Genomic DNA, 72089 nt, shown 5'->3' with positions numbered 1-72089 from the left:
AATACACTTTGTTTCTAGAATCCTTGATCCTCAAGTTTTCTTTCAATAAGTATATATTTCTGTATTATAATATAAAAGTTTACACACCCTATAAAAAACTTACATACTACGATATAATATAAAAGAAAAACCCCGACATTTATTCGAAATAATTATTAACGTTCACTTTAGCCCGCACTTATACTACATTGTCTACACTCAATAGCTCACATTATCACTAAAACACTAATCTTCGTTGACATTTTTCAAATTTTACAGCTGGTAAACTTTTCGTTAGTATATCAGCCAGCTGTGATCCAGTTGGACAGTATTTTACTGTAATCTGATTCTCGTCGATTTTCTCCTTTAGATAATAGTATTTTACGTCTATATGTTTGCTTCTTTTTCCCATGATTCCTTTCTTCATAAGCCAAATCGCAGACTGATTATCCACTCTCATCTCAACTTCGAGTTTTTCTTTGGTTATCTCATAGATCAGATCCCTTACGAACAGTAGTTCCTTACAACATTCTGCTGCTGCTATAAATTCTGCTTCTGTACTGCTTAATGCGACTACTGATTGTTTTCTTGAGCTCCATGCCACTGGTCCACCATTCAGCCAAATCACAAAACCAGAAGTGCTGCGTCTAGTGTCTGGATCTCCCGCAAAATCCGAATCACAATAACCCCTGAGAACTTTATCATCTTTACTAAAGTGAATCCCTTTTTCTGCTGAACCTTTAAGGAATCGCAAAATTGTTTTAGCATTGTTTAAATCATTTAAATTTGGAGAATTTTGATGCCTCGAACAATAACCTACGTGAAAACTAATGTCTGGTCGCGTTTTATTCGAGAGATATAACAATGACCCTATCATCTCGCGGTAAAGCTCATGAGACTTTGTATCAACTTTAACAGATGGATGTTCTTCTATCGTAATTGTTGGGCATTTACATTCTTTTGCATTTTCAAGATTAAATTTTTTAATGATTTTCTCACTATATGTCTTCTGAAAAATTTTAATCCCCTTCTTATCTTGCTTTATATCCAAACCTATATAATTAGTTACTTCATCTAAAATTCTTAGTTCGAAGGATTTTTGAATTGTATCTATTATATGCAATAGATTTTCTTCTCTTTCTCCGAGTACTAATCCGTCATCGACATATACTGCAAGGATAATTTTCCTTTCACCTTCCATGACAAAGATGCATTGATCAAGTTTCATTTGTTTAAAACCCATCTTTGTTAAGAACTCTGTAAACTTGATATTCCACATTAGTGGAGCTTGTTTTAAACCATACAAGCTCTTGTTTAGTTTGCATACTTTGCCTTCTTTGTCATTGTAGCCTTTAGGCACCTTCATATATATACATTCCTTCAAGTCTCCATGTAAAAAGGCCGTTTTCACATCAAACTGCTTCATCTTTAGACCTTTCGCTGCCGCAATTGATAATAGAATTCTTAAAGAAGTAGTATTGACTACCGGACTATATGTCTCATCATAATCTATTTTGTACTTTTGTTGAAAGCCCCTTGCAACTAGTCTGGCTTTATACCTACCATCAGACTTGACAGTAAAAATCCACTTGCTAGTAACTAATTTCCTTCCTTTTGCTTCTTGTTCATCCACAAATGACCACGTCTTATTTTCTTCAAGTGATTTAATTTCTTCTTCTATAGCTTGTTTCCATTTGTCCTTTTCTTTTGATTCTATTGCCTCCTCGTAGGTCAACATCGATGCTTCAGTGTCATAATTCATTAAATAATCTTTATATCTATCGGGTAGTCTACGTTCTCTGGCAGGCTGAACTCTTCTATTTTCATTATTATCACTATCATTATTTCGATTACGATTACTTTCAACTCGATTTTCAACTAGTTCAGTATCAACAGGTTCTTCATTTCCATCATAGTATTCTTCATTACTTTCTTCTTCTTCTACTTCTCGGTTTGTTTCACTTTCATTTATTTCAACTTCATTTGTTTCATTGTTATTTGTTTCATTGCCATTTGTTTCGAATTCATTTGTTTCTACTTCATTTGTTTCATCTTCATTTGTTCCACCTTCAATTGTTCCACCTTCAATTGTTCCACCTTCAATTGTTTCACCTTCAATTGTTTCACCTTCATTTGTTTCGTCTTCATTTGTTTCGTCTTCACTTGTTTCACTACTCAATCTTCTCAAATGAATATCGCCTTCTCGAACACTCTCCATATTTCTACTACTCATTCTTTTTCTTAACATTTCACCTTCTCGACCTTCATTATTGTTGACTCTACCACCTTGATTTTCTTCCTGTCTATTAACTTCTTTATTTCGTGTTGTGCCTTCCCTAACCGTCTCTTCATTCTCTTCGAATATCTTCCAAAGACCTCTAATGCTTTCATCATTTTCTTCATTTAGATATATACCTTGCTCGTCTTCATTTATTCTTACATCCCTGGCTCTTACAATTGTTTTCGTTTCATCCACCCATATTTTGTAACCATTTCTGATATAGCCAATCAGAATTCCTTTATTACATCTAACTTCTAACTTTCGTACACCTGAGTTTATTTTATAATAGGCTGTTGAACCAAATCTTCTTATATGCGATACATTTGGTTTGAAGCCAAACCACATCTCAGCTGGAGTTTTGTCTTTACCTTCGGTGGGGCTTCTATTTATTAGGAAGCTGGCAGTTGTAAGTGCTTCGCCCCATAGATAGTTTGGAACACGGCCATCGAATATTAATGCTCTAGTTCTTTCTAACAGGGTTCTATTCAGTCTCTCCGCTTTTCCATTCAGTTGCGGCGTGTAGGGTATTGTTAGATCTAGAATTATTCCTTTAGAGTTGCACCAAGACATTAGATTATTGTTCGAGTATTCGCGTCCATTATCGCATCTTATTTTTTTCACTTTTGAATTGAAATGATTTTCCGCTAAAGTCACAAACTGTTTTATTTTGTCAAAGGCTTCACTTTTAAAAGTAATTAAATAAACGACACAAAAATGTGTAAAGTCATCTAGGAAAGTAATAAAATATTTTTTGTTATCCCAAGTGGGAGTTTCTATTGGACCGCAAACATCCGTATGAATTATTTCCAAAGGGAATTTAGCTTGAATTCTATTGTTTTTGAAAGGTTTTCTAGTCATTTTCGCTTTGACACATATTTCGCAAAAATGTTCTTGATTTGCCCCCCCAATTTTAATACCGTTTACCAATTTAGCTAGACGCGGCACATCCGATACGTGACCGAGCCGGCGATGCCAGATATCGACATTCTCGGAGAACAATACCTCTCGAACGATATTTGCAGAAAATTCTGTTTCATAGAGACCGTTTCTAGTTTTATAACCAGTAAGAATAATATTATTATGTTTCTTTACAGATACCTTATTTCCAGCGAAAAGTACAGATGCACCGTGATCAGTGATTGAACTTACAGATATCAGGTTTCTAGAAATTGCAGGAACATACAGTACATCTTCCAGTTCAAAACCATTTGTGTTGACTGTACCTATTGCTTGAGCGACGAGGTTCTCTGCATTGGCACATCTTATATCTACATTTATATTTTCTGTGGAATTTATGATATCATTATTGTAAAACATGTGGGAAGAAGCACCTGAATCAATTATAGCTCTAGTACTAGTCGTGTGTTTTATTTGTTCACTCACCAGGCTGAACGTACGGCAAAACCTTTCAATGTGTCCCTTCCTATTACATTTCCTGCATATTTTTGTAGAAAAACATTCACTGGAAGTGTGTCCACTTTTATTGCAAATGGTGCACTTTTTATTAAAGCAGAATCTCGCAATATGACCTGGTTGATTACAGTTAAAGCACTTCTTTTCATTACTTTTCATGGCCTCTTCTGTTTGTGGAAGTATTTCTGAAGGACTACTATCAAATAGCTTAAGTTCTTTTTGAATACGTTCAATGAGAGTATGTATGGTTTGATCAGATTTTGGAGTTACCTCCCATACAGTTCTAAAGAAATTTAAATTAGCTGGTAAGATTGTTAAAATCTTTTGTATAAGCATGTCATCATTTATTTTATTTGTGGTAGACTGTAGTTCGAAACACATATTTTGAAGTTTGCTAATGTCCTGAAGTATATCTCCGCTGAATTTATAGTTGTAGAATTCAATTACCTTTAGGTGGCTGTCTTTTTCCACTTTGTAATTAAAGACAACATCTAACTTATCGAAGATATCCTTTGTAGTTGAGCAATTAATAACATAATGTAAGATATTCTCATCTATTGATTTTAAAATAAAATATTTAGCCTTTGCGGCTTTACCTTTATCTCCGCTGTCTTCTCCAACTCCTTTGGCGTCCAGAAATAATTTTGCTAATTTACGCCACGTAGGATAGGAGGAATTTAAATTCAATTTATTTAGGCAGTCCGAATTCTCCATCATTTAAAATTACGTACGGTTTACTGAAACGTCAGTCTGGTTGCTAGCCTTATTTTGTAAACAACTCCGTTGCTAGGCTTATCTTCTGAAATATTTGTGTACTAAAGCTGAATCGTTTTATCTGAAACACTAAAATCACTTATTTTACTTTATCTTGTGGGCTCCATAACCTCTTAATTGGTTGCAGGAGGTCTTTGGAGGTTTATTATAAATACTGGAAGGCACTTTAGTTTGTCAATACATTATTTATTATTTAATTTATAAACTTTATAAACACAACATTACATGACGGCGTTTGGAAGTAGAGTAATTGACATTCTCAAGTTTGAATTAAACATCATTCAAACTTGAGCTTCTGTATTCAAATTAAATGTGTCAAGCCAGTGTCGATTGCATATACACCCTCTACATACCAACATGCAGTCAAACGTGAGTCGGACTTTATTACTTAGTTTCACTCACGTTTCACATAAAAGATAGGTACATTGTTAAAAATTGTGGAATGTACGAAACCCTTGGAACGCGAGTCGGACTCGCACTTGGCCGGTTTTTAAGTTAGGGATGGTTTTCAGTAAATTTCCGTTATTTTCTTTTTAAGTTACCGAGAATATTCTCGTGAATTTTAATAGAAAATTTAACGTACACTACATCAATTTGTGCCTCATCATTCAATAGGGTTTTGATTTCGAGGTATTTGAATTTAATTTTTTTTTTAATAAATTCTTCGGGAGATTATGAACTTGAATCAACAGTGTCCTAGAGTTTTAATTTTTTTTCTAGTTATATAATTTGTTTCATTAGTTCATTTGTTTTGATTTCTTATATTTGTATAAAATTTAAGTACCATATAAAATCTAAAGAAGCGAGTGTACAAGAAGAGCGTATGTTCTTAAGGAACTTACGGCAGTTAAGCCCTTTTGAGTACCAAACGAATGTTAGTAGTACTACTTACTTACTTACGTATATATTAGGTAACTTGTGTTATTATGTGACCTCAACAATGAACTTTTGTAGGAACCCTGTAGGAACCAGTCTCGTCGAGGGTACTAATTGATGCGTTCACAATTCACATGCATTATAACTTGATGTAACAAAACTAGCACTTAAATACAAATGCTAGTCGCTAATTTCACTAAAATGCATTTTTTAAGCACATATCTTATGGTTTTGCGGCAAATAACATACAATAATGTTATATATAGACCATATTTTCATAATAAAATACCAAGGAAATTTCCCCGCAAACATGACACATGAGGTATCAAGCGCCTTTAGTAGGTCGTTGACGTATAATAAAAAGCGGCCAAGTGCGAGTCGGACTCGCCCATGAAGGGTTCCGTATTTAGGCGATTTATGACGTATTAAAAAAAAAACTACTTACTAGATCTCGTTCAAACCAATTTTCGGTGGAAGTTTACATGGTAATGTACATCATATATTTTTTTAGTTTTATCATTCTCTTATTTTAGAAGTTACAGGGGGGGGGGACACACATTTTACCACTTTGGAAGAGTCTCTCGCGCAAACTATTCAGTTTAGAAAAAAATGATATTAGAAACCTCAATATCATTTTTGAAGACCTATCCATAGATACCCCACACGTATGGGTTTGATGAAAAAAAAATTTTTGAGTTTCAGTTGTAAGTATGGGGAACCCCCAAAATTTATTGTATTTTTTTCTATTTTTGTGTGAAAATCTTAATGCGGTTCACAGAATACATCTACTTACCAAGTTTCAACAGTATATACGGAGAAAAGTGGCTGTGACATACGGACGGACAGACAGATGGACAGACAGACAGACAGACATGACGAATCTATAAGGGTTCCGTTTTTTGCCATTTGGCTACGGAACACTAAAAACAGCACACATCGTAAGACACTTCCTTGAGGAATTGAGGGCACGCGTGTCACGGATGCCTGATGCTACGGAGACGACTTCGCCGGGGTCTGCATTTGTGTGTTCGATCTCCACAAATTGTGTGCGGTTTTTTAATGGAGAGTGTCAGGTTCTGAATTACGGCGTTGCGTTAAGATTTCGTTTGGCAGGATTTGTCCTTAGGACCCAAGGATGGATTTAAGAAGTGGAGCCACCAAGATTTTGGGAGGGGGGGGGGGGGTGGGGTCTCAACGTTATCATTATCATTTAAGCTACTGGGCCAAGTTTGGTATCTTTTTCGTATAAAACGGTGATGCCTAATTCATTTACCAGAAGCTCGAAGTAAAAACACATATATTAATACTTTTATTAAATTCCTTTTCACGCCAAAACCACTGAACCAATTTAGTTGATATTTGGTATAGATATAGTTAGACTCCCAGGGAAGAACATATCTATATTAAAATGTTTTTTCACAGATGTTCCCTTGGTATTATCATCTCTAGATTTAGGCATTGAGGACACATACCTTAAAACCAACATTTGTACCAGCCAGGAAGAATTTTCACACATTCTTAGCGAAATCCCTAAGAAAAACCTAAGGCACAACGGCCCGGTCACGACATTGCGCGACCGGCGGCGGCAGCGACAAAATAGGAAGGTAAAAAACACGAAGGTAAGTCGCAATAACAAACGGCGAGACTCGAACATTTGTATCCGGCAGCACGGGCGATGGAGGCAAGACTCGAGTGCCGTGCGAAACAAAACATTTGTATCTGGCAGCGCGGGCGATGGATACAAGACTCGAGTGCCGTGCGAAACAAAAAATTTGTATCCGACAGCACGGGCGATGGAGGCAAGACTCAAGTGCCGTGCGAAACAAAACATTTGTATCCGGCAGCGTGGGGGATGGAGGCAAGACTCAAGTGCCGTGCGAAACAAAACATTTGTATCCGGCAGCACGGGCGATGGCGGTAAGACTCGAGTGCCGTACGAATCAAAACAATGTTTTTCGAGCGGCATGGACACGAAGCTTAAAGTTTATTACTGAAATTTTAAGTGTACTTACTTTCGCATATTTAAAATATTTAAAGTATGTCGTAATTCGGTAATTTCTCCACACTATTTCTTGTGTACTGCGTAATTAGTATCTGGGTGCTTTCTATATACATATTATATTGTATGTTCTCCATATAATCCCTCTCAACCCACAGAAGATTTTCAAGTCCACTATTTAATAAAACCTACTACCTAACTACCTCTACCTATTTACGAAGTTTGAAGTTCGAAGTTCCTAGCTTTAAATAAAATTTGAACCCTCTACCAATTTTCAATCCCTTTTTAACCCTTTTAGGGGATGAATTTTTAAAAACGCAGAAATGAAGTTTCATTAATATATTGTCCTATTGAACTAGCCGTAAATAAATTTTGTCTTCCTGTATTTAGCTCATGCCCGGTATGCACTCGTCCTCTTCTGTACAAGATGTTATTGACAAAAATATACTCCAGGCACTGAAGACCCTCTATTGAAAAGAAAAGTTTTTAAATACGACTACGTCCCAGCCGCTCCTAATCGCTGCCGTCGTTAAGCTCCCTCCACGCTCGATTCGCGCACGAGTGTGGAGGGGGCTTTACAGAAAGTACGTGGCATGCGCATGCGTGGCGGTCGTTCGCTTTTGCCGCGCCGCCAGCCGCCCCGCCGGACATAGAGAAATATAAGTAAAGAAAGAGTGGTAACTCCATCTCCATACATCAGTTTTCTTACCAAAACGCGAGTTATTTCGTAGTCGACATCTAACGTCAAGGTAGAGGAACTATCAGTACCGCTACTTGACACCAGATGGCATATATTTCGCTACTGACGAAGCTGAAGGAGTTGAAAATATGTAGTTCCAGTTAATCCGGTTATAATATTAGCTAAAAATTGTCGAGCATTAGAGTTGTTGTTTGCCGCTAAGTACATACCTAATTGGAGATACCACTCTTTCTTTACGTATATTTCTATATTTATATGCCGCCGGATGAATTAGACCATATTTTGAGTCTTAATAATTTTCAGCCAACAACAAAGGACGCGGAACAACTTGAAGAAAGTATAAATAGTATAAAAATAAGAACATGTACTTTAATGCAACAGTCGATGTACGCAACACAGGTAAATAAAAGAAAAACCGGCCCGTAGGCGGGTTCCGTAGTTAGGTACCCTTTTATCACTATAATACCGACTGAACTGGGGTCTATATGGGGTATGTATATACAAGTAAGTACCTAAGATAGGTATCATATACATTACAAGCAAAAGGGAGTAGATACCTTGGCAGCGCTTTGTAGGTCATGTCTTTTTACCATAGAGAAATATAAGTAAAGAAAGAGTGGTAACTCCATACATCAGTTTTCTTACCAAAACGCGAGTTATTTCGTAGTCGACATCTAGCGTCAAGGACAGACGGACATGGCGAAACTAAAGGGTTCTTAGTTGACATCGGAACTCCAATAAAAACATTTATTCCTGACGATCACAAAACATGTACGAACATGAAGTGAACAATGTACTACAGTACAGTCAGACACTAAAAACAGAAAAAAATTACTGACGACTAATTAATTAATTAATTGACGACTGGTCTGACCTAGTGGGTAGTGACCCTGCCTGTTAAGCCGCGGTCCTGGGCTCGAATCCTGGGCAGCTGGGGCCTTATTCGACAAGCGACGTTTGACGTATCGTGTTGAACTCCCGTTGAATCTGAACAATCCTGTGTCAAAATTTGACATTAGCAATCCACGGTTAGGTGACAACCAAACCAAACCATTATAAACCTTAAAGTAGTAATAAAACAATGTTGATATTTGTTGAATTATTGGTTGTATAATTGAAGCATAATAAAAAAAAATAAAAAAAAAATATTTCAGACAATTAATAGTCCATATTTTAAATTAAATAAAATTAAAATAAATTAAATTAAATAGAATTAAAATTAAATTTAAATTACAATTAAACAATCATAAATAACATTAAATTAAATTTACAATTTTATTAAAACTAACATGTAGGGAGGACCAGTGCTTTAGCAAGCCACTAGCTGTCCCACCTGTCACCCACTACAGCCAGGAGGCTGTGGCGGCTGCCACGCACCCTGCTTAGCATCGCGGCGCAACGCTTGCGGAGCGTGGCGTGGAAACCGTCCACGCTCGCGTCCGCAAACATACCGGACGCGCTAATTGAAATGGACGCGAAATCTGACAGTTTTACAGTCACCAGCATAAATATATGACTGTGGGCAGCCGTGCAAAAATATCTGATGCTCCATTGGAGGCATAAGTATATGACGACACTACCTCGGTAAAAATATGTGATGCTTTGTGGCCGGCAAAAATATCGTTAGTCTGTATCCGCATAAATATCGGATTGGGTCGTTTTAAAAATATTTGACGACTCATAAAAATCAAAATTATGTGATTACTCGTATCTCATCTGGCATAAATATCTCTCCACTGGGAATGCAAATACATCGGATGGCAGACGGACCGCCTATATATCTGACACGAAATTATGAAATATGTCATCATTGTCATCAATCGGCAAAAACGAACCATACACTGAATCGCGATTAGAAAGGGATTGAGATAGCTGTCAATCCACATTGATTTTGACGTAAGTGTATGGAAATCTGTTATTTCTAATCCCTTTCTGATCGCGGCATGATGATAGCATAAAGCCTTAAATTGTATGAAGTGATTTGACAATTCACGAAAAGAGTGCAGACTTGTCATTGCATATGTCTGTCTCACGTATTTCATTTGCAATTTTAAATTGTGACAATAAAAAATCAGGTATACTTTTAATAGAAGATGTTGCAGCGATACGCTTTGGTAGAAACCTTTTTTTTTTCTTTTTGACTTAATTCCCGACGACGTCTGGTTTGACAACAGACACGAGATTCATTTATCTTCCAAATGAAGTTGGTGTCAATTCTGCCTATATTATTAGCGCAATTTTTAAACGTTCATTGAATATCCTTTTTGCAATTGGGAAAACCGCTTTTTGTCGCGGGTAAGTGTTCGAATCTTTTATTTTATTATTTGTTTGCATTTCTTTATTTTAGCGTGGCCTTTATCTTCGTCCGCAGTTTTCTTTTTCGGGAACATTTTACCGTTGCCTTTGTGGACACGGACCAATAGCTGGAGAGCTAGCCACACCACAAGGCGCACGCCACGTTACCTGACATAGTTCGTTCAACGATTCAGACATAAGCCTGAGCATGGGCAGCGCACCATTGGCCTAAACCTATTCCCGACATCAGTCTGAACTGAACGTGGTCGGTTCGCAGCTCTACCCCACAACTCAAGGGAAGTGTCCATCCTTTTAACGAATTCAACAAAATTTACAATTTAAAGCGAACGCTAAACCATTCAACAGTTTCCTGTGTGCATTTTATAAAAATTAAATTATTGTTACATTCTTATTGCTCGCAGCCTGTTCCTTACTGGTACCATTAGGGAACGAGAAACACTTAGCCAGGTAGATAGCCTTTTAGTTCATAAGACTGATTTCGGTGTCACACTACATCTTAAAAAATACCTGACTCTGAAACTTAGCTGATTTCGGTGGCAGTTACCGTTTTTTATACTATCTATGATTTTGTGTGGGCAAGGTGTCTACTTATTTATCTTAAACTGTTAATTATAAAGTAGGGAACAAGAAAGACTTAACTGATTTCGGTGGCACTTATTTTTTTATACTCTCTATGATTTTGTGTGGACAAGGTGTTTACTTATTTATTTTAAACTGTAAATTATAAAGTCTATTATTTATACTTTCCGAATAAAACGTGGCAATCTTGTAATATTTTTTTTCCATTCCTAATAATAAATTTGCTACAATGTGTAATAAACCTCCTTACATAAAAAAGAATGATGAAGAGGTCAACTTGTCAGACTGTGACAAGGACAAACAACAATAGCGCTTTCGCTGCTACTCCTACTGAAAGATACATAAGACTATCCCGTTCGGTCATTTCCCCCACCCCTCATGCCAGATCCAGTTATATACTAGATTCATGATACGTTCAAGTTTACAAATAAATTATATATCCATTTTATTCCGTCAAATCGATGATAGAATATAATGCGAGACAGACATATATAATGACAAGTCTGCACTCTTTTCGTGAATTGTCAAATCACTTCATACAATTTACGGCTCTATACCAAACATGTATGATTCGTTTTTGAAGATCGATAACATATTTATAATTTTCCAACGTGTCAGATATATAATAGGCGGTCCGTCGTCCATCCGATGTATTTGCTTTCACAGTGGAGAGATATTTATGACAGATGAGAGTAATGACATAATTTTGATTTTTATAAGTAATCAAATATTTTTAAAGCGACCCGATCCGATATTTATGCGGATACAGACTAACGATATTTTTGCCGGCCACAAAGCATCACATATTTTTACCGAGGTAGTGTCGTCATATACTTATAGCTCCAATGGAGCATCAGACATTTTTGCACGGCTGCCCACAGTCATATATTTATGCTGGTGACTGTACATGTCGAATAGGGGCCCGGTAAGGGCATTTATTAGTGTGTAGTGTGTAGATATTTTGTATCTGAGTCTTGGGTGTTTTCTATGTATTTGTATATTATTTATATCGTTGTCTGAGTACTCACAACACAACACAAGTCTTCTTGAGCTTACTGTGGGACTTAGTCAATCAGTGTAAGAATGTCCTATAATATTTATTTATTTTTTTATTAAAAGGAACGTGGTGGCATGGTCCAGGTATTTGTCAATTTTCTGAGGGCTCGTGACGCCCTCTGGCCATTTATTATTACCTTAGTATATGACATTTATTTCGGTTTATGGTTTAAAACTTTAAATCAGGGATCGGAACCGGTTTTTCGCGAAAACATCGAAATAATCATATACTTCGAATTATTTTATACTCCAAATGTAGGACTCAGTTGTGTTTTTAGGTAACGACCTCGTATTAGATTGCCCAATTAGAAATTAAATAATTAACAAAGAACGAAAAAATACCATATCCGATCCCTGGAAATACAGTAGATAGTGTGTCTGGTTGCACTCAAATTTCCGAATCTTTATAAGTTTATAGGTATACAAACACGATAAAAATATCATTAGCTAGTTTCACAGTAAGGTCAGCGACATCTAGCGTGAAATTTGGTAAACCCTTTTGTATGTAGTTATACGGACGCGAACAGAGTCTATAGTGGAGTCTATGGAATGTACTATCAAAATATTTTCATAGAAGGTAATTTAATTTGTTATTGGCATATACCCGTGTTTGTTTTTAGGATCTGATCAGGACCGTGGAACCAATGTTCAAGTTGTTTCAAACAGAGCCCCATTACCGTATGGCGTACGTCTTTCTCCAGATGGAGCAGGCGGTGGCAGATGCTAAGGCCATTATTAAAACGATAGAAAAGAGGTAAGACGGAACAACTCTTACTCTTAAAAACGATTCGCAGCTAATAGTGACATTTGCGCAGGTAATAGTCATATGAGGAGATGGAACAAGTGATGGCAGATGGCAGGGCCATCTTAAAGACGATAAAACGCTGGTAAATCATCATTATATAGATGGAACAGACGGTGGCTGATGGCAGCGCCATCATAAAGACGATAGAAATGTGTCATTCAGAGCTTAGGCGTACATGGAACAGAGAGAACATGGAACAGACAGACCGGGGATGAAAGGGCCATCATAAATACATTAAAAAACCGGCCAAGTGCGAGTCGGACTCGCGCACGGAGGGTTCCGCACCATCAACAAAAAATAGAGCAAAAAAAGCAAAAAAACGGTCACCCATCCAAGTACTGACCCCGCCTGACGTTGCTTAACTTCGGTCGAAAATCACGTTTGTTGTATGGGAGCCCCACTTAAATCTTTATTTTATTCTGTTTTTAGTATTTGTTGTTATAGCGGCAACAGAAATACATCATCTATGAAAATTTCAACTGTCTAGCTATCACGGTTCGTGAGATACAGCCTGGTGACAGACGGACGGACGGACGGACGGACAGCGGAGTCTTAGTAATAGGGTCCCGTTTTTACCCTTTGGGTACGGAACCCTAAAAACGATAGAACACAGGCATCCTTTACATGGTAACTTTGTTTGATAACACAGAGTGTTTGAGTGTTATATTATAGTTATTAGCTTGGCCTGACTCTGCAGAGGTCTTGGTTACCTTTTTTAGTTTGATATCTAGACTCTACCGTAAAATGGGGTGAGTAGGGGCAAAACTGACATTCAAACCTCGATAACATTTTATTTTTACATATGAAAACTGAATGGTGTATATAATAAGTGTTCCGGACGTTTGTATTTTAGTTTTAATTTTAATTTGGGTAGTTCCATTTCATAACTTTGACGATAAACAGGAAATCCCACCTCACCCCGTAGTCCCTCGTAATTGGGGTGAGGTGGGATTTCATACAAAGGTGATTTTGGAAGATTGTTGGATCGATTTATTTTTATTATATTATGAGTATTACTATAACTCCATTTTAAATTGGAATACATTATTTTTGTAGCAGTAGCCTTAAAATCCCATCTCACCCCCTTTCATCCCTTCTCTCCCCATTCATAACCCAACTCTCCCCGCGAACCCTACTCACCCCATTTTATGGTACTCGTTTTACAGGCGTTTCAAGGAGGGGTTGCCAAACGAACCCGATTTGTGGACACCTTCCCAGCGGCTTCAATTTTTCTGGCAACTAGTCAAGAGGCACGTGGACCTAACTTATCTGGTTTGTAAAGGAAAAGTTTGGGCAATTACGTACTCATATAGATTTAGATTTCTCTATTTCATGATAAAAATAACACTACCTACATTTGCTACGAATGTCAAAAAATATGCTTCTCTTCTCATCACACAGGGCTCATTTGCTTCTGGTGCATTACCCCAGACCAGAGCAGTGAGCCCTAGGCCATAATAGAACTAACTAGTGAGCTGTAGACCTCGTGGGCATAGCTTAGAGCTGAATAAATGTAAGTATGGCTCCGCCTTTTAGAATAATTTAGAATATTAAAATGACAAAAAATGTAGGTATACCTACTATTTACATTCAATGTATAAAATAAAATTATAAAACAAAGCGACTAAAACTGAACCTACCTAGAAAAAATAAAAATCCCTGTAACAAACCCTGGCCTCTCGGCAAGGTGTCCATCACGCAGGCAGCATTCCTGCGCTGTATCGCGATAGCAAGCCTTTGCACGAGAAAGCTGCCCGCGCCGCGCGAGGGTCCCCGTTGCCTCCCTCAACCGCTTTCCGAGCTCCTTGTGGAGCCCGCGTATTCCCCTGCCCCTGCCCCATGGACCGAGTGTCTCGATACCAACAAGCGAATGTTTGCAAACCGCGCCATGAAAACTGGTCGTAATGTCCGGATCCAGATGTATTTTAAAATTATATTCGACTAGCGACCCGCCTCGGCTTTGCACGGGTTAACAAATTATACATAACCCTTCCTCTTCAATCACTCTATCTATTAAAAAAAACGCATCAAAATCCGTTGTGTAGTTTTAAAGACCTAAGCATTCATAGAGACAGACAAACAGCGGGAAGCGACTTTGTAGTGATATAATCCGTTGACATGCATGGTTTTATTTCTTAGTTTTGTTCATTCCTCAAAAATTTTATTCCCTTGGCCATAGGTACCTTTTCGCAAACTCCTAGGAGATGCCGCTTTATTAGCATTTCATTTTTGGTGACTGTGTAAGGCTACATTCACACGGCGACTATTCTATTCGATATTTTCTCGCATACGGTTTTATCGTATACGGGACGTCTGTTCACACGGCGCAAGATCCATTCGGTTTTTTCTCGTTTACGGTATTTCCGTATACGTGACAGCCGCTCACACGGCGTCTCTTCGATGCAATTTACCTGCCGCCACACCACCAGTCGTTGAGTGCACGCCGACATGGGTCCCTGTATTCCAATTCTTTTATATTGGTATTTAAGGAGGAGGCATCGGCGCCCGAGAATATATTGGGTCATCTAGGTACAGCCAGGGTTCCGCATCAGCTCTATTGTGGGTACTGCTCTCCCAAGTGCTCATCAAGATGTGACATATGACAGATGACCAAAATAGCGTGGGCCTATGTTGCACCAAACCTGAGTTCCACTAGGTACAGCCAGAGTTCAACATCAGCTCTATCTTGGGTACATGCTCTCCCAAGTGCTCATCAAGACGAGTCGGATGACTAAAACAGAGTGCGCCTATGTTGCACCAAACCTGAGTTCCATTAGGTACAGCCAGGGTTTAGCATCAGCTCTATTTTGGGTACTGCTCTCCCAAGTGCTCATCTAGATATGACGGATGACCAAAATAGCGTGTGCCTATGTTGCACCAAACCTGAGTTCCACTAGGTACATCCAAGGTTCAGCATCAGCTCTATCTTGGGTACTGCTCTCCCAAGTGCTCATCAAGGCGTGTCGGATGACCAAAACAGCGTGTGCCTATGATGCACCAAACCTGACTTCCACTAGGTTTCAAACACAACTGTCGGCTGCCTGCCCCGCGCGCGTCTCGTATAGGAGAAACCAGTTTGTCCGTGTGAACGACTCAACGTAAACGTAAGCGCCACTGAGTATCGCATTTGATAAAATCGTTTCGAGAATCTCGCATTCCCGGTGGCAAGACCCTACGGTATACGGTAAAAAATATGTCTCGAATACGAGGTTTTCTCGTATAGACGCCGTGTGAACGATTTTCAGAGTTGCCATACAAAGTTTGCTGTCACTACGATATTCGATAAAATCTCGTATACGGTATACGGGAAAAATGACGTCGTGTGAATGTAGCCTAACTGCATGTAACCCGTGCCAAATCCCGTCTACATTTTCAACTCCGTGTAACCCGTGCCAAGTTCCACTACAACCACAACTGCGTGTAAATCCGTGCCAAGTCCCACTACAACCAAAATTGCATGTAGCCCGTTCCAAGTCCCGTCTACCACAACTGCGTATTAGCCGTGCCAAAGTCCCATCTACAACCACAACTGCATTATGTAACCCGTAACCCGTGCCAAGTCCCAATGGCTACAACTAAAACTGAATGTTATCCGTGCCAAGGTCCATCTACAACCACAACTGCTAAGCGGAATCTCCTGAGAATTTGCGTAAAGTATAGCCAGGGTAATAACTGCAGGGTAAAGACTGCTGTAGAATGACCCTTAAACATGTTGAAATTACTGTTTACAGTTAGACTATTTGCGAGAAAGAATACCACTAGGGACTGAAGGAGTAGATACCCCACCTCCAGATATGAACCGTCGGAAGATGGGCCCTGGTGAAGCTACCAGTACAACGCCAACGCCGCCAACGCCGCGAACACAGTGGAGACGCAACTGGTGGATGAGGAGACCGCCGTCGACCGACGGTCATTCTTCAAAAGGTAAATTTTCTGCGTTCAGAGGAAGAAAGTACCGAAGGCATTAAAATATCTCACCGCATTCTTTTTTTCATTACCTCGCCACTAATTCTAACTGGGGCACGATTCGTATTTTGTTTAATGTTTATAATACTTAATAATAAAAATATGTGGTTAAAAAAAATACAAATGCCAAAAGAAAACCTCAGAACCGCGCCACGTCCATCTCCCAATCTACCCCGAAAAAACCAAGTTCTAGGTATGCATCGAAAACAAATATTGTATTTAGTCGAATTGCTAGCAGATTAGTTAATGAATTGATAAAAGAATAGTCCCTGTATTTGTCGTAGTTTTGTTTTAAATTACAACAAAAAATGTGTCCAGAGCTTCGCTGTCATTCCTGTCCTTTATGAGTTTAGGCGGAGTATGTCACTTTATTAGGAGGTCACTTTCTGAGAACGCCACTTTCTGAGGACGTCACATTCGGAGTAGGTACGTCACTTTCTGAGCAGGTAGGTAGGTACGCCACTTTTTTAGCATGCACGTGCAACGTGCGCCCGCACGAACAATGGGTAGGTATATACAGGGCCGGATTAAGCATGTCGGGGCCCCTAGGCAGTGCAATGCTTGGGGCCCCCTTACAGTTAATTCTACATACATAATGTTCAGTTGTTCAGTACAAGGATGTAAGTTTGCGATTTTAATTTCAACCTTCAGGTGTCAGTTGAGCCGATCCGAACATGCCGAGCGATATCTTTTTCGCTCTTATTGCGTGGACATAAAGCTTTTTTCTATCAGTTTTTGCCGATTCTTTTTTGCGTCAAGTGTGGGAAGAGCCCTTTTTTTTCTTAATAGGTAGTTAAATATTTTGCCAGGCTGAACAGCGATTGTCCGACCATATAAGGCCAAGCGCGCACCACGATTTTAAATTTTAATGCGCGCTGTAATACATATTTTCTTGTCGCATGTGCGCGCACTGGCATATAAACACATACGTTGCATTTCTGCGACAAAATAATCGCGCGACAAAAAATCGTGGTGCGTTCTTGACCTAAGACCATACGCCGAGCCACATGATTAAAATTAACGTAATAATATAGACTTTCCATGTATAAATGACACTTCATTCACCAGTCAAGCTAGCATGTAGGTACAGAGTCAACCTGAAAAGCAGGAAAAAACGCGAGCGCAGCGAGCGCGAAATTTTTTGTGAAATAATTGTGAAAGCGTGTTAAAAAGGCCGGGCCGGGCCTAAAAATCCGAAGTTCCCAAGTGAGGCGTGCTTTCATGCGAGGTCAAAGCCGTATTTCAGGATAAGCTCGGCTAGAGCACAGACGCCAACCAATGTCCTTTGTATTAAAAAGCGAGGCCGCAGGCCGAGCTTGGCACAGCGAGGCCACAGGCTAAGCTGAAGAAGAGGAAATTTGGAAGACAAACCAAAAAGTGAGGCTGAAGGTCGAGCTCAGCAATCTCCACATTACTGACTTTCCATTGATGAGGTTTTAGGCCCTCGAGAGCCTGAAATTCGAGCTCGACATTACAGACTTTAAAAGCTATAAAATAACATAATTTAGGTTCATAATCATCTAATGTTTCTGTGTCTGTGAAACTGATATTGGACATTAGGTATCATAAAATACGATTTTTTTACAATATTTTTTACGAGCGCGGGGCCGCCGGGGCCCCCTAGCCGAGGCGGGGCCCATAGGCAGTTGCCTACTCTGCCTTAGGGTTAATCCGGCCCTGGTATATAGTTTATCGATTTCTAACAGAGCCCGAACGGCTTATCCTTTGTCTCTTCTTCTTCCTCGCGTTGTCCCGGCGTTTTGCCACGGCTCATGGGAGTCTGGGGTCCGCTTGGCAACTAATCCCAGTAATTGGCGTGGGCACTAGTTTTTACGAAAGCGACTGCCATTTGACCTTCCAACCCAGAGGGTAAACTAGGCCCGTATTGGGATTAGTCCAGTTTCCTCACGATGTTTTCCTTCACCGAAAAGCGACTGGTAAATATCAAATGATATTTCGTACGTAAATTCCGAAAAACTCATTGGTACGAGCCGGGGTTCGAACCCGCGACCTCCGGATTGAAAGTCGCACGCTCTTACCGCTAGGCCACCAGCGCTTCTGGCTTATCCTTTGTCTATTGTTAAGTAAAACCGCACGTGCTTCTAACTGCCTAAAAATGGTTGGTCCGTTTTTACTGGTTATTGAATTACCACTCTATGGAGATTGTAATAAGGTTCAAAATGAACTAATGGAAAAATATTTTTCTAAGCTGCGTGTGGTCCATTTGACTCGCCGGCACTCAGTACTTCGGTTACTGAGTGCCGGCGAGTCGAACGCTACAGAACCAGTCTAAAATGTGTCATCGAGATGCGTAACAAAGTCGCGTTATCGGAAAGCGCACCTACACCGGTTTTTTGAGCGTTGGACTAGCGCTGCGTGCTTCGCGCTGCGTCGGTTGACGATCACGGCCAGAAGGAGTGCAGTGCGTGAATGTTACTTCGTGACAGTGCACTCGCTCCTGACTTACGGCGTCGAGCTGTGGGGCCGCGCCTCTGACTGGAGGCGTGTGTTCTCGCAGTAAAAGCGCGCCATCCGCGCGATGGCCGGCAAAGCGGAGGATGCCCCGGCGCGTGACCTTTTCCGCGACTTAAAGATTCTGCCCCTTCCTTGCTTACTCATATAATACCAAGTTTCAGTTTTCACACACGAGAACCTGGATATGTTCAAGCGCAGGGGCGTTAACGCGAACTACAACCTGCGCAGTAATAGACTCCACAATAGGCTGGTCGCCGAATCTCACAGACTCGCCAAGTCAGAGCGATCTGTATACTTTTTAGGCCCCTCGATTTACAATAGTCCGATATTTTTATTTATTTGTTTATTATTAATACATCAAATAAACTTATAATCTAATACAGTTCCCTGCAAAACTGTTTGCACAGTTTGACTGCAGGCGCGGGTCTCTGTTGTAAGTACTTACATCTTACATAATCAACGTAACATATTAAAAATAAAAATTAAAACTAACATCGTAACTAAGATCGATAAGAGATGTAACTTCCACCTCGGCATTCAAGGTTCGGCTTAAGAAGGGTTAACGCAGGAAGCATTCTACTCCTATGACGAGTTTTTTAGTCAGCCTGTTAGTGAGTAGGTAATTGTTAAAAAAAAAAATTAAATAGCCGATATAATAATTCAAATTAAGTAATAAAATTTATATTCTATTGAATACGTAATATTGTACTTGACATGTAACAATTGTTATTAATAAACATACCTATTTCATTTCATTTCTAGCCCGCGCTCAGGTGCCAATTAGAATAAATAAGACCCTTTTTTTTCAAGGTAAGTAGCACAGGTTTTACTTAACAATAGACAAAGGATTCGCCGTCAGGGTCTGTAAGGAATCGACAAACTATACCAGCAATCATATTCTTAGCTGTACGGCATAGGGCCGCTTTTATGTATAATTACCTACATATCTTAGTTACCTAATGTTAATAAAATAAAATAAATATTGTACTACTTATAAACCTAGGGAAGAGCGGTGCCTCCCAACACAAGCATAAGCTTACCGGGCGGCTCCATCCCCTGTATCACAAAAATGTATACTATTATGAAATAAAGAATTTATTTATTTATTATTTATTTATTATTTATTACTACAGCGGTTCTCAATCTTTTTTTTTGACGGAACCCTTTTGGAAAGCGAAATACTTGATGGAACCCTACAATAAAACAGAAGTGTATTTTTTTATTAATAAGCATAATTCTAAATTCTTGCGGAACCCCTGCAGGGGTGTCGCGGAACCCTAGGGTTCCGCGGAACACACTTAGGGTATGGCTGTATTACTACTATAATAATGCAAAAGGCCCCTGCTGTTTCGCCTGTTTCATTGAAAGTACCGTAAAATGGGGTGAGTAGGCGCAAAACTGACATTCAAACCTCGATAACATTTTATTTTTACATATGCAAACTGAATGGTGTATATAATAAGTGTTACGGACGTTTGTATTTTAGTTTTTATCTTATTTTGAATAGAATAGAATAGAATAGAATAGAAATAATTTTATTCGTGAGCACAAACACAAAATAGAAACAGATATAACAGATATAACAGAGATATAACAAGAGATGACAAGAGATATAACAGAGAATAAAAGGATAAAGTGCCACGAAATGGTCTCATCTCAGCATGTTGCTGGCGACTTCCAGCGCTGATCTTCCGATGAGACCATCCGGTGAAACAATCACGACAGGTAACATGAATACAAAACAAAATTAATATATAACATACAAAAGACAAAGACAGCAAAAAGATTAAAATACATTACAATAAATTACTATGTACAATGTTGGGTCGAACCCGTCTTGGCCGTACATTACGCCTGACAGCTAGCGCCATGCGGCAACTATGCAGACTAAACTAAAAACTAAATGAAGAAGACAGGTCGATTTCATGAGCAACATCAATATTTTATCGATCTCACAGATTTAACTACGTACAAACAGACAACTGATGGCAATTTCTAACGTAATTTGCCATGGCAATGCAAAGGGAACGTAATCTAAGTGGTAAGTACAAGCAGAAACTACAGGCAGCTTGTATCGTGTAAGCAGGTTTCCTGGCTAAGTTGGTGGCTAAGCATGTACTGTTTAAGCTTCGTTTTAAAACTATAAATACTTTGCTTTACTTTTTGGGTAGTTCCATTTCATAACTTTGACGATAAAGAGGAAAACCCAGCTCACCCCGTAGTGCCTCGTATTTGGGGTGAGAGGGCTTTTCATACAAAGGTGATTTTGGAAGAATGTTGGATCGATTTTTTTTTATTATGCGTATTACTATAGCTCCATTTTAAATTGGAATACATTATTTTTGTAGCAGTAGCCTTAAAATCCCTTCTCAACCCCCTCTCAAACCTTCTCTCCCCATTCATAACCCACCTCTCCCCGCGAAACCTACTCACCCCATTTTACGGTACCTTCCTACTAAACGAGGTTTACACCAGCAAGAACTTGCATGCAATTTCATGCCAACCGGGATAAATGCGTCTTTTGAAGATAATTTCGAAACGCAACTTACTATTATACCTACTCGTATTTAGCCGTCAACATTAAAAGTTCAGTGACCTCGTACACTTCGAACAGAGAGGGTTGCAACAGTTCTAAAATGTTTCGTTTAGAAGAAATCCTTGAAAGACGCAGGTGTAGGAAGCCTCACTCAATAAATGAAATTCACCTGAACTTTAACTTTTTTTAATTATTATTAGCCCTAGTGGCAGGGCTCCGCTCGTCATCATTTAACTGTACCGGAGGAGCTCGGATTCCACGCGCTTCTTGCAGACGAAATGTAAGGGCGGGTTATCAGTATGGCATTCTATGTCGTAGTACTCGACGTTTTGCTTGAGAATGCCGCCGCATTGCATCGCGAAGTTATTGGGATGGCCGATCGCCCACGGCGCGAAACCAACGTCGTCCAGGAAGTCGCCTGTAAAATAATATACCTACACGCACCGGCTCGGCTCTGGAGACCCTGCAGGGGTCTCGAGCGATCGCTTTAAAGTCAACACTCAACAGTCCATTTATACCATACTTGAAGTATGGAGTCGCGCGTGAGAACGCAACTCACGCTATAGCAGGTCTGATCTTCCTCTTTGGATAATGTCATTATTGAAAATCCCTTTTTCGATTGTTTATGGAGTATGATTACAATATAATACTTAGGAGCGAAAAAAATCTAATTTTCGGTAACTCGATAACTGTTAGGTACATAATAAAAAAAGTTGAAACTGACAAGCGAGATTTTTTTAACATACATAAAGTCTATTTTTTTATTCGGTAGACTAAAATGACATTTCATAGTATGAAATGACATTTTATGTTCATACTAAGAACTGTCATTTCAGTCTACCGAATAAAAAAATAGACTTTAGAATTGTGTATTTTATCCATATTGTTAATGGGCCATTTTATTAAAAGTTGTCCCCTACACTTTTTTTTAAATTTCTGAATTAATATGTTATTTCTACTCAGAATCACGAGCTCTTTCTATCCTAATAGGAGAAAAAAAGTATCCCAAGGTTTTATTCCCATTCCGTTGCCATTTTTTCATAGACTTTGTATGGCGGTTTCGGAATGGAAAGATCGAAAAATGTATGGAAATCTAGGGACACTTTTTTTCTCAAATCCCAATTTTGAAAAAAAAAGTGTAGGGGACAACTTTAAATAAAATAGCCCTAATATACAGAGAGGAAAATGGAGACTACGAGCAACGCGCATGTAACACCCCTGTAATTCCAGGCGTCCATAGGCTACGGTGACTCCTTACCACCTGGCGGGCCGTATGCTTGTTGGCCACCGACGTTTGTCAGATTTTTCCTTTAAAGAAGTGAGGCCTGTCCAGACGAGGACAATTTTTATCCAATCTGATTAAATTGTCCGATCAAATCAGGCCGTGCCTGCCACTTGCCACGCAAACAACAATTTGGCCATATTCACCGATTTTAAATTTATGGTGATATTTGAGTGATCTAAATTTAAAAAAATGCCCTGACAATTTAATCAGATTGGCGTAAAATTGTCCCCGCTTGGTCGAGCCTAAATGCACCGTCAAGCGGGATACCTGTCATCCATCAGAGAATGGCCCTTATGTTTTAATACCGACTGTCCGCGGTGTACAGTCACCTGCAATAAAATGTTACTCTTCGAAGGTCGCAAAAATATCTATTTTTGCGGCCTTCGTTGTGTAACATATCATTGCAGGTGATCGACTGTACTGTACCACACGCGGTTGTCGTCGGCCTCACGGCCCATGGACTCTGTCGCTTCATTACACTTGTTTAAGTCCTGCACAACACAAGACACAACAACAACAAGATGATCGTGTACTGTTGATACTGACCATCCACGGTGTGCCACACGCGCTGGTGGTCGACCGAGATGCCCACCCACAGTTTAGCCGTCACGGATACATACAATTTTGCGTTCTGCCGACACAACAACAATAACATATTTAATACCTAATGATATGAAGACATTAAAACTAAGCGAAAATTGCATCAATGGCTAAACAACTACAATTTCTATAGCACAAATGATTTCTTGGACATGAAATTTAATTAATTAGTCTTGACTTGTATAACATTAATAATTAATATATTATAAATACTTAGAGACATTATTTGTATATGTTTTGCATGATAATTTATAAGTTTTGTGTGTACATATTTTGCATACCATTTATGGTTAAACGTAAAACCTATCGCATGAACACCGATGTACCTGGTAATGTTTATCGCAAATAAAAGATTCTTATTCTTAATAACACAATTGTTGTTTGAATAAATCTAAGTTATGAAAGTCCCAACATCTATCTTGTCTTATAGGTACTGAGAGTTTACAGGTCAGATCATGCACAACTATGGTGAATATTAAAGACAAATTACAACTCGATGACGACGATAACATACTATTTGATCGATTAACTGAATTCGTTGTAAATACGTAGGTACCTACTATTCCTCCTGTAGTTAGCAAGTATTAGCATTTTTATATTCTGTGATACTTTTATATTATATAGTATTATTCCAAGCTTATCAACGTAACGGTTTAATAAAACAATATGGCCATACAGTGAACCAAGATAAGGTGCTTGTAAGATTAGTTCTAATGACAGTTGTTGAAAGCCCGCCTAAACTATACTTTGAGCGATATACCTATGTTATCTGTGACTCTTAGCTTTTGCCTGTCAACTTGTAGAGAATTACGGCCAGATGAGAAACCAGCTTAAATACTTAAATGTTATTTATTATGTAGGGGTACTTCATTAATTTATTTTGATATAATATGCGCAATTGTATATTTTGTTTACTTACTTAGTAACTTAACAACCACACAGAGCCCCCTGTACCGGCAGCACCACGTGCGGTAGAGCCCCCTGTCCCCCGCCCCCCTGTACCTGCAGCACCACGCGTGACAGAGCCCCCTGTATCTGCAGCACCACGTGCGGTAGAGCCCCCTGTCCCCCGCCCCCTGTACCTGCAGCACCACGTGCGACAGAGCCCCCTGTATCTGCAGCACCACGTGCGGTAGAGCCCCCTGTCCCCCGCCCCCCTGTACCTGCAGCACCACGTGCGACAGAGCCCCCTGTATCTGCAGCACCACGTGCGGTAGGGCCCTCTGTCCCCCGCCCCCCTGTACCTGCAGCACCACGTGCGACAGAGCCCCCTGTACCTGCAGCACCACGTGCGGTAGAGCCCCTGTCCCCCGCCCCCCTGTACCTGCAGCACCACGTGCGACAGAGCCCCCTGTATCTGCAGCACCACGTGCGGTAGGGCCCCCTGTCCCCCGCCCCCCTGTACCTGCAGCACCACGTGCGACAGAGCCCCCTGTACCTGCAGCACCACGTGCGGTAGAGCCCCCTGTCCCCCGCCCCCCTGTACCTGCGCCAACACGTCGCGCACAATGCGCCGCTCTGGCTCGTTGTCGATTACCAGCAGGTCAGCGTCGCCCTGCTTAATGCAGTCAGACCTGGCATTCTCCCAACTCGTCACGTGCCACGTCGACAGCCAGTAGCAGTTGCCCGTCTCGGCGATTTTGTCCACGTACTTTATGTTCTCTGAAGCGTTAGGGAAATTATACATACATTTCATTTCATAATTATATCATGCAATCAGCACTGGCCTGGCACCATATTACTTAGTGTCTAAAGAAGAGACACGTTCCATATATAGTTTCGTACATGACCCATATATGACATCAATACTAATATCTGGGGGCATGGCAGTGCCCCCGCCAAGTCGAGCAAAACAAAGAGGCACACGGCCGTATCATATTTACCATCCTTTTCTCGAAGCGATTCAGGCCATTTTCGACGTCCTGTAATTTTGTGCTGGCTAAAGTTAGAACCCTGAATTTTCAGTGACATATAGGGCTTAACATGCTTATAGTTATATTCTCAAAAACATTAAATTTTTACTTGTAGTTTAAGAATTATTGTACTATCAGATCCTTAGTTTTGTCACTGACACACTCACTCACGATCATCATAATTCTAAGATACTTCTAGCATATCCACAAGCATCAAATTTCAAACATTGTCATGTCTTCGCCTCAAGATTTATTTATATTTTTGCCCTACAACGTTCGGACGTATTCGCACCTAGTTCATCGGTATCGTAGAAAGAGAAAAAAGATACCCCTCTTCTTCTACGATGCCGGTCGTGATCAAGCTCATTTATTAGTATGTATTAAAAATGAAAGATATCTTATTGATACGGTTTTAACATCCCCTGGCATTGACTAAAATAACCGACTTGGTTTCATATTACATCTCAAAACTTTTTTGTAGTTGAAGAATTACGTTGCGATACTTGCATCTTTTTACATGTAATGTTTTTGATAGGATACCTATTTATCCGAGTGCAATAGAGTGTCAACAGACGAACGAAAATCTATATAGAACGTGTCCATACATTAATCAATTCAGAATTAGTAGTAGTAGGTAGTAGTAATCACTTTTTTGTACACAACACAGATTTACCTACATAAAATTACAGAAATAAAGGTCTAGAGCCAAACTTATTCCTATAAGGGATCTCTTCCAGTTTCCAGGAATTAGATTTAAGCAAGGACATATAAGTACTTAAGTAAACTAACGCTCGCGACGAGCTTAAAAAATGTAAAAATAAATAATACTTGGTTGAGTCATTATCACAACAACACAATGATCTTAAGTCTTAAGACTGTTAACCGCCATCTATTCTAATGGCGCTAGCGCCACCTATATACAACAACATGAGGCTTGCGGCGGCTGCCGTGTCGGTACTACCCCCTTATCCGCCGGTTAGCTTTATTTGACGTTCATAAGCGCATTGTAATTATGCCTACTTGAATAAACTATCTTTTTATCTTTTTTATCTGTAGAAAATTAAAAGAAAATCTCTTCAGTATGAAGATGAAGACTGTCGGTCTTCTCTATTTACTAGCCTCTGTATACATTAAATTAAAATAAAATCTCTTCAGTACTCACCCGCCGTAACTGCAACAAGAACAAATATCGTTACATTCATCATCTATTTGGGTAGGTATATACATATAAGAAATATATATAATCTCGCGGCCAATTCCTCAGGTACAAAGATGTGTTTAAGCGCGGCACATGAAAAAGTGTCGTATAGCAACCATTCTCAAAGTGTGACACCCCTCCAGGGGTTCCGCAAGCAATTTAGAATAATAAAATAAGCATAATTAATATAATTATTATGCTTATTAATAAAAAAAAACCACTTCTAAAAACTATTATTTTATTGTAGGGTTCCATCAAGTATTTCGCTTTCCAAAAGGGTTCCGTCAAAAAAAAAGATTGAGAACCGCTGTCGTATAGATTCGAGCCCTCGCGATGGGAGCAGCAGGCAGCCACACGAGCGGAATGGCGGGCAGCAATAAATGCCAACGTAACCGAATTTGAATCGCGACGGCGCTTAGAGCTGGATGCCAAGCGCCACGAAGTAAAAGCCAGACCACCTGCGGCAATACATTATAATTACACAAATGGTGTGCTCACGTGCCCGCAAGTTCGCGAACTTTAAGTAACAAGATAGGCTACGTCAGCCATTTGCGAGCACACCAGGACAGCAACGGAGTTGATAGCAGTCGCCGTGGCCGAATCGGCCGTGGAGTTATTATTATTGTTATATATAATTGAACGAGCGAGCGAAGCGAAGCGAAGTTCTTACATTCGACTTGGGACACGCGGCTGGCTAGGGGCACGTCCCGGCATTTCGATGTTTTTAAGCTGAACTATCACAGGATAGTTTGATACACAATAACTTAAGTAAATTTTTTCTAATTTAAATGAAATTGGGTAAACGTGTAGTTATGGGCATTATATTTTAGTCATTAAATTATGAGCAGGCTCGATCACGGGGTTATTGAGCTAGAAGAGCTTAGAAGGCTAAAAAGCAATTTGAGAGGGGTCTTGCTATTCTGGTCAATTTATTTACAAGAAAGTATGGGTTTGTTATTTATCAAATGAAAGTGCCCGGCTTACACATTTATATATTATATATATTTTTAATTTACCATTTTTAAAATACAGTTCTATACGAAACGCGAGTTCTCAGTTCGGGGCGAACTACTAGTCTATCATCAAATTCATGAAATATATGTTCGACCTTCACCGATACGTCTGACGGATGAAACTTATATTTTATGAAAGAAAATATGTACCAGAACATAAATAAGGGTTGCCTAAAGAAATATGGTCAAGGCTATTTTTGTTTTTAATTAGATAATTTTATTTTGATGATGATGCGTTGTGGGGTTCATGGAATTGGTTCGGATGCCTCAGTGGGCAGTCTACTCTGACGATAAAAAACCGGCCAAATGCGAGTCGGACTCGCGTTCCAAGGGTTCCGTACATTACCTACACAATTTTTAATAATGTATTTTTTGTGTGAAACGTGAGTGAAATGTCTTTAAAAACCCTTAGGGATCGTATCAAAAACTATTAAGTAATTAAGTCCGACTTACGCTTGACTGCAGATTTCTAATACCTAGGTTTTCCTGTCAGCTATAGGCAAATAACTATTTAAAATGTATTTAAAAAAAATAATTAAACCTAGTCGTTTCGGAAATAAAGAGGTGGAATGGTTATTTTTTGCCTAGTTTCTTGAATAACTTCTAAATTGTTTAACCTATATTTGAGATTCTTATAATGAGCTCTTTTCTTTCTTTCTTTCTTTTTAGTTGTATCAAAATAATTAATCTTAAATTGTAACTGAGCCCAATCTGACAATGACACGTTTCGGTCAATAAGAATGGTACTCACGGTATGCCACGTTTAAGCCGCACTTCCTCGCGTTGGTTGTATCTGCGAAGCAAATGTTTCATGAGACAACATTAGAACCAGCAAACGCAAAATCCCAAGGACAATAAAAATGGTTCAGCTCTTTGCGGAGCGTCCCACTAATTGTCTATCGAGTGACATTGCAATAGTACCTACATTACGATACAAGTGCGAAAATGAGAAAATTCGCAATGAGTGGCGAATTACCTTTTACGTATTATAACGTTTTACAGTACTTACAGAATACAGATGCAGTGCATAATTATTTTCCATCGTATTTTCACGGAAACATAGGTACTTACGAGAGTTACGAGCGTGTCATGCTATTTCAGTCAGTATCAATAAGTTACCCATAAAAATGTATACTTACTTAGACATGTTTTACAAAAAACACATGCATTTTACTTTCCAGGAGTTCTAAATGAAAAGTAGAGTGTTTAACTCGGGTGAAAGGCATCATTTCATCCCTTGGTTAACAATCTACTAGAGTAAGATAGGTAAGTCTGCAACGATTTTGATAGCACACGCAGTGCAAGTGTTGTTTTAAATGTCAAACTTCTATGAAATTGTGACTTATAAATAACACTTGTACTGCGTATGCTATCAAAATCGTAGCAGACTTTTTTTGGTCTAACTCTTAAGTCTATTGTGATAGACGTGCAAAAAGGCTTTTTCTAATTCCTGCAATATTAAGTTGACATATTTGACTGTACACATTAAATATCGTCACCAATTACACTGAATAGAAAAATCAATAAACTAATAACATAACGTACTTATAATAATTATGAATTAGGATTCCACACTGCTCTCTGAAGATGTTAGGGCCTTAGGGCCGGTACAGGCGGACTGCAACCCGACTGCAACTTGTATGGGAACTGCACGCCGAATGCACCGCCGGCGACAGCCCGTCTGTATCAGCCCTTAGAATTACTTTTGTAGTTTATGGCTCGATCGGCTCAGCCGGCCTAGCCGCGCCTAGGCCTAGCCAGGTTGGCTACGCGGCCAGGCCCCGTAGACAACATGCCATTCGCTAACGCTACGTAGAGAACGAGACGCAACTGTCACTGTCACACTAATATGGAAGAGTTATAGAGAGACACAAAGCGATTCGAGGGAGAAGCGCAAGCGATTGTCACCTTGGCTAGGCCTATAATAAACAATAGCAGTGTCTAATCGAAACCCAGTAGCCGACATTTTGGTGGAATGCCTAGCAATGAAATCAATTCTACACATATTACAATCACTACATAGTTTAAAATAAAGTCGCTTTCCTGTCTGTCTGTCTGTCTGTCTGTCTGTATGCTTAGATCTTTAAAACTACGCAACGGATTTTGATGCGGTTTTTTTCAATAAGTAGATAGAGTGATTCAAGAGGAAGGTTTATGTATAATTTGTTAACCCGTGCGAAGCCGGGGCGGGTCGCTAGTATTAACTACACTATTACAAATCTTAGCTACTTATGACTAATAAGATTTCACAACACGCCGAGAGCGAGGCGGCACTGATATTGATGCCTCGCTCCGATTACCGCGGCAGACGATCGTTATTCATAAAGACCTGGCCCCGTAGACAACATGCCAATCGCTAAAGCTTTGGATTCCTCCGAAAACGGTGCCGTAATATGACGGCCGTCATATAGCGGCCGCAAAAGACGGCCGTCTTTACGGTGGCGACATGTGGAAAGTACCACGGCGTCATAACACACCGTCATCCACCAAGGTCAAAGCGGCAAATTTGAAAAATGTAGGCGCGATGGGATAACGTCCCATAGAAAATTTGAATTTCGCGCCTTTTCCTACTGACAAGATTTGCTTGATCATCTATAATTTACTTGGAGGATGAAATATCATCAGAAGAGGAAAATAATCGTAGTACGGAATCATTTATTCAAATCTCGTGTCATTTATTCAAAATGGCGTCACCGCTATCTAATAAAACGTTCACGAAACTATCGACACCGTCATGACGGCCGTCATCTTACGTTACGTTGACAATGCTTAACGCTACGTAGCGAACGAATCGCAACTGTCACTTTCACACTAATATGGAAGAGTGATAGAGAGACACAAAGCGATTCAATGGCGAAGCGATAGCGATCGTCACCTTGGCTAGGCCTGCATGGCCACACCGGATCATGCAGCACGCCTCCGCCTAGACATCTGCTGCATCGTGCTGCAACTGCTGCAAGTGCCTTGCCTACATAACGCAAGTGCCTTGCCTACATAACGCAAGCGATGTAATGCGAATGCATTACGCTCGCCGTGTATATACATCGGCCTTAAAACTACACACGGAACAATTAACACTGTGTGATCACTAAAGTCCGTAAAAGCATTTCTTAGCTTCCTCGGTGGTCTGGTCGCGATGATTCCCGTGGACTGTCTTCCGAAGGTTCATCTTGGGACGGAAGCTTTTCTTTGCGATGTGTTCTTAGCTTCTTCACATTAATGAGCGCACTGTAGTAAATAATAATAACACAATCAAAAACAGACAAACCTCGAAATCTCTAGAACAGTCCTGAAATGTAGTATGTATGTTAATTAAGGCGCGGTGTATAGTAAAAAACCATATTTACAGATTTTAATAACAAAACTTCCGTGAGACACATAACAGACATATTAAATATTAAAAGCGGGTCACTCACGTATTTTAAGTCGAAACCGCTCGACATGTTTCACTCCGTACCGAGGAGCATCATCAGGAGCTTGCATTAACGGTGACGGACCGGCGCAGACTGCGAGCCAATTAAAAACACCTTCTGAGGCAAAGTAATAAAATAGAAATTTTGAGTTGTTTCTTATGTTTGCCTGTAGAAATGACTTTTAAATGATATAATATATATTTAATAATATTCATTTGGATTTTGTTTGATATCTTACAGTCAATATTTTCTTCGGGTTGGTGTGGTGAAAAATTTTTGTGTTTCACTCGGGGGCAAATTTTGTTTAACCCTCGCACTTTGAAACCCTCGCAACGCTCAAGATTCCATTTCTCGAACCACTCGCTACGCTCGTGGTTCAATTTTTGAAACTTTCGCTTGCTCCGGTATCAATATTAGCACGAGCGGTTAAACAACAACTTTGCCCCCGAGTGAAACAAATATCTATTAAATGATATAGGTAATTATAGAATTAATTAATTATATTATTAGTCCCGGTGTCGAGGCTTGTCCTGTTGTCTTTGATCGTTGCCGCGCCGCGCCGCTTACAAGCACGGAGTACAAGCACAGAATAACTAATAGTACTACCGTACAGAAAATTCACTACTTCACAAAAGTCAGATTAGGTATAAAATTACACCTATATCGCCGCCTGCAAGTAAAATTGAAACTTATAACCGCGCACGAACCGTGAATCTCCTTTGCGCGCCGCAGTTTTATGACCGAGCTGTGAGTGTCGGCACGGGGTTATCACTTGACAAGTTTTTATACCTATACCCACTGATTTATTATTTTTAAGATAAATATGTAGGAATTACAAACGTTGATTATGTAAACATACATATTTTATTCGGAGATAGTATGCCTGAATCTCACGGAAGTAAGTTTCGAAGCCATTGTGTATTTTCAATTTTGCGTGAGCGCCGCGTGACACGACTATCGTGCGCAAGAGCGGCAGCCCACCGCCATACGCCTGTCTGATGGGCGCGCCGGCCAAATGTACCTAAACTGCGGAGTGACACCCCCCTGGTACAAGCCAAAATGATGTAAGTAATACCTAGGTATAGTATCACAAAATAAATAATAGTACTAGGTACAGAAGACTCACTCTCTAACAAAACGCGTCTGTTACGATCAGCACAGATATGGCCGCTAGGTGGCGACAGTGCCACGCGCGCCTTATGGCTTTCCTCAAAATTGGGATGGAACAGATGTACTTTTAGCTACCTGTAGCAAAGCGACGAAATCGCGGAGTGAGACACGCCTGGTAGTATCTAGGAATTAATTAAAGTTATTATTAAATTTCACGGTAGACTTCATTTAAATTATTATTTTTATTATTCAATCTTCTGATAAACTTTTATCTAATAAAGTGGTTGCGGATGCAGATATTCGCAACATCCCTGATTAAGGTCTAAAATCGAGATTTTTCTCATTGACTTATTGACTCTCATGTACTCATAGGCACTGACTGACTCATCTAAACATCAAAAACCTAACCCACTTCCAGATGACCTAGCAAGTTGAAATTTAGCATCCAGCTGGAAAATTGTGTGGTTACAAAACTGAGATAAAGAAACAGTGATTTTTTGAGATTTGTATTATTAGCCAAAAAACAGTTTTTATTTACACACTAAGCGCCTAACGAATTTGTAATAGCAAAAATAAATTTTAGTTTCTAAATCAACTGTGACGGATACTAATAATTTCTGTAGGTACAAAACGTAATGATACCTATCCCATCAAAAACATAAATGTGAAATGAGAGCCAAGTTCAATATTAAGAGTATGCGTCGTTGTTGACTTCGCCGGAAAAAGAATTGAGATTGTAGGAGCCGTTAGCCCTTACACTTGCTTGATGTGGTTGGCTGCGCAGGTGGCGGAGGTAGTAGTAATACACCGAAGATTGGATGGTTACTGAACGATTTATTGATGGAAATCAGGGTTTATATAGTGGCTAGCTAAGTGCATGGCATTTAGGTAACCTTTAACAATATTACTAATAATTACAATTTTCTTAGATGAATCATGCTCTTGACATTTATTGTGCTCTTAATATATCATTTTCTATTTTCTAAATGTCACATGATTGCAACGTAGACGGCAGATGTACAGTAATAAGACTATACAGAGATCTATATGATATGGGTGCCAAGTTCTAGTTCGCTTGGGATGTAATTAAAGTTCAGGATTTGTCTTGGCTAGTTTTTATACCAACAAACTAAATTTTAGAAAAGTAACATAGTCAAATATAATATAGCGTGTACGTAAAAATTATACTCTAAATGCCAACGACGCATATTTTTAACCTTTTGGACGCCAATGACCGATATATCTGCACCGTAAGTTCAACGCCAAAGACCGATTAATCGGTCACAGACCACAGAGCAACATAGACCTACGTGCATATGCATAAAGTTCAATTTCAGTTTTGACACTTCGGTGACCTGGCGTCAGCGTGACAGCTTTTGTGTTTGACACGGCGTCGAAAAGGTTAATATTGAACTTGGCTCTCATTTCACATTTATGTTTTTGATGGGATTCAGGTACATATTCACTGGCGTTCTTCCCGCGCCATAATATTTCTGAAGTGACTAGTTATAGTGGAAACCACAATCAGAGAAAGTAATGACAGCAGCTCGAGATGTTATCTTGCGATTTAAACATCATTTCGTAAAATCAAAGAGAATACGGTGTAGAGAGACATCGCTCGAAAAGATTGCACCATACCTTTGGCCTTTGGCCGTATGATATAAGGGAATGTAAATCATTTAGGATGTTTAAATTTAAAATGAAAATGTTTCTATTAGACAAAATTAAATTAAAGTTACCACCATAAGCAATAAGATGTACTGTTAACAATTAATTAGGCAATTAGCTAAGTTTACCCATCTATGTTTTAAGGGAGTTCCCTCTGCCAACAAACTGTCCTGCAGTTTGGCAGAAGAAAAGAATATGTATGTTAGGGTTTATTTCATCTGAATAAACGGTTTATTTATTTATTTTACTGTCTGGTAGATGGCGTTAATTTCAATATTTAACAAATTAACACATATCAGTGAAAGAATAAGGATGATAGTTAAATGGCGTTCTCACAGTTTTAATCTTCACTCAAAAGATGGCAGTAAATGTACTGTAGCTACATAATTTACTTTGACATACCGCCATGCCGCCTTGTTTCATTACAAAAGGTAGGAAGTGCAGTGCAGTGTAGTGAGTGAACACCGCCTCTATTTCAAATTTTCTTTGGTATAATTATTAATAGCAAACAAAATAGCTTAAATACCAAAGTCCAGGATTTATACCGTTGCGTGAATCTATTAGTTAAATACGGCGTGTATTGTTTACTCTTTCCAATTCTAGATACTACTGTGCAGTGGGCCAAGAAAGTGGTCTACCACCCTACGGTTGAGGTTCGTTTGAACGTCATGAGACAACAAGGTCGATTTACTTTAAACTCCGTTAGAAAAGTCAAGCTTAGCGATCGTTAGATCTCGCAGAAACTTTTGTCAAAACTGATGGTAGACCACTTTCTTGGCCCACTGTACCATCGCCCACACTCGTTAACTGTCCATCTGTGAGCCTTAAGCCTTTCGTAATAAGGTCCACCGATGGACAGTTAAGAGGACAGTTGCTGTTTGTACTTGTTGATATGAACAGTAACTAGTAACTTCCGACTCAATCGCTGCTTGTTTCCACGGTATGAGTTTGTTCGTGTTTTCTCAAACTACTCGAAGTGGTGAACGTCCTGTTACACACCCCGCACTGATATGGTTTCTCGCCAGTGTGTATTCTCATATGACTCTTCACAGTGCTGCCCTGCGTGAAGGTCTTGTTGCATATCTCGCAGGAGTATGGTCTCTCGTTCCTGTGGGTCCGCTCGTGTCTCCTCAGAGTGCTGTGTTGCGAGAACTGCTTCTTGCATACGTGACATATGTAGGGTTTCTCATTGGTGTGCGTTCGTTCGTGTGATTTCAAGTTGGAATGTTGTGCGAACAATCTGTCGCACATTGCGCACTGGTAGGGCTTCTCCCCTGTGTGGGTTCTTAAATGGTTTTTTAATATAGCCGATTTCTTGAACAGCTTCCCGCATATTTGGCACGTGCGCGCTTTTATACTCGCCTCGAGGCTCTCGCGCGGCTTCGGCAGTTCCCCGGTGTGCTGTCGCTCGTGTCTTTTTAAAGTGGTAGATTCCGAAAACTGTTTATCACACATCGCGCAAGAATATGGTTTTTCGCCCGTGTGGCAGCGTTCGTGTCTCTTCAGATCGCAGGACCGGATGAACGATTTCTTGCATACTTCACAGGCGAAGGGTTTGTCGCCCACATTGGCGGTCACATCTTCCTTGATATTGGTTGATCGTTTGTATTTTTTCACCTGTGAGTCTTCCGGTCTCTCGCCATGCATAATCCGTTCGTGTCTTCTTAAAGTGGTTGATTCCGAGAACAGTTTTTGGCACAGCTTGCAGGAATACGGTTTCTCCCCCGTGTGCGAGCGCTCGTGTCTTCTCAGATCGCCGGATTTGATGAACCCCTTGTTACAGACGTTGCAGGGGTAGGGCCTCTCGCCGGTGTGGCACCGCATGTGCTCCTTTAGTTTGGTGGAGTCCTTAAAGTTCTTGGTACATATTGGACATATGTGCTCTTTCTTGGGCCTCCGCCGCTCGGCCGGCGCCGGCGCCCCCGCGCTGCCTTCCTCTGAAACAAGTCATGAGAACATGTAGATTGTTTTGTTAAGCAAAAATCCTAATTAAACAAAACAGCTTTCACTCGTTAGAAAAAAGGTCAGTGCTGCATAAGTAGTAGTACTGATAATTCCGCTACTTGATGCTAGATGTCGACACTGAAAATAATAGTCTTTTTGGTACCAAAACTGATGTATGGAGTGAGCACTCTAAGTATTTTTTTCTCTGTAATAAATATAATAATATAAATGTTTATTTATTTAGACAACAAGATCCATTTTGTTAGTATTATATACAAACTAAAACCTAAAAACCGGCGGTCTATGATCCGGCACGTCGGATCCAACGTCGGGTGTCAAATAATGTTTACGATGTTCGGATATTTCGTGAAACGACGTCGGACCCAATGCGCCGGATGGATCTAATATAACAAGCCATACACTAACGGCACAGAATAAATAATAGTACTAAGTACAGAAGACTCACTCTCTAACAAAACGCGTCTGTTACGATCGGCACAGATATGGCCGCTAGGTGGCGACAGCGCCACGCGCGGCTTATGGCTAGCCACCAAAATTGGGGCCGAACGGATGTACTTTTAGCTACCTGTAGCAAAGCGACGAAATCGCGGAGTGAGACACGCCTGCTAACGGTAGCAAAGATCATCGATTAGACATATAGTTACCTTGAGGTTTGACCCTCTGCGTGTGCACCTCCATAGTAAGGGGCTCTAGCACCAGCATGAGCTCGCCCCGCCCCCCGCTCCCCGCGGACGCCCCTGCGACCCCCTCTGTGGTGTGCTCAGGCGAAACTCCGACCCCACCTGTCAAACAACGGTCTGTTAATATTATCAATACATATTATAAAACAAAGCCCCCTGCCGCGTCTGTCTGTCTCTATGTTCGCGATAAACTCAAAAACTACTGAACGGATTTTCATGCGGTTTTCACCTATCAATAGAGTGATTCTTGAGGAAGGACACCTAAAGGTGTATAATTTGTAACTCACGCTTGACTGCACATTTCTAATAAGTTTTCCTGTCATAGGTAAAGAACTATTTTGTGTATTTTGGTCGGACAGACAGACAGACGCACGAGTACTATAAGGGTTCCGTTTTTTCCTATTGAGGTATGGAACCCTAAAAAGGGAGATCAGCTGGACAAGATAGGGTTCAGCAAAAACACGACTTCTGTCTCAAGATATACAGCATTTACAGCAACTTACCATAAAGATTGTGGTCTTCAAACTGCGATTGCTGCAGCTGTGGAGGCTCAAGCTTGACCACGTGATCGTACAGGCCGGACGACTCGTCTGTCCCATCATTGGGGACGCTGTCCGCACCGTACGGGACGCCGTCCGCACCGTATGGGTCACCGTCCGCACCATACGGGACGCTGTCCGCATCGTAAGGGACGCCCTCCTCACCATACGGGACGCTGTCCTCGCACAGGCGCTCCTCCTTAACGTACACCGCATCTGGACCCTCGTACTCCACTTCCACCTTTACCAAAACTGACAAATGACAGAATAGGATTAATATGTTAATAAATCCATTAAATCTTTTTTCTGTTTTGTTTTAATTACAAGTATGTATTTATATGTACCTACTAACATCTAGTTTTTAAGTTTCGATTTAAGTAGACTCACACAATAAGGATTTTAAAATCTGAAATAAACGATTCAAAAACCATCAAAATCAACATTTATTCAGCAAATAGGCCACAAGGGCACTTTTACATGTCAACATGGAATTTACATACAGCAAAAAAAACACATCATCAATTATAAAATACAACTAAGCCGCAAATATCAAATCAAAGTATTACATAGAGATGTATAAAGTCTCTTAATGTCGAATTACAAAAAAATCTATAATAATAGTATTGAAAAAAAACAAAGATACAAAAACTAATCTAAAATTATTTAGAGGTGTAAATGTCTCTAAGTGTCATAACTAAAAGATTACAATAATATCGTTAATCAAATTATCCTTAGAGATGTATAGGGTCTCCAAGAGTCAAAAATTCTGTATACCTAATTAAAACATTAATTAAGAGAAAAAATGATAATAACAATAAAATAGCATACGAGAACCGAATGAGGTGTGTCCATGTAATTATCCTCAAACATAAAGTTACTAAATATAGATAGATAGATAGATAAATCGTTTATTTGTTTGCTGCAACAACACACATTTTACAAATAGGTAGGTAGATTACAAACACGACGAAAATAAAATATGTACAAAATTAACCAATATATAATAGCTCGTGTTAGCTTAAATAGACCAGTCTCCATAAACAGCACCCGTTCACGAGTATGACGCGTATCTCAGCCATCGCCTCTCTCAACCTTCATTCAGGAAAGTGGCGACCCGATCAACAACGCCACCGTAAGCAAAGACTTTTCAGCGAGATTTTTTTTTTATCAGGGTTTTAATATAAGGGTACATTTTTTAAATCATATATATATATTTTTTTTTTTTCTCTTTCTCAAAAAGAAAATAATGGACATGTGCTTACTCCCAACCTTAACCTACGCATGTCAAACGTGGAAGTTCTCATCAAAGACAAAAAGGATGATAGTTTCATGCCAAAGGGGTATGGAAAGGAGTATGCTGAAAATAAGAAGAATTGAGAAGACCAGGCATTCCATAATCAGAGGAAAAACAAAGATTATAGATGCACTAAGCCACGCCCAGAAACAAAAATGGAGATGGGCTGGCCACGTTGCCAGACTTCAGGACGAGAGGTGGACCTTAAAGACGACTGCCTGGAAAGGCCCAGACGGCAAGAGAAAAAGAAGACGGCCATTGGCACGCTGGGCTGACGACATTATTAAAGTAGCGGGGGTCAATTGGATATGGGAGGCCCAAGACTGCACAAAATGGAAAAAGCTGGAAGAGGCCTATACCTCCAAAGAGGGTTCTGGTGAAATTTAGATTTAAGCATAGGTTAAGTTACTAATTTTATCCATGATATGAAAACCAGAAATAAAAGGCTTTTTTATTTTTTATTTTTATTTATTTATTTATTTTTAAATCATAATAAATGCTAACTTGTTGCAACACTGTTTGCAATCAGTACAGATCAAATAAAGGCCAAGGACACAGGACCTTAACAGATACCATCAAACCTCGTACGCGAAACTCTGTGTAGGGGGCGCCACTACCACAATTACTCACAATCTGAGGGTCTACCTCAAACGATAGAGTCGAAATATTGTTATCTAACCTCTCTATCACTCTTACATATTCGAGCAATAAAGAGGCCTGCTCACAACATTCGGGATTCTAAAGTAGAATCCTGAGCGTAATGAGGGATTCAAGTGTTAACGCCCAAGACAAATAATTTTGATACCGTGTGACACATACTGCTTTTCACATCGACTATGAGGAAAATAAAAAAATCTTAGTGTTGACACAATCTGATGCTTAAACAGATTATTTAAGCTAAAAAAATAATGTGCAAAAAAAATTTAAAAATAGTGTGCTAGAACAAGTGCCCCTTTGATCCCTCCTAGCAGGGAGGAAAAAGCTCTTTTCCGAATAGGTGGTGTGAAAATAAAAATTCTCTCTCTCTCTCTCTCAAACTCATTTTAGTTTATACTTCATAGTAACAGCATCACACGAAGAAGATTTCGGGAACTTACCCGGTTCCGTACAATCCGGGGGCTCTAACTTCACGCGCGTTTCCAACGACATACCACTGCCACCTTACTAAACAAACCAGGAATCTACGTCCTCGCAGGCTTTACTATCTGCGTTGGGACGCTGTGCTGGGACTATACTAGCTTGCAGTATAGCATAGTACATATCTTTTTTGACAAAATTGCTATAGTAAATACTGCTACTCGTGTGATTGAAGTTTTTGTATGTAGGCGAAGCAATAAGCAAATGGGTAATAAACAAGTTATTTACGATAGCACGCTGTGGCTACGCTACAATACAAAACAATTTAAACAATAAAACAAGAATAAAAAGAATAGATAAAATGATTAGAATTTGACGTTTGGTTTGACAAAGCGCTGACAGATGACAATCAAAAATTGAAATTGCCATAGTAAAATTATTTTACACTGTCCAATCTTTGGTCCAATCTTAAAGTTGTAACTAGTGTCCGACCGAAGGTTCGGTTTCGGTTTCGGTTTCGGCCAGTTTCGGCCAAAAAATCATGTTTCGGCTGTAGTTTCGGTTTCGGCCAAAAAACGGCCGAACCTTTCGGCCGGGCCGAAACTTACGAAATGGTACTTCGGACAAAGACCAAAAGTTGGGGAATAAGTAGGACAACAATATTAATACCTACATATACTGATTCATGTATATTAGGTACAGACATTAATTGGTTTATTATAAAACACAATTCCACTAATGAGGGCGTCACTGGACGGTTGACGCAGTCTTAAGAGGCTGTCAATACCTATAAGTGAATGAGATAGCACTGTCGCATGTTACTGGGCCCTGGGCAAGATAATAATAAGAAAACTAGCCTCACTTTTTACCTCAATTTACCATTGGTTTGTGTTCCACATGTCCTCTACTTCAGCTTAGCCTTTGGCCTCGCTGCGCCATGCTCGGCCTGCGGTCTCGCTTTTGAATACAATGGACATTGGTTGGAGTCTGTGCTCAACTACTTATCCTTAAGCCTTAAGCACGGCTTTGACTTCGCATGAAAGTTCGCCTCAATGGGGCACTTCGGACTTTTCGGCCCAGGTGAAGATCGGTACCCGGCCTTGCGATATTGTTAACAAAAAATTTCGCGCTCGCTGCGCTCGCGTTTTTGGTTGACCCTGTGTCTTCATGTTAGCTTGACTGGTGAATGAATAGAGTTAGACCAACAAAATTCTGCAATGATTTTGATAGCATACGCAGTGCAACTAGTGCAAATGTTCTTTATACGTCATAATTTCATAGAAGTTTTGACGTTTAAAATAACACTTGCACTGCGTGTGTTATCAACTTATCAAAATCTTTGCAGAATTATCTTGGTCTAACTCTAGTAATTTTCATAAAAAACTGCTTAAGTAACATCAATTTCAAGGACATTGGGTGTTGACAGCCCCATAATATGTGTGTAAAAGCGGCTTTATGACATTTTTTCAACGATTTTAACAAGTCTACAAAAGTTTCGGTTTCGGTTTCGGTTTCGGCCGAAACTAGAGCCAAAGCCGAACATTCGGTTTCGGTTTCGGTTTCGGCAAAAAAACATGTTTCGGTCGGACACTAGTTGTAACACACTATCGCACCGACCTTGGTGCGTCGCACCCATAAGTGAGAGCGAGAAACAGATATCCCACCAAAAACATTTTCATGTAAAATGTTGCCAAGACGAAACCATAAGGCTCGCACTGACAAAAAGTTAGAGACAAACCAAAGAAAGTCTGCAGCGCTAGATTAAAAGTAGTTTTTAAAAATCAGTATGCGACAACACCACAGAAAATGGATTAAATAGTCTTGATACTTGTGAAATTTCTACCATATTTACCGTCATGGTAAAATAAATTTCATTCCAACAATAGATGTCCCTATTAATATGTAGACATATACTAATATTGATAAATAATATTGGGAGAATGTGACATTTGGCTTCATCAAAATTAATAAGCTTTTGTAATATCCGCGACGGCGGTAAATAGGTACAGAGGGCCTACCGCGAACACCGAAGTTCTCAATATGCGAGCATCTTTCTCTTTTACTCCCATTAAGGCGTAATTAGATTGACAGAGAAATTGCCCGCAATTTGCGAACTAAAGTTTTCGGAAAAACGAAATAAACCATTAAAACAATAAACATATATTAAAAATTAATTTTAGCTTTAACTAGTAGGTACCCATGCCGTGAGCATAAGCATGGAGGTTGTGGGTTCGAGCTCAAAACCCGGCTAGTACCAATGAGTTTCTCGAAATGTTAGAGGAAGTTCATAAGTATGCCTATACCTATTAGGTGTGTTCAATTTGCTGTGAAACCTTAGTCTAAACCAATATTATATTATCTAAGTAGGTACATATGGTGAAGTATTAAGATGTTTCATTCCACTTACCCGTCATCAACTCCAAATTTTGTAAACATTGTCGTTTTTCAGCTTGAATCGCCTCGTGCTGACTTTTTACAAGTGTAAAATTATTCGTCATGCGGAAAAGTAACTCCCGCACGCCGGTTTTGTAAGGTTTCACCATGTTTATTCCGTTCATCACAAAACACAATGAATATTTAAACGATTTTGACAAACACATACCATAGTGCATGACGTTTACTGACTGCTTAAAAAACATTGCCATATGTAGTTTTTTAATTCGATGTCAAATTATTGCGCTGCAGACTTTCTTTGGTTTGTCTCTATCAGATCTCTTGTAGAGCCAAGCTTCTAACTCTACGAGTACAAGCCCTAACTTCACAAACTCTACACCTTAGTCAAAATATGTGGCTTGACCGTTTCGCTACTGTCACATGGACGTAAGGTGAAAAATGTATTCACTATTCATTATTTTTTATAATACAATAGTTCTTGGAGTAACAAAACGGCCAAGCCACATATTTTGACTAAAGTGTAGAGTTTGTGAAGTTAGGGCTTGTACTCGTAGAGTTAGAAGCTTGGCTCTACAAGAGATCTGATAACTTTTTGTCAGTGCGAGCCTTATGGTTTCGTCTTGGCAACATTTTACATGAAAATGTTTTTGGTGGGATTTCACTTCTTTTTGTAAGTTGCTTCCATCCCCTAATTTAAAGGGTTGCGCGTGTGATTTAAGGACCTACTATTAAAAATCCTGAAATACGTACCTCGGGGCATCTTTTATACAATCTGCTTTTTACTGATTCCCCATACAACCTTCAACCCTCTTTTTCCCCTAACGCCCTTTTCCACCCCCTTTTCACCCTTACGGGGTGATTTTGGGGTTGAAAACTATTCTATGCCATTCCCCATTACAAAAACTATCTACATAACAAATTTCAACTAAATCGGTTCAGCGGTTATTGATTTCCCATACAAAATTCCACCCCCCTTTTCCCCCCCTTAGGGACAAAAAATTTCAAGTTTTTGAATTTTTTTGTTGTTTGTGTACTAACATTATCTTACATACCAAATTTCAGCTTCCTAGGACTTCAGGAAGTACCCTAGAGGTTTTGATGATCAACAGTGAGTGAGTGAGTCAGTGACGAAATCGGGGTTTTTTAGTTATGAATAAAATCTTAAGTATAAGAGCTATGCAATTGAATTTTTTTATGTTTAATTAATAAGTCCACTATTGACATCATATCCCGAGAATTTTGTTTATCTGGTATAATCCAAACCCAAGTTATGAGGGATCAAAAAACGGCGAAGCGCTTCGAGAAAAGGTAGTAGTGCCCTTGCGCTTCGCTTTGCTCGTCTTGGCGGGGGCACTACCGTGCCCCCAGATCTCTTCCTCGCTCTTACTTATGGGTGCGACGCACCAAGGCAGGGACCGGAACCGATTACCATTAAAAGGGTATTACCCCGCGTAAATGATAGAGTTGTTTTTAAAAACCGTATCAATTCGGCAACATTGACGTATAATATCTAGGGACGGGCTAACGGGGCACTAAAAATCGTACTAGTTCAGCGGTGCTACTCACGAATTCCAGCCAATCGTGCAGTCTAACGCAACTAGTTGCGACCAATTTGTTAATGTAATATTTTTATTTATTTATTTTAGATTTAATTTTGACTACATGTGATAGAAATAAGTTATACCTAATTACTGTTAATCTTCTTGATAATTAAAATATTTTTTTTTTAATTAGATATAGATAGACATTAATAATTAAAAATAGATTATAATTTGCTTGATGCTTAATTTGAATTTGTTGTAATGGAAATAATGTATTGACATGTAAAATACTTCTATTTTATCAATAAAAGTTTGATTGATTGATTGATTGATTGATAATAGCGCGCGTAATGCGAACTTGTCAACCAATCGCGCGCGAGATGCGAACTCATCAACCAATCGCGTTGTGGCGATTTCACACCGCTGTTCTGGCCCCTGTCATGCCTCATTATTATTGCCCGTCAAGCCAGTCCCTAGATATCTATTCTATGTCAATGTTCGGCAAGCATATCAATTCATATCATTGACTTTAGGCTCTGAGGGCCTACCGCGAACCATGTTCGACGTGTTGCCTCTCTGTTGCACTTGTAAATTCGTACGTAAGTGTGACAGGAGGCAACACGTCTAACGTGGTTCGCGGTAGGCCCTCTGTCTTCACTTTCCGCCGATCAGTCTATTATAAAAAAAAAAACAAATAAAACAGCTGCTAGGGAGTGACTTGTAACATCAAATCCTTCTTCCTTGATTTAAGATTACCTTTTGAACAATAAACACTGATAAAATGAATAAAGAAATTTAAAAAGGCGCTTTTTGTTTTTTTTAAGGCCTATCCAGACGAGAACAATTTTTCGCCAATCTGATTAAATTGTCCGATCAAACCAGGACGTGCGGACATGGTGCGGACCAAAGAGTAGTATAATATATATATGAGACACAAACTGGCTGTCAACTTGTCAAGTGTCATAAACATGATAAACGTCATACAATGCCAAAATGCCATTCCCCAAGCCATCCGAAAATCGGTAGGAAAGTGATATATTATGTAGTTAAAATAACCATGTAGTTAGAATATAATACTCTACTTAACACTGACTACCAGTAAAGCCCTAGAAGCTGTTATCTCTACAAGTATAGTATAATCCTCCTGGTTAACATAGAGTAATACATGTAGCTGACTTCTATGGATGACAGTAACTTCTATAACTCGACAAATCGATGAAGTTTCCATTGTATCGTGCTCCGCGTAAAACAGTACTCTTGCCTAAAATATAGCTTGTTATTACAGCGTGCTGAACGCAGGCTTCTAGCCCAACAGTCCAGACTTCCGAATATTTTCGAGACATCGGGGAACGAAGACAGTTTCTTGTGACGGAGGCCTGAAGGTCGAGACAGTATGTCTCGGGAGGCTGCGGGCGTGAAGAGTCCTGAGTGTGTTATTATGGAAGGTCAGTTTTATGATATTAACTATAATATGAGCAGTACTGATAGTGACAATTCCGCTACTTGAGGCTAGATGCCGACTACGAAAATATTAGTCGTTTTGGTAGCACACTGTCTGCTTAATTTTTTTGCCCTTATATAAAATAATATTTTGAATTGAAATTAGTTTTGTAATTTGTGGTCAAAGATGTTCGGGTTATCAAAAAATGCAAAGTTGACCGTGATGCATTCTGGTTCCAGAGAGGTCTGATGATGAGTTTAAATATGAGGTGGCCCTGGAGCCGGGGTGTGTAGAGCTGCCTGTGCACAGTACTGCAGGTAAGATGTTCTTACAGATCACCTCTACTCATAGAGCTCATATAATAGCCTCCAAAGGCCCAGCCATACAAACGAAACATCCAAATTTTGCCACTGAAATTTGCACCTAAATTGTAGGAAATACAGTTGATTTTGCGTTGTTGGAAAATTGAATGAAACAAAGCAAAAGTGACTGTTCCAATTGAACATGGTTTAAATTGAATCGAACTGAATAGGTACAATAGGTAGGACCTTGGGCCTTATGAGGTTAAGGTAGTAGTAAAAAACTTTATTGCACAAAACAAGTACATAACATAGAGATAATACAATGAATGTATACAATGGCAAACTTATCTCTTTAAGGGATCCCTTCCAGCTAACCTTTGAGCAACTGAGAGTGATAAATAGGAAATGGTAGTAGTAATTAGGATTTGTACAAGATGAAGAAGACAAATATATCAAATTTATTACAGTACACACCTACCTAGTTTTCTTCCAATTGAAATTGGTTTGAAAGCCATAACTTCTTTTATTTTGCCTCCAGTATATCTATAATAATCACAATTAATTTACTGACATGGTACTTATTAACGAGTTATTCACACTAGTTACCACCAAATTGTTACCAGTGGCAGCCAGTGGTAACAAATAAGAATATTTTCTAAGTTTTTACCCCCGAGAACAACTGAGAAATAAGAAAGTTTTATTTTCAGACAACACTGTCAGTAGCAGAAGTTGTTACGCGGACAAGTTGTTCAAAATGATCTTGACGCGACTTTATTATTAAGAAAATAAGAGTGCGTGTAATTTTGAACACCACACCCGCTTAGCAACTTCTGCTGCTGACTGTACGTACCCATATCAAACTAGAAATAAGAATTCTTATAAGCTAAAATAAAAGTAAAATAATTAAAATAGTTAATTCTTGGGGTACTTTTTCTTAGTATATGATAAGATAAGATAAGATTTCTTTATTGTCAAAGATTAATTCTTTATTTTTATTATTTCTTTATTTTTTTTATGACATTTATATCAGTTTATAATTTATATAATTGTTTCTACTTGAAATAAAAACAAATTAAGATATTTTCTGAAAATAAATTAGTTTGTTCTAATACGACTTATGTATTGTTTGTGCAGGCAAGGAGGCAGAAGACCCTTTGAGGATGGAGAGTGGCTCGGACGAGGCCGAGGAGTTCAGGTTCGAGGTGGCCGTGGAGCCCGAGAGTGTGCTTGTGCCCGGCGACATCGAGACCCTTCACGGTTACTTGCTTTTTAATATGATTTGGTGCAACAGATACTAACCGCGTTGAAGGGCCTGCCATCTTGTGGCCTGAATTGGAAACATAAACTGTAGTGACACTTCACGCCAACCCATTCTACAGTTCACGTACGTTTTCTTATGGGCCGAAGTAACGAAACGAGATGTAGGTACACTATAGTAGTTTTGTAAAAATTTGCCCGAGATTGACTTTTGTCTAATTTAAATATATGCCTAAGTAGTTTGATTATTTTTCATTAAGTGATATTATAAAAAGTTATCTCTCCCTCTCTCTCTCTCTCTCTCTCTCTCTCTCTCTCTCTCTCTCTCTCTCTGTCTCTCTCTCTTTGTATCTCTCAAGTTAGTAAAGTTATTTTAGTCAAAAACTACCCCTCTCAATTCCAGTATTGTTTCAGCCGAATCTCGCCCCTCCATGCTCCCGCTTCGCGATCACGACGCCGCCGACACCACAAACTCTGAAGAGGAGCAGGAAGCTTACACTGACTCTCCACAAAACGCAGAGAACGTCTGTGACAACTGCGGGAGAGCATACGCACACAAACGAAGTCTCATTCGTCACATGGTGATCTGTCTGCCCGGCACTATACCCAACCCTAATATAATCAGTCAAAGCACCACGAGGGCAAAGAAGTTCACCTGCGAAATATGCCAAGAAACCTGCCACGATTTCGAACATTTAAAGAGTCATATCCGAAGCCACACAGGAGACAAACCATTCACATGCGAAATTTGCAACAAAGAATTCTCGCTTTTATACTATCTGAAGAAACATAAGCGAATTCACGCCGGGGAAATATCGTGCGAAGTGTGCAATAAAGCATTTGCGACACCTAGCCATTTGAAACGACATCAATCAACCCAAAGGTGCGCAAAGACATTCTCGTGTAAGCTATGTGACGAGAAATTTGCAACGATAAGTAGTTTAAATATCCATCAGCGGACTCACACTGGTGAGAAAATATTTTCTTGCAAGAATTGTCCGAAGAAGTTTACGAGCTCGAGCAACTTGAGGATACACGAGTATATTCACAGTGGGGAGAAGCCGCACAAGTGCGAGTTCTGCAGCAAGCGGTTCACGCAGGTGAGCACTCTGAACAACCACCGGCGGATACACACTGGTGAAAAACCATACTCATGCGAATATTGCTTGAAGAAGTTTGCGTTTTTAGGCAACTATAAGGCACATAAACTTATTCACTTATAACGACGTTAAAGTCTGTTAAGAAATGAAATATTGAACGAAAACTAATATATAATGGTTGGCAGTCGAAAGACTAAAAGGTATATATGTATTATTTATGGAAAGTAAATAAAGAAGCTTTATATATTTCAGTTATTTATTCTTCTCACACTATATACAGATTGTAGACTACGCATTTTTTTCATACAAAACAGCTAAGCCAAGGAAACAATACAAAGGAACATACTTTTGTCCGAGCTGGGCAAGTGAATTATAATAATTGCACCATCCAAACTGTAAATAATTATTATTGTTCTAAATAAATTTCTTCATTTTCGCATTTGTTTTCTGTTTTTTTTTTACTAATAATTACTGTTAGTGGCCCTGAACAACGCCGCGATGCCGGTCATAATATGCGGCTCCTGAATGCATCATGGAGGCTTATGGTATGTGGGTAGATAAAGTAGTGTATGTAACTGTACATAATTAGGCATTAAAACACTCGTGTGATCCTTTTAAGAAACTCACTTCGTTCGTTTCTTAAACCCACACTCGTGTTTAATGCCCTTCATTATGTACAGTCACATAAACTACTATTTGTATTGTTTTGGAGCTCCTAAAAATAATAATCTTTTATCTTTATGCCGATTAGTACAGCTTTTATGTCTACCGTTCTCCAATTTTCCCTCAATTGCTCAAGGGTTAACTGGAAGAGATCCCTGAAAGGGTAAGTTCGCCTTTGTACTAATGATGTGTGTTCTTTCATGTTTTATGTTTCTCTTTGTACAATAAAGTATTTTACTACTACTACTACAATACAAAAGGTAATCCCGGTCGATATAAGCCTAGTGAAACTAACCGTGATTCATTCAAAACTGAAAGCACATATTATTTATTTACTTATTTTTAACTTTATTGCACAAAAACAAGTAAAAACTACAAAAGGCGAACTTAATGCCTTGAGGCATTCTCTACCAGTCAACCACTGAGGTTAACAGAAATTAGGTAAGACTAGGCCAAAGGTATGGTGCAATCTTTTCGAGCGATGACCTAGTCTCGAGTAGATGGCGTTACTTTTTGATATTTACCAAATTTAACACTATCAGTGAAAGAATAAGTTACAGTGATAGTGTATCAACCATGTACATGCAATTGATACATTATACATATTATTCACTCATACGAATATCTTAAAAGCTGAGGAACATTGGAACCTGACAAGTCATACGACAAACGCCAATTTGGCTCGCCGATTTCGACCGCCGATTATGAATGATATTACTGATAAAATGGAGGTGCGGACGCAAGAACACCAATTTGTGACTAGTATTCCCGTTCGGCGACATTTTTTTAATTTATTGCGCTCAAATATCACCATAAAACTAAAATTACTTAAGTGATTAAATGACAGCGTTTTACACAAAAATAAAACGCTAATTAAATAACTTACCATATTCGGAACCTAAAGTAATATATTGAGAGTGGCAACACTGTAGTTAGTCGTATTGTCCTTTTCTAGCATATACGTCCATCTCTCTCCCACACCCCCACCACTTCAGGCAGTTGCGTTTGACAATTTTGACAGTTAGAAACAAACGCAAATTACCTCATTGTCTCAAAATTATACAAATTTACACCAGGCAGGATTAAAACTTTAGGTTCCGAATATGGTAAGTTATTTAATTAGCGTTTTATTTTTGTGTAAAACGCTGTCATTAAACAACTGTACCGATATTCGGAACCTAAAGTAATATATTGAGACGTGTTTGTTATCGCCTGGTGGTGGGAAGACGCCAAGCCAATGTGATTATACATGTACTTACATATTATGTATATGTAATATTATTATATTAGGAGTGTTTAATTAATTAATTAATTATGTAGTACACCCTGTATTTTAATACATGTGAGGAGAGAGGTATTTAGTAAAGCATACAATTTTATATACCATTATATTATGATACTAACTTTCCATTTTATATACGTATTTAATGTAGGTACTTATAAATTTTCAACGAAAATAAGTGAGTCACCACAAGGGTGCTATAGTACTTAATTATATGTATGTGAGACTATGTAAAAGAAGATAAGTCAGTCTACTCTTCAGGGAGCATACAACATCTGTGATATGGAGTGATGTAATTAAAATATGAAAAGATAAAAATCATAAAGTACTCGAGTAGTTTTTATTTATAACTCCCAATTATTGACAAATTTGATAATAATTATCTAGTAAGGTAAGCAGTTGCAGGATATAACAAGGACAAGACCTTTCTTATTTCCAGAATCCCTCAGGATTAAGTAGACGAATATTTTAAATATTCGTTATATCACTATCACTACCCACAAAGTTAATATTGGGTAGGTACTTAATAAAATATCATAGGGAATACTTTTAATGATTTTACTGAATTCTTTTAATGACTGTGAGCCAGTGTGAGCTATTTATTTGGTTATAGCTATAAAATGCATTTAATCGTTTGTACGCTTTACTAACGCGAACGCGAGCTAATGGACCTAAACAAACCTTACTTAAAATTGTGAAGGTTACTTTGAGAGCTTAAGCCATATCATAATACTCATGTGGGCACTAGTTACGACGCTTTTTGGTGCTCTTGACGTTCAAATGGTAAATGTAGAATTGCCACAGAGCTTTATCAATGATATTTGTATAGGTGCAGCTCATTCTGCTTATGTTCATGTTTAGCTATCATCAAGTGACCTTAATTGTACTCATTATTGTCTATATATGCAGTATGAGTAGTTTACCTTATCTGGTGCCTACTAGTAGACATAAACTTGATTGTTTCTGAACGCTAAAGTGGCTTAATTTATGTAAACCATTCATAGACATAGCTTAATTCTGAATATTCAGTCTTCTCTTTCCAGATTAAGAATAAGGTACTTAATTCGAAACCTTAGCTCATCGCATATGTGTTTTTAACCAAAATGAAAATTTGTGTTTATTTTGTGATTTTACATTATTTGCAATAACTGTGCGGAACCATGGGGTCCCCGACCTTTTGCCGGGCACCCGTGGGCCCAAAGCCAACAGCGCAGATGCCGTTTAAGAGGAACCTCTATTTTATCCAATGCTAGGGTCAACACTTTGTCGAATATATTTGATATTTATGTATATTTATCCTCCTTATGACCTAAGGGTAGGTTAATTGTAACTTTTTGATATCAAATATACGCAGAATAGTCAATTATTTTGTATTCTGAAGTGCATATAATATTACTGGATTTGGGCCAGTGTGCTTTTGTATACTATATCTCTGGCCTACTATATAGGCTAGTCTATTAACATCCCGCCTCCTGGAAGGCAGTATACAGACTTCTTAGATATATTCACGGTAGTGCTAAGAGTGTGGACCTGGTTTTCCGACACTTGACTGCATGAGATTATTTTTTCAGGTCTCGAGCAAGAAGGGTGCCTAGATAGGTTGAGGTCCTCAACTTGTGGATTTGGTAGGAGCAAGACACAGACGGGGTGTAAATTAGTTAATCCACCATGTTTCAAGAGATTCATGTGCATTCATGCCTTCAGGTTACACTGTAGAGACAGACTAACACTTTGGCAGAGTTTTGCTAACATATAATAATAGATTGCATTTGTTTGGGTGTACAATTACATGTTCCACACCAAAAACATAATTATTTATATATTTCAATCTATTTTTGAAAGGTTTGCGTTTCAAAATAGCTTCGCCTTTTCGCAAGGCGTGCTCCTGTTCCCCTATTTTATTGTGCAAAGCGAACAGTATCACAATGCTATAATTTTGTATAAATTGAGAACTAGAGGGTCATGCCCTAGACGTGACCGCCCAGAAACTGTGCTAGAACCGTTCGTACAAACCATTCAGTCACTATTTTTAAAAACCTTTTGTAGTGGGTAGATTCCACGGTCTTAAATTTATTAAACGTGTAGTATCAAACTATGACAAGTCATGATAAGTGAAATAAGTGACAACAGTATCTGGTCCGTGCATAGAAGCACTTGCCCTTGAGGTTAGGGCATGGGTAGTTTATTATAAACTTAATCCGTGCATAGGAGCACTTACGATACAGGTGGTTTAAAACTTCCAGGGTCACAATACAGACACAAGGGTGTAAAATACATAATTCATAAACGCCCGTTAGGCCAGTTTTGTATATTTTATTTCAAACATGCTTGTGCAGCACCGCCAGCACATGATAATTTTCCTAATATACCATGGCAGTCAGGGATATAATAATTATGTAAAAAGGTAGGTAACCTTGGTCATGTCGTGTACATAGGTAGGTACTCGTAAACATGTTAACTGAAAGACAAGTGCTCTCCAGCCAAATATAATTTATGCAACTGTGAGCTGCTCTTACATTGGGATCATATGTATTTATTTCTAGTCTGTCATATTGTAGCAGGCCTAGACTTCAAAGGTTTTTAGATGTTTATAGGGCCGTTAAACGGACCCTTTGTACACCTTGAGCAGGCTGTTTGTTTCACACCATGGGTAATATATATTGTAAACATAGCTTATTTCAGAATGGAATCGTAAGCTCTGTCGTGTCGTGAGCTTACCGAGCCTGATTTAATTAGAGTCCACAGATTGTATGGACCTTGGAGGATTGACCACTCCTTATTCTAATTATCAATATTCTGCCTGGGCTTATAGTCGAAATTAGGTGACTAAATCTCTTAGTATTATCTATGCCACCCAAGTTATGAGGCTTAGCGTCTCCAGACCACAATTTTATATTAGGGTGCAAAGATTTTTTCCATCTTTAAAATAAAAATGAGTCGAGATAGGCCTGGAATCTTAGGTTTTTATTTTACCTATTATAATTTTAGAAATGTTATGTAAATGGAAAGCAGTTTTCACTTTTACCACAGTTAATTAGCCCAATTTCGGGTTTAGCCAATAGGGTGTTCGGGACCCTTGAAATAGATTGGTAAACAAAAATGAAAACTCTAATAACGAAGCCTTGCCTATTTCGACTGATTTTTACCCAAAACATTATTTTAAACCATTTTTACATTCTCTAAAAAGAGATATTTACAACTTAATCTTTGTAATATTTTTGTGATTGTGGTCTACTCGCACGCCTGTGTTATGACCATATCATTTATATTTCTGTGAATATGTCTGACGTGCCTTGCGCAGGCTTACATAGGTTATAATATCATCATCAATAACTTGACGTCAGTTTGTGAACGAATCAAAGATTCTTTTGGCACACCTTACGCAGGTATAAACATGGCAGCCTTGCGCAGGTTTAGATAGGTACATAATATATTGGTTTCATCACAAATAACTTGACGTTAGTTTGTGAACGAATCAAAGATTCTTTTGGCACACCTTACGCAGGTGTAAACATGGCAGCCTTGCGCAGGTTTAGATAGGTACATAATATATTGGTTTCATCACAAATAACTTGACGTTAGTTTGTGAACGAATAAAAGATTCTCTTAGGCGCACCTTAGCAGGTGGAACCATAACAAACGTAAGTTTAAGAATAAGTATCATTCAAATCAAATACCCTGAGTTCCTTGCTCGACAAGGTGAAAGGCTTTACGCCGGCTTTAACAGGCACTTTTAGAAAGTGAGGTAATTTGCGTTTGTTTCTAACTGTCAAAATTGTCAAACGCAACTGCCTGAAGTGGTGGGGGTGTGGGAGAGAGATGGACGTATATGCTAGAAAAGGACAATACGACTAACTACAGTGTTGCCACTCTCAATATATTACTTTAGGTTCCGAATATCGGTACAGTTGTTTAATTGGAGATTGACGCCACTTTCATTTCTGATCAAATCGGTCGATTTGATCATCCCGTCTAGACTGAACTTTAAAGTATGAATAATTCATAGCAACGCGCTTACTGCGTAGAAAGGAACGCATGACCTCGACTACTTAGTTTGTTTCCTCTTTCAGCAAATGTATTAATGTATGCCTCGAACCGACGAATCATGGCATTGTCTGTCCCTATTTAAACCAATCATAGACAAGCGTACAAATCAAAGCAAATCGTGTAAATGAGAACAATATGCTGACATTGACACTATTGACAGCTGTTATATGCAAAATAATTGCAGTTCAAAATCAATACACACTTTCTGTTAAATTAATACTCGTTGCATCACATATAAGCGTAATAAATAAGTAACTTTGTTCGCAAAACCATCAGAAGATTATTATTTCAGTTGTTTCCTGCAAAGTTAAGTTAAAAAATCTCGTATTTGCCACAGTTATGTAGTGTCAACAGCTTGCAACGCTTGACTGCATCAGTTAGCCGGAAACGTTAATTTCGGCCGCGGCATTGAGTTGAAATGTGTTAAGATGGACTTATCCCCGGACGAGGATCAGTTTCAAGGCCGCCTACTTCACCAGGTGAGGAGAAATGGCTGTAGAAAGTGGGTATCTAAATAGGATTAGTATTAGACTGAGCGCGACTAAGTTGCGTGTAATCCGCGGTGAGTCGCGCCGTGAGGTCTCGCGGGTGTCGAAATGTAGTTGTGAGATACCACATGTACTTAGTAATGGAGTGGAAAAACTGGAGATACATTTTGAACAAGGTGTGTTCATGGTTGTACAACTCATCTATTTCAATAAGGTTTTTGATAGTTTATATACTTTAATTTCTTTGTGAGTTTCTCTATTCTTTGACTAGGAAGTTCTTAATGTATTGTATTGTGTGTGAATACAACATGTAAAATAAGAATGGCAAGTGTAACCGGTAAAAATGTTAGGTTAGTTCTATTTGTCTCTTTCGCTCTTGTACCGATAGGCTAATCAGTGCATTAAATGGTTACAACGCGAGCGCACGTCTTTCATTTATCACAGTGGCGACGTCCGGATTTTTTTTAAGTACTCACGCGATATAGACGATAATAATGAATTCTACGATCGGAAATTTACCTGTTTTTGAAATTGGAAACGACTGGAAGGTGTTTAAGGAAAGATTAAGCATCTGGCTCAGTGCAAACCAAATAATTAAAACAGAAACGGGGGTCGATCGTCAACGCGCCGTGTTGCTAAGTGCACTCAACGAGTCCGCATATAAATTGGTACGCGAACTAATTTCACCGAAGACGCCGGAAGAGCTGTCTTATGAAGAAATTGTGAAAGAGGTGGACAAACATTTACTGCCGAAAAAGTCGCTTTTTGCAGAAAGGCACAATTTCCACAGGGCCATTCAACAAGAGGACGAAGATTTAACACAGTGGGCTGCAAGAGTTCGTCAGTTAGCATCCGATTGCAAATTTGGTTCGTTATTGGATAGCATGCTGCGTGATCGGTTCGTATTGGGCATGCAGGCGGGACCCGTGCGGGACCGATTGTTCACAGAAGATGCAGATACCCTCACGCTGGGACGAGCGCTAGAAATCGCCGTATCGTTGCATAGCGCGAGGACCGCCGCGCGCCAGTCGGCCGCGCCTAGCAACAGCAATAAGCTCACGGAGTCGGTCGAGGTGTTCAAAGTTTCAAAAGGATCATCGTCTAATAGTGGTGTGGAATGTGAAGTGTGCGGGTACAGTAATCATACGGTCGATAAATGTCGGTTCAAAGGTTACAAGTGCAAAAGCTGTGGCAATAAAGGCCACCTAAAACGTATGTGCAAGCGTAGGAAACGTGTAAACATGCTGCATTCTATCGATGAGAGTAACGATGATGATGGTAAGAATGAGTCCATTTGTTATTCTGGTCGTATTTGTAGCCTACGTAGCCATCATGGTGAGGAGATGACTTTGTCCGTTGAGGTAGGTGGGCAAAATATTACATTTTTGGTCGACTGTGGTTCAGGAGTCACAACCCTTCCGCTGCATGTGTATAACCGATATTTTCCAAATGTTCCCTTAGCTCCGCCCGGAACAAGACTTATATGCTATTCTGAAAATATATTGGATACGGTAGGAGTTATGCGAACAACGGTAAGGTACGAAGGTGAAAGTAACTATATAAAAATATATGTTGTGAGGACGGGTGCTTCAGCTTTGCTTGGAAGAGATTTCTTTGCATCATTCCACTTACAGATATCTAAAGTAAACTCTTGCGAGTCTTACGATAGCCAGACAGAAATGGATTTTTATACGGTTAAATATCCAAAACTTTTTAGTTCCGGTTTAGGCTGTTTAAATAAATTCAAAGTAAAGCTATCATTGAAACCTAACAGTCAACCAATTTTTTTCCGAGCTCGTACAGTTCCGTTTGCATTGAGGGACAAAGTGGAAAGGGAAATTGATAGGTTAGTTGAAACGGGAGTACTTCAACCGGTCGACCATTCCGAATATGCTAGTCCTATAGTTCCTATTTTGAAGCATTCCGGCGAAATTAGGTTATGCGCGGATTATTCAGTAACCCTTAACAAAGTGCTTCAAATAGAAAAATATCCATTGCCTAAAACAGGGGAGCTTTTTGCTAAGTTACACGGCGGGCAACAGTTTTCTCAGTTAGATTTAAGTCAAGCATACTTGCAACTGAGTTTGGATGAAGATTCTCAGTTACTAACGACAATAAATACCCATAAAGGCTTGTTCAAATTTACCCGTCTCGTTTTTGGATTATCAAATGCCCCGGCAATATTCCAAAAAACGATGGAAAGTTTATTGCAGGGTATTGAAGGAGTGTTGTGTTTGTTAGATGATGTGTTGGTGACAGGGGAAACAAAAGAACAGCATTGCAGGAGGTTAGAACAAGTTTTTAGTCGTTTACAAGAGGCAGGGTTAGTGCTAAACAGGGATAAATGTCATCTGTTTAAAGACTCTGTAACTTACTTAGGGTTTGTTATCGACAAACATGGCATTCATAAATGCCGTAATAAAATTGAGGCAATGGTTTCCACAAAAGCACCTACAAACGTGAACGAACTAAGGTCATTCCTAGGGCTAGTGAATTACTACCGAGTGTTTGTACCTAACGCCGCATCGATTTTGGGACCACTGAACCGGTTGTTGCAGAAAGGGGTAAAATGGGAATGGACTACAGAACATAAAAGCAGCATGTGGAATCATCAATTAAAACCACATTTATCTGCTGAAAAACACGTAGTTTAATGCATATTTAACAAAAGCGTTCTTTTAGGTTGTTAGGTTATATCAAAATCCCTAGTTCTTGACATTAGCGTTTTGTTATTGTACATGTCCATCGGCGTTTCGTTTTAGTCAACGGTCTTAACTATGATATTATATAATACTTTTGATATTTACTAACATTAATCAACTATTACATTTTAACAATATTAATGACACTTTATAAAACATCTATTATAATAACAATACCATAACGTCAAATAATCCCTTTAGGCGCATTGCAGACCTGATCAGTGTCAGAGAGCTTATTATATATCCATCTCACTCTACTACTTTAGTGGGTCTCCTAAGCTGTCAAGCCTGCAACCACACCAGTCTACATTACTAATAGAAACAAGTTTAAGCAAATATCTATCAGTCGGCCTTCCTGATAAAAATTTGTTTGTCCCTAAACAAACATAAAATTACAATGTTTAATTTGTGATTTTAGTTATCAAAAATGTGAAACAATTTTAACATTAATTAAAACATGAAATACGAGGACCCAGTTGGAGTTAGTCACATTTTCCATTCACTACATAAAATTGCCACTATTGTCCAGGCGGACAATAAGAACTCCAGCTATTTATTACTAAGTTCACAATATCAAAGTTAAATTACGAAAATTATAAAAATTGACTCTAAGTGACGTGTGCGTGCTTCAGAGGTGACTCGCCGACTGGTGGGAGCGACCGATCGGCCGCGCTCTTCTACCGTGTGGGCTGCGTCCCGCACCCCGCATCCCTTCGTGGCCGTCGGGTGCTCGTACATCCTCCCGGCGTTGAAAGCCTGGCTTTCAACTAAACAGTTGCAATTCTTTAAGTTGCCTTTCACAGGTCTAGAATGGCGATCTAGTCAACCCTTCGACAACCTGCAACGCGTATAGCTAGGTCCAAAAAAAAAAATTGCAGAAATTCTTTATGTTGCCTTTCATGGGTCTAGAATGGAGGTCTAGTCAACCCTTCGACAACCTGCAACGCGTATAGCTAGGTCCAAAAAAAATTGCAGAAATTCTTTATGTTGCCTTTCACGGGTCTAGAATGGAGGTCTAGTCAACCCTTCGACAACCTGCAACGCGTATAGCTAGGTCCAAAAAAAATTGCAGAAATTCTTTATGTTGCCTTTCACGGGTCTAGAATGGAGGTCTAGTCAACCCTTCGACAACCTACAAATCCTGCAATATGTTTAGCTTGATTGCTTTCGCTTGAAGATGAAAGGTGCTTGAACAGTAGCTTGTTCTTAAACTATATCTTCTTATAGGTCGGTTTAGAAATGTAGCAAAGTCCCTTCTACAGAATTCAGAGTTTGTTGCCCTTTAATGGGTAGGTAAACCATTCTTCCCTTCGACAACGTCTGTAGTTGGGATAATACACATCTTGTTGATGGCTCTTCTTGTTGTTCCTCGATTTGTGATTACATCGGCGACACGATTGACTCCGTCTACATCAGGATACAGACGACTTATAACAACACACCGTGAATTTCACCAGTTCACAATTGATCTGGCCATTCACGGCTTCCAGCTGCACCGTGGACTTCACCGGTTCACAATTGATCCGGCCACCCACGACTTCCAGCTGCACAGTGGACTTCACCGGTTCACAATTGATCCGGCCACCCACAACTTCAAGCTGCACCGTGGACTTCACCAGTTCACAATTGATCTGGCCACCCACGGCTTCCAGCTGCACAGTGGACTTCACCGGTTCACCATTGATCCGGCCACCCACAACTTCAAGCTGCACCGTGGACTTCACCGGTTCACAATTGATCCGGCCACCCACGGCTTCCAGCTGCACAGTGGACTTCACCGGTTCACAATTGATCCGGCCACCCACAACTTCAAGCTGCACCGTGGACTTCACCAGTTCACAATTGATCTGGCCACCCACGACTTCCAGCTACACAGTGGACTTCACCAGTTCACAATTGATCTGGCCACCCACAACTTCCAGCCCCAGCTGCACCGTGGACTTCACCAGTTCACAATTGATCTGGCCACCCAACGCTTACAGCCGCAACTGCACCATGGACTTCACCTGAAAGCCATAAATACACACAAGCCAGATTACTTACATTTCAAAATTATTATTTGTAACATTTTACTTATCACACATTCTCTAATATGTCATTAAAAATATTGTTTCATTAGTCTCAATTACGTTGAGACATTTCGCTCCGTACCCCACCAGTCACCACTGACACCAGTGTAGCCGTGCGAACATGATCACTCAATCTCAATCATATTTATCAACAAATAACAGCAAAATCGGCAATACTTTCTTTTAACAAAAATAAACATGACACTTTCATAAACAACAATAACTCATAATCGGTTATCAGTTAGGTTAGCCCTGAAAGTCGGCAGTTTTTTTTTTCTTGCTTCTATAACACTTAACTTTTGAGCCTCATACGCCTTCCAAGTCACATCAGGGGACTTGTGACGCAGCTGACTGGTGCTCAGCAACTCCAATGTCCGCGATGACTGCGCGCCACTTAGGCCCGCCAGACTCGCACCAATGCTCAGGTATGCAGACCCACGCAGACTTTTGCCAGTACATTCTGTAACCATACGTCAGGGCAATAATTTTGTTCGTCATACATAACATAACACGTTTGGATTCAACATTTGAAATTACGGTTGAACCATCCTTGCTTTCTAAATATTTTCTAATAATTTATCCAAATGTTTGATCAGAATGAATTATATATGACCAATCAGGGAAAGCATATGCCCAGCCGTGGGACGTCAACTGGTAAGAATGATGATGGCTTCAATTACATCAACATGTATCAAAATGTACACTTATATAACAAGTCACATACTCTCTCGAGATTCTCGTATTAAAAATAGATTTTATAAAAAAATTATAATGTCAACAAAACATGTGATCACAATATTGACCTAAGGTGTATCTGTATACTGTCCATATTGTATGAGCATAGAATTTTCAAAGACATATGGGATAAAATTTGTCATATGAATGTGTAGCCTTATTTATCGATATGTACGAGACTTTCGTCTGTGTCATTCACAGTGTTTTATTACGGCAATTAAAAAAAACACAGGCGAAGAAGTCATGCTTTAAATCTGTTTGAAAACTACCTTTTTTTTTTATAGACAACGTACAGTTATTTCAAAATATTGTAATAATTCCAAAACAATAGAAATAAATCAATCGGAATACGTGATAGTAAATACAGGCGTGTCTCAAGCGTGATAATCATTATAAAACACAGATGAAAGTTATTTTTAATCACAATTACGTACTATTTAATAAATCGGGTAAAATTATGAAAAGTAGGTGAGTTGACCGTGATGTCACTATACTCGTTTTAATGTAAATTCCACACTAGTAAATCGTTTTGACAGTTAACAAAGAAGCTAATTTGACTAGTAGGCAAGTAGCCTATAATTGCACATTAAGAAAAACGATCGAAAGGCTAGGAAAAATAAACCTAAATGTAAATTTTACCAAAACAAATGTTATGCAGCTCAGCAGTTACAATCCCGATGATTTTAATATTAGTGAAACAGGAATAACCATTGACCCACATCTAAACTGGAAATCCCATAGAGCCTACTTTGAGAGGGAAGAATTTCTTACGCTAAATGGAATTTATATTCTAGAAATATGTACTGTTGTACGACATAACGTTAATATTTTGAATATGATAGAGATAATATTATATAACGCCAAGCTTTTAAGTCACAAAATTAGTTACGTCAGGTAATAACTTAACTATTAGTTCTGGGTTCTGGGTACCTAACTAATTAGTTTAAGGCATACTTTGCACGATGCTAGCATAGTAAATATAGATATTAAGTAGATGTAAGTAAACATTGCACGCCTATATTGGGTACTGTTGGGACAATGTTCTTGTATAAATGTCATCTTCTGTACCCAGTTTGTTAAAAAGTAATTTTATTCTATTCTATAGCTAGCCATCTTTCAATGTTAATTCTTCACATACCCACATAAGGTTTACCACCTTCGTGTCAAAACACCAATAAATGTATTATATTTTACCTTTTATAACACATATGTAGTGCCATTATATTATTACCATTATACTATGACACTGTCAGATTTTCAATAAAAATTGGCATGAAACAGCCAAATACTTCAACTTAATGAAACAAAAGAACTTGTGTTGAGAATACTTAACTCTCTCATAGTGGTGCATGCCGCATTCAACTTGGTAACTTTTGACATACTACGGAGTCATCTCTCACCGACAGATTTCTTTTACTGCAAATAATTTCTTGCACCATCCAGTTCGGTGATGACTCCCATCAAGCAGCTGCAGTGGCCCTTTGTGAAGACATTCGAACATTCTAACAACACACAACATGCAACATTTAACAAACAACAAAAATATGTGATCTGCTTCTGTCACATCTTATTCCTCATTTTTTTTTTTTTTTTTTTATTTGACAATTAGATTGAAGCTTAACTTAGGAACAAACACATTCAGAAATATTATTATCCTTGAAACAAGGCATTGAGTCATCATTCTAATCATTCTTGTGTTATATTATAGTAGTATTGACTATGGTTTCCATGACTAACCAAGACTTCATTAATAATTTAAATTAATTAGCACTTTTACAAGTATCATAATTCATAACATAACATTTTTATTAATTCACTTCTGAACTGTCTGATATGGTACAGTCAACAACCATATCCTTCGAGTACATGTCCGTGCTCATGGCACATGTCACTTCAACCTTTCCATTTGGACATCACATGCTTTTAGTATCTATGCTTGCCTGTTCTATTTTATTTGAAACAATACAATACAATTAGCCTTCAATCACTGACTCAGTTATAGTTTTGTTATATTTCTTTATCATTGATTTTACATTTTCACTAGTCAGGTTGTCGGGGTCTCCGACAAAAACCCTCTAAAGCTTTATAGTCTTCTCTGTTTTTGCAACATGTTCAGGCAGTCTTCATTTGAAACATGTTAATAAATAATAATTATTCAATGTAGAAGACAATTTCAATTTCAATTGTAAATATTTTATTTAAAAATTTTACCATGCTATACCTACTAGTACTTTTACTTACAAATTATGTGAATTCTGCTCACATAACACCATAAAACTTTGTATAATTTGGCTTACCTCGTTCAATCTTGTATGGCTGATTATATTTTATATACCTCCAAATCCTTTTACTCATTTGTGTGTAATTATTCTGCAACGCCTCTGCGCTTATGCAGACATAAAGCTTGTTCTGGTAAACAATACCTCCAACAGGAAAACACATTTATTCTGTGAAAATATAAATGAAGCAACAACTTTATCTGAAATGACAATTATTAACATCTCTTTCCATAATGTGATCATGCTACACTTCCCAAAACATTCTCAAAGGGATCATTTTAACATTCTTCTTCTTCCTCGATTCCTCATAACTGAGGGTCATTGCCATTGTACCATTAGATCTAAGATTTTAGGCTGGAAAATGTTTGCATACATGCAATACTATCCTACAACAAGTGCAATAGTCTATAACACAACCTTTCACAGGTTTTCCTTGATTAAGTATGTAATACTATTCAATATTTGACACTATGGCACTCAAGTTCTTGATCTGCTTACAATTATATTATAACTTAGGTGGCTTGTACCTCACTCCAACAATTGAAACGATACGATATAGCTTACCAAATGTCTTATTCCAACTAACTTCTCGTATTGGGCAAGATTGGTATGACGCCATGAACGAAAGCCATGCAAACCGTCATAAACAACACATCCGCCTTCATAAGGCTTCACCAAAGATTTGCCATAATTATTATTCAATGATGAATGGTGCGAACACTACAGCAAAATCACTTGGACCGGTGGCGTTCATCCGGTGATCCGTCAACAATAAGCGAGCAATCCAGAATATATGGTGGACGTAAAAAAATTTTTTTCTTTTCCACTTCTGATAAAAGCAGCATGTGGAATCATCAATTAAAACCACATTTATCTGCTGAAAAACACGTAGTTTAATGCATATTTAACAAAAGCGTTCTTTTAGGTTGTTAGGTTATATCAAAATCCCTAGTTCTTGACATTAGCGTTTTGTTATTGTACATGTCCATCGGCGTTTCGTTTTAGTCAACGGTCTTAACTATGATATTATATAATACTTTTGATATTTACTAACATTAATCAACTATTACATTTTAACAATATTAATGACACTTTATAAAACATCTATTATAATAACAATACCATAACGTCAAATAATCCCTTTAGGCGCATTGCAGACCTGATCAGTGTCAGAGAGCTTATTATATATCCATCTCACTCTACTACTTTAGTGGGTCTCCTAAGCTGTCAAGCCTGCAACCACACCAGTCTACATTACTAATAGAAACAAGTTTAAGCAAATATCTATCAAACATGATAACGTTTTTTCGAAAATTAAGGAAGAACTCGTATCAGAAAGGGTGTTAACGCATTTTAACCCTAATTCAAAATTGGTTCTGAGTATTGACGCGTCCCCTTGGGGCCTAGGTGTTGTCTTAGGTCAACTAGAGCAGGGGGTTGAACGGCCCATTGCTTATGCCTCGAGGTCTTTAAATAGCGCAGAACGTAATTATAGTCAGATGGAGAAAGAGGCTACAGCTATAATTTTTGGTATAAGACGGTTTCACCAATATTTATATGGGTTGGAAGTGCCTTTCATTCTCCGTACTGACCATAAACCCTTAATGTACATTTTCCATCCGCACAAAGGGGTTCCAGAAGTCTCCGCAAACCGACTTCAGCGGTACGCTTTATTCTTAAACAGTTATAACTACGAAATAGAATACGTTGCAAGCGCAAATAACTGTGCAGATTTTTTAAGTCGCGCAACAGCTGTTAATGAGTCGGGTGCTGAGGGTCTACCGCGAACCACGTTCGACGTGTTGTCTCCCTGTCTCACTTACGTACAAATTTACAAGTGCGACAGAGAGGCAACACGTCGAACGTGGTTCGCGGTAGGCCCTCTGATAAGGAGATTACGTCATCCAGTATTCGACCGCCGCCGGACCACAGATCGCACGCGCCGCCCCCGCTAGATCGAGCAACCTACGTTAATTTTGTAACGGACGGTGACCTACCTGTTACCATGACTGATTTAGTAAACGCGACCAAAACCGATAAATGTTTAGATATCGTGAAAAAATTTATAATTTCTGGCTGGCCCAAGAAAATAGTTAACCCGGAAATACAACCATACTTTAACTGCAGATTCGATCTTGTTTTGGAAAAAGATGTGGTTATGCGAGGGCACAAAATCGTTATACCTAAATTGTTGCAATCAAAAGTACTAGACGAGTTACATAGAAGTCATTTAGGTATAAATAAAACAAAGTCAGAGGCTCGCTCGCGGTTTTGGTGGCCAAACATAGATCGCGACATTGAATTAAGAGTAGGCAGTTGCATGGTATGTATTCAATGTAAACCGACTCCGCCGCGTGCACCGTTAACAGTATGGAAGTACCCGACCGAAGCATGGTACAGAGTCCATTTAGATTTTTTTGGACCCATACAAAATACAATGTTTTTCATATTGGTGGACGCATTTTCAAAATGGGTCTAATGTTTCCCTTTAACTAGCAACTATTCCAGTGCTACGGTGATAACAAAACTTGAAGAAGTTATGTCTCGTTTTGGTATAATGCACACTCTAGTGACCGATAATGGTACATCTTTCACATCTAAAGCATTTAAAGATTTTTGCAAATTAAACGGCATAACGCACATTACTTCTCCAACTTATTCACCGTCAAGTAATGGACAAGTGGAAATTTATGTTAAAATGCTTAAAAAGCACATTAAGGGGTTGCTTATGGAGGGAAAAACAATGAGGGAAATTACTAATGAGCGGTTACAAGAATTTTTGTTCAGATATCGGAATAGCAAACATGCAACAACGGACAAGTCACCTGCCGAACTAATGATCGGCCGCCCGCTACGTAACCGGTTTGATTTATTGCTAGTAAACAATGATGCACCATCCTCACTCTCAACGGATTTGCAAAGTAATGTGAACTCTAAACAGTATTTGCAGGCTAAATATTATAAGGGAAACCGAAATGTAGAATTTGAGATTAACGAACATGTACTTACAAAAATGATTAGTAAAAATAAGTGGTTAAAAGGTATTGTTAAAAATAAGTTAGGCCGATGTTTATACGAAATATACTTACCGGAAATGGATCAACTTGTAAAGAAACATAAGAATCAGATATATAAATACAAAGGGTACACCGAAACCCCAACTAATGGGTTGAACGAAGATACGGAAGACAGAAGTTTCAATTGGGCGATGCTGCCTTTCCCTTCGGATCAGAGATTGGGAGGAGAGGAAGAAGAGGAGTGGATGGAAGCCGATTCCGATCCGGTAGAAACCACCACGGCTGGGCAAAGCGGTCAACACGTGCCAACGGCAGCACCGCAGATGCCGCGCGTTTCAGTCGCTGCGCACACACAGTCATCGTTGGGCACTACTGTTGCTCCATCTCCGCTACCATCACCAACCGTACCCATCGCCCCGGCGGAACCACCGTCATCGAACGTGCCAATCGCGCAACAGGAGTCGACGTCTACGCGCCAGCCAGACGGCTCTGCCGATGTCGCCGCGACAGCAGGCAGTGAGGGCGTTCGGAACGCTCGACTTAGGAATATACCTCGCGTTCATTATAAGTAGTATTAAGGATTTATGGTGGAGGGATGTTAGGTTAGTTCTATTTGTCTCTTTCGCTCTTGTACCGATAGGCTAATCAGTGCATTAAATGGTTACAACGCGAGCGCACGTCTTTCATTTATCACAAAATGGTTCTAGTTCAGCGGTGTCACTCACGAATTCGAGCCAATCGTGCAGTATGACGCAACTAGTTGCGACCAATCGCGCGCGTGATATTATTTAAACTGTATTCAAACTCTTCACGCTTAAACCACTGAACTGATTTAGATTAAATTTGTTATATCAACAGTAGTTCTTCATTCTTCATCTTAGTCGTACACTGTTGTCAGAGTGGACATGGTCACTGAGTTTGTATGGCGTATTTTATTGTTTTCTGAAGCATTTACATATATGGTGGTGGCGGTGGTTTGACTGGGCGACCTGTATGTTCTGCAGTTCCTTTTTAGTTGTAGGTTAATTAGTGATTATTTAAACACCACTATTATTAGGTACTTATAGCTTAAGATAAACTAACAAACGCTAAAATAGGCGCAGAAAGAGACGGCACAGAAACTTTTATTGGCAGATTCGGCTTCGGATTTAGAAACTCCCGCGGGAACATGCTTATCAACTTTATAGAACAAGAAAAACTGTTTCATATGAGTTCGTTTTTCGATAAGAGACCTGCTAGAAAATGGACATGGATATCTCCAGGAGGAAAATATAAAAACGAAATTGACTACATCTTCTGTAGCCATAAAAGTATAGTGCAAGATGTCAACGTCCTAAACAGTTTCTACACAGGAAGTGACCACCGTATAATCCAAGCTACTATATGTATTAACACACGCTTGCAAAGATATTCCTCCATAAGGGCAAAAAACATTCGAGTTAATACGGTCCAACTTAACATGTGCAAAGATCAGCACCAACACCGGCTGACTCAAGAGCTAAGTCATTTAGACGAGCATTGTGACCATGATACAATTATTCACACCATACAAAATGCTCTATACGGGATAGCGCGAGATCTAACACCTGGATCAGCAAAAGTAAATCGCCAGAAGTTTAGTACTGAGACCAGAGACCTTCTAGAAGAAAGGAGAACTCTACTACGCGAAGGCAAAGGGGGAACAGACTACTTTAAAAACCTTTGCACCAGAACTAGAAAGCAAGTCGAGGCAGACATTGATGCATATCGGGAAAAAACCGTTAAGCATATAATAGACAAATATCAGGGTCCTAAGGTATTTCGCAAAGCTTTAAAACCAGGAAAACAGCAAATCACTAAACTCTTAGATGAAAATAACCAGCTTGGAATAGAGTTAAAGCAACTACTAGAAATAACACACAAATATTACTCAAACTTATACACATCCCAAAACCCCAAACCAAGAGGAGTGGCGAAACGCAAAATTATGAACGTTGGCTCTGAAGATGTTCCGGAAATAACAACATGCGAAATTGAACATGCCCTCAGAAAAATGAAAAATGGCAAGTCACCCGGCAGTGACAACATCGTTATTGAGATGGTGAAGGATGGAGATAGAGTGATCGAGCTACTTAAAACGGCTTTCAACAAATGCTTGGAGGAGCAAACTATACCCGAGGTCTGGAATTGTGCCACAGTCATCTTACTTCATAAAAAAGGCAATAAAGCAGATTTGAACAACTATCGCCCCATCAGCTTGCTATCACACCTGTATAAACTCTTTACGAAGATCATTACTCTACGCCTCACCAAGAAACTTGACTCATATCAGCCAATGGAACAAGCTGGATTCAAGAGTGGTAACAGCACGTTGGATCATATATTATATATATAATAATTATAGAAAAGACGACTGAATATCAAATGCCCTTGTGGTTAGCATTTATTGATTACAAAAAAGCATTTGACAGTGTTGAAACATGGTCGGTCATAGAATCACTGCAAAATGCACGTATAGATCACCGATATACTGCCCTAATCGAAAATATGTACAGGAGAGCCACCTTAAAAGTGAACCTACCCCCGCTGACGGAGCCAGTTCGGATTGAGAAGGGCGTACGACAAGGTGATACGCTTTCACCAAAATTGTTTACTCTGGTGCTAGAGGACATCTTAAAAAGCCTGAACTGGGAAAATCGTGGATTGAACATATGGGGTAATCGCTTAAATAATTTGCGGTTCGCTGATGATATTGTTTTGTTGGCAAGTAACCCCGCTGAACTTCAAAGTATGATTCAAGAACTCAGCGATGCTTCTATACGGTGTGGCCTGGAAATGAATCTAGACAAGACAAAAGTTATGACAAATACAGATGTCAAGGCGAATATCACAGTTAACCATACTGCCATCGAAATGGTCGATAAATACGTGTATTTGGGACAAGAGATAGTGACTAGAAAGAATAACCAAACCAATGAAATCAACAGACGCGTACGGCTAGCCTGGGCAGCCTATTCCAATCTCGAGTTTGCCTTCAAAATGAAACTTAAGGCCGAACAAAAAGCACGCATATTTGATCAATGTATCCTGCCTGTTCTCACTTATGGAGCTGAAACCTGGGTTTTCACCAAAGGCATATTACGTAAACTAAGCGTTGTCCAGCGGGCGCTAGAGAGAAAACTGGTGGGGATCACATTGAGAGACCGTAAAACGAATGAGTGGCTGAGACAGCAGAGCAAGGTCACGGATGTTGTAAAACGCGTAGCCAGTTTGAAGTGGGAATGGGCTGGTCATATGGCACGAAAGGACTCGTGGAGTAAAAGAATACTCGAGTGGCGACCATGGGGAGAAGAACGTCCTCCAAGTAGACCCAATATGCGTTGGGAAGACGACATCAAAAGGGCTGCGGGGATGAGATGGCTCCAGGTTGCACAGAACCGTGACGAATGGAGAAGAATGAAGGAGGCCTACACCAGAAGGGTAGAAAAGGGCTAAAGAGAGAAACTAACAAATTCTATGGATTGCATGATTTGAAATAAGTGGTTATTTAATTAAATTTTAATATTAACTATCGACCCGCCCCGGTTTCGCACTGGTTAACAAATTAGTTAAGGAAGCGACTTTGTTTTATACTATGTAGTGATATGTAATCTGTGGATTTTAGAACGGTTGTATTTCAGGCAGCTCTCTGGGACAACGAGGAGCTCCTGCTGTCCCTGCTGGCCGGCGGCGCGGACCCGGACGCCCGCGACGCGCGCGCGCGCTGCGCGCTGCACGCGGCCGCGCTCGCCGAGCGCTCGCGCTGTCTGCGCGCGCTCGTCGCCGCCGGCGCCACTGTCGACGCGACCGAAGACACGGCTACAGGGGGCAAGGTACTGCAATTGTCGACTATAGGATTGTTGACACATGTTGAATTTTATAACTAAATCTAGTTAAATAGATAGAAAACCGGCCAAGTGCGAGTCGGACTCGCGCACGGAGGGTTCCGCACCATCAACAAAAAATAGAGCAAAACAAGCAAAAAAAACGGTCACCCATCCAAGTCCTGACCCCGCCCGACGTTGCTTAACTTCGGTCAAAAATCACGTTTGTTGTATGGGAGCCCCACTTAAATATTTATTTCATTCTGTTTTTAGTATTTGTTGTTATAGCGGCAACAGAAATACATCATCTGTAAAAATTTCAACTGTCTAGCTATCACGGTTCGTGAGATACAGCCTGGTGACAGACGGACGGACGGACGGACAGCGGAGTCTTAGTAATAGGGTCCCGTTTTTACCCTTTGGGTACGGAACCCTAAAAATGAGCAATGTTTGTAAGCACACCTGTTATTTGTACACAGACGGCGCTCCATATAGCGGCTGAACGCGGTCACGCAGAGAACGTCAGGGCTCTGCTAGCGGCCGGGGCTTCGCTGGCGGCCCGCGACGCGGCCGGCGCAACGCCCCTGCAGCTGGCGGAGCGCGCGGGGCATCGCCAGGCGGCCAGGGAGCTGAGAAATGCGAGCCGTGAGTCATGTAACTCGTGTAGGGGCTCCGCTGGCGGCCCGCGACGCGGCCGGCGCAACGCCCCTGCAGCTGGCGGAGCGCGCGGGGCATCGCCAGGCGGCCAGGGAGCTGAGAAATGCGAGCCGTGAGTCATGTAACTCGTGTAGGGGCTCCGCTGGCGGCCCGCGACGCGGCCGGCGCAACGCCCCTGCAGCTGGCGGAGCGCGCGGGGCATCGCCAGGCGGCCAGGGAGCTGAGAAATGCGAGCCGTGAGTCATGTAACTCGTGTAGGGGCTCCGCTGGCGGCCCGCGACGCGGCCGGCGCAACGCCCCTGCAGCTAGCGGAGCGCGCGGGGCATCGCCAGGCGGCCAGGGAGCTGAGAAATGCGAGCCGTGAGTCATGTAACTCGTGTAGGGGCTCCGCTGGCGGCCCGCGACGCGGCCGGCGCAACGCCCCTGCAGCTAGCGGAGCGCGCGGGGCATCGCCAGGCGGCCAGGGAGCTGAGAAATGCGAGCCGTGAGTCATGTAACTCGTGTAGGGGCTCCGCTGGCGGCCCGCGACGCGGCCGGCGCAACGCCCCTGCAGCTAGCGGAGCGCGCGGGGCATCGCCAGGCGGCCAGGGAGCTGAGAAATGCGAGCCGTGAGTCATGTAACTCGTGTAGGGGCTCCGCTGGCGGCCCGCGACGCGGCCGGCGCAACGCCCCTGCAGCTAGCGGAGCGCGCGAGGCATCGCCAGGCGGCCAGGGAGCTGAGAAATGCGAGCCGTGAGTCATGTAACTCGTGTAGGGGCTCCGCTGGCGGCCCGCGACGCGGCCGGCGCAACGCCCCTGCAGCTAGCGGAGCGCGCGGGGCATCGCCAGGCGGCCAGGGAGCTGAGAAATGCGAGCCGTGAGTCATGTAACTCGTGTAGGGGCTCCGCTGGCGGCCCGCGACGCGGCCGGCGCAACGCCCCTGCAGCTAGCGGAGCGCGCGGGGCATCGCCAGGCGGCCAGGGAGCTGAGAAATGCGAGCCGTGAGTCATATAACTCGTGTAGGGGCTCCGCTGGCGGTCCGCGACGCGGCCGGCGCAACGCCCCTGCAGCTAGCGGAGCGCGCGGGGCATCGCCAGGCGGCCAGGGAGCTGAGAAATGCGAGCCGTGAGTCATGTAACTCGTGTAGGGGCTCCGCTGGCGGCCCGCGACGCGGCCGGCGCAACGCCCCTGCAGCTAGCGGAGCGCGCGGGGCATCGCCAGGCGGCCAGGGAGCTGAGAAATGCGAGCCGTGAGTCATGTAACTCGTGTAGGGGCTCCGCTGGCGGCCCGCGACGCGGCCGGCGCAACGCCCCTGCAGCTAGCGGAGCGCGCGGGGCATCGCCAGGCGGCCAGGGAGCTGAGAAATGCGAGCCGTGAGTCATGTAACTCGTGTAGGGGCTCCGCTGGCGGCCCGCGACGCGGCCGGCGCAACGCCCCTGCAGCTAGCGGAGCGCGCGGGGCATCGCCAGGCGGCCAGGGAGCTGAGAAATGCGAGCCGTGAGTCATGTAACTCGTGTAGGGGCTCCGCTGGCGGCCCGCGACGCGGCCGGCGCAACGCCCCTGCAGCTAGCGGAGCGCGCGGGGCATCGCCAGGCGGCCAGGGAGCTGAGAAATGCGAGCCGTGAGTCATGTAACTCGTGTAGGGGCTCCGCTGGCGGCCCGCGACGCGGCCGGCGCAACGCCCCTGCAGCTAGCGGAGCGCGCGGGGCATCGCCAGGCGGCCAGGGAGCTGCGGAACGCGAGCGGTGAGTCATGTAACTCGTGTATGGGAAGTTTCATAGTAAAGCGCCGTGGCGCGCCGGCTGACGTTGATCAGTTTGTCGAATGTGGTTGGTGCAACTGGCCCTAAAGCATGACACTGCACAACGTCCCTAACCACATCATAGTCGCCGCGAACAAGTCCCGCCGACGTCCGTACCTGAGATGTCGGACGGCTCTGGACCAAGAGCGACATCTGCTCAGTCACTCACCACTATGTGACATGATACTACGAGTGACATTACATATCGTCGCTATACTTACTCAACCTCATATCTGCAACAATCATTTGATGGAAATGTCGCTTTTCTTTCATTCGGAATACGGGTGTTTTTGTCATCAAATGAGTGTTGCAGATACGAGGTTGAGTAAGTATAGCCGCGACATAACTAGTATTGTCGGTCGCTTTATCTTTATAAATGACTAGTGACCCGCCTCGCCTTTGCACGGGTTAACAAAGTATACATAAACCTTCCTCTTGAATCACTCTATCTATAAAAAAAAACCCGCATCAAAATCCGTTGCGTAGTTTTAAAGATCTAAGCATACATAGGGACAGATAGACAGCGGGAAGCGACTTTGTTTTATACTATGTAGTGATTTACTTAAAGATTCAAAAGATTTAACGTTGACATATTTAAGAGCGCCAAAGACGGTCGTATTTCCGACTATCACTGCCCTTGACCGCCGGCGCATAAGTCGGTTATGTGTTATGTCACCGTGACCCCAAATACCCGCCTTCTCGCGTTCGTATGCGACTTGTTTTAGTCTATCTAATCTTAGTTTGTCAACAGTTTTAATTTTAATTACTAAATTATTTGGTATATATTATTAGCTTTTAGTTAGGGAGGCGAGGTAGCTAAATGGCGTAATTCAACGGCGCCGTCGAGACCTAACAAAATCGAAAGATAAAATAATTTCGAAAAGAAAAGCTCGTATGGCAAAAACCATTTTAGCGGTGGGTTTGGCGTGTACGGTTTTTCAAAAATGTTAAAAAAAACAGTTACGTGGGCATTCTCGAGCGCG

The 72089-nt window shown here is 40.3% G+C and overlaps 4 protein-coding genes across 4 annotated transcripts; 3 read left to right on the top strand and 1 right to left on the bottom strand.

Annotated features, from left to right (window-relative positions):
- Positions 1-34871: 34871 nt before the first annotated feature.
- LOC134659501 (zinc finger protein 135-like) lies at positions 34872-35896 on the bottom strand. The gene has a single exon (XM_063515145.1). It carries the CDS (start codon positions 35777-35779, stop codon positions 34874-34876), a length of 906 nt encoding a protein of 301 aa, XP_063371215.1. The 5' UTR covers positions 35780-35896; the 3' UTR covers positions 34872-34873.
- An 8942-nt stretch (positions 35897-44838) lies between these two features.
- Positions 44839-47720, top strand: LOC134659654 (zinc finger protein 716-like). The gene is made up of 4 exons (XM_063515330.1): positions 44839-44890; positions 45126-45203; positions 46323-46445; positions 46860-47720. Exons 1-4 carry the CDS (start codon positions 44839-44841, stop codon positions 47666-47668), a joined length of 1062 nt encoding a protein of 353 aa, XP_063371400.1. The 3' UTR covers positions 47669-47720.
- A 5975-nt stretch (positions 47721-53695) lies between these two features.
- LOC134659653 (ankyrin repeat domain-containing protein 65-like) lies at positions 53696-71054 on the top strand. The gene is made up of 9 exons (XM_063515329.1): positions 53696-54016; positions 68487-68678; positions 69149-69314; positions 69461-69562; positions 69833-69934; positions 70081-70182; positions 70329-70430; positions 70577-70678; positions 70825-71054. The coding sequence occupies exons 1-9, from the start codon at positions 53966-53968 to the stop codon at positions 71052-71054; spliced, it is 1149 nt and encodes a 382-aa protein (XP_063371399.1). The 5' UTR covers positions 53696-53965.
- On the top strand, positions 54439-65500 carry LOC134659612 (uncharacterized). The gene is made up of 2 exons (XM_063515290.1): positions 54439-55303; positions 64752-65500. The coding sequence occupies exons 1-2, from the start codon at positions 54520-54522 to the stop codon at positions 64763-64765; spliced, it is 798 nt and encodes a 265-aa protein (XP_063371360.1). The 5' UTR covers positions 54439-54519; the 3' UTR covers positions 64766-65500.
- Positions 71055-72089: the final 1035 nt, after the last annotated feature.

The sequence above is a fragment of the Cydia amplana genome, chromosome 25, assembly GCF_948474715.1.
Source record: "Cydia amplana chromosome 25, ilCydAmpl1.1, whole genome shotgun sequence".
NCBI classification, from domain to species: domain Eukaryota; kingdom Metazoa; phylum Arthropoda; class Insecta; order Lepidoptera; family Tortricidae; genus Cydia; species Cydia amplana.
This window is presented reverse-complemented; position numbering and strand designations above follow the sequence as displayed.

Bases quoted from the DNA above. Each gene is read 5' to 3' on its own strand.
- LOC134659501 (XM_063515145.1), bottom strand. From the start codon at position 35,779: ATGCGGTGCCACACCGGCGAGAGGCCCTACCCCTGCAACGTCTGTAAC.
- LOC134659654 (XM_063515330.1), top strand. From the start codon at position 44,839: ATGTCTCGGGAGGCTGCGGGCGTGAAGAGTCCTGAGTGTGTTATTATG. The intron at 44,891-45,125 runs GTCAGTTTTATG...TTCTGGTTCCAG, and splicing joins TGAGTGTGTTATTATGGAAG to AGAGGTCTGATGATGAGTTT. The intron at 45,204-46,322 runs GTAAGATGTTCT...TTGTTTGTGCAG, and splicing joins GCCTGTGCACAGTACTGCAG to GCAAGGAGGCAGAAGACCCT.
- LOC134659653 (XM_063515329.1), top strand. From the start codon at position 53,966: ATGGACTTATCCCCGGACGAGGATCAGTTTCAAGGCCGCCTACTTCAC. The intron at 69,315-69,460 runs GTGAGTCATGTA...TAACTCGTGTAG, and splicing joins GGAGCTGAGAAATGCGAGCC to GGGCTCCGCTGGCGGCCCGC. The intron at 69,563-69,832 runs GTGAGTCATGTA...TAACTCGTGTAG, and splicing joins GGAGCTGAGAAATGCGAGCC to GGGCTCCGCTGGCGGCCCGC.
- LOC134659612 (XM_063515290.1), top strand. From the start codon at position 54,520: ATGAATTCTACGATCGGAAATTTACCTGTTTTTGAAATTGGAAACGAC.